Below are 72,089 nucleotides of genomic sequence, written 5' to 3'. Positions count from 1 at the left end.
TGGACTATGCCGTCTTTATTCTAGTTTTTGTGCCCCTGCTGTTTTTTATCTTTCTGGTTTTGCTTTCCTCCTTCGCAAGAAGGATACAAAGAAAATACGCTCAGGATATTTTAAGTATTGCAAGTATTTGCTGCGTCTGCCTCGGTGGTATCGGAATCATACAGTCGTCTCTAAATTTGACATCGTTGATGCGCCCTCGCGACTGAAACATTTATCTAAAGATATATGTTTTAAAACTCGGCAAATGGTCGGTGTTTTTGACCCTCTATGGCCATTTTTTGATTGGAGGTAATTTATTTATGTTGTATGTCGTTATGCTGCTATGTTATTTATGTTGTTATGTTTTTTGTCTTGTTTTTTCTTTTTTTATGTGTTTACTCCACAGTTTAATGTACTTTGTGGGTTATAAATAAATTATTTTTATTATTGTATTTGCTTATATAATAAAATTTGATAAACTTCTCAGATTCAGTAAATTCGACTTATGTTTCCATAAAAGTAAATCGAGATTAAATGCATCAGAAATTAAACTGATTTTTTGGTAGAAAGTAACAATTGTTTAAAAAACGTTTTTGAGGAGAAACATCATATATAGTTTTGGAAAATTTTGGCAGCAGAGGAGACGATCCAAGAATGAAAAAAATGTCCTTTTAAAAGGCTGAAATAATATAGATTTGCATAAATTGTGGTATTCTTTCAATCAAAATAATAAGCAAAATAGCCAAAAAAAGCCCTCCATTTGAATCAACTTAAGACACTGTTCCCACAAAACACGCTTTTTGAAAAAAGTAAAGAGGTAAAAAAAGATAAAAATGAGCAGACATAAAAACAAGTAGTGGAACTAAAAAAGAACATAAATTACAATAAATAGCAGAGTCAAACTCAAAAGGAGCAGAAATTACCATAAAGAAGGCCTATACCCCCATGCCTTCTAAAGACCAGAACATACTTTGCACTTTAGTGAAAATAAAATACATTTTGAATATTTTCCCTTTTTTACTTTAATAAATAAAAAAATTAAAAGCTTAAAGAACAAATATCACTATACGTAAATTAAACTGACAACTCAGGGTAATTTTTTTTGTAAAATTTTCAAAAAGTATAAAAAATTCAAGAAATAAATCAAGAGTCAGTTCCCATAGGTATTGGGATATAATAAAACTACAAGAATTTATTTTCAAAAAAAAAATCATGAGAATCAAGGTATACCACCTTCATTCCATACTAAAAAAAATACTAACAAAATACTAAGATTTTTTTGCAGAAGTATAAACAGCATCCGCTAAAGGAATAAAAAAAGTTAAAGGAAATCCCCTCCCCAATATTCAGAAGAATTAGAGGATGGAGCATCGGGCCATAGTGTGTAAAAGGAGATTTGGAGGGCGATGGAGGAGCGTAGGTCAGGAGAAAGAGGGATCAGAGGGCCAGAGGCTCAATATTTTATCATGATTGGACATTAACCCTTATTAGTTACTACTGAAATTTTAAATGCATAATAATTTTTATTAATTGAATATTTATTTGTATATAAGTTTTAATACTATTATTAGAACTACCAGATGTGTTTATCTTGCAAGTTTGTCCTAAGAAACTGGGCTCATTTGCTAATATAAAACAGTTTAGAAAGAAACACTAGAAATGACTACAAGACCTGCAATTGGTATTGATTTAGGAACTACTTACTCCTGCGTTGGTGTGTTTCAACATGGTAAAGTTGAAATCATTGTCAATGACCAAGGTAATCGAACAACGCCTTCTTATGTGTCGTTTACAGACACTGAACGTCAGATTGGAGATGCTGCAAAAATCAAGGAACCATGAACCCTCTAAACACAGTCTTTGATACCAAAAGACTGATCGGTAGAAAGTTTGAAGATTCTTCGGTTCAATCCGATATAAAACACTGGCCATTCAAGGTAATCAATGTAGATGGCAAGCCGAGAATTCAAGTTCAACTCCAAGGCAAAACAGAAACATTCATGCCTGAGCAGATCTCTTCAATGATTCTTGGTAAGATGAAGGAAATCGCCGAGGGTTATATTGGAGAACCAGTGAGCGATGCTGTTGTCACTGTACCTGCCTATTTCAACGATGCCCAAAGATAAGCTATAAAGGATGCTGGTGTCATCGCAAACTTGAATATTCTTCGTATCATTAATGAGCCAACCGCTGCTGCAATTGCCTATGCCCTTGATAAGAAAAACGACTCTGAAAGAAATGTGCTCATTTTTGATCTTGGTGGTGTTACTTTTGACGTCAGCATTCTTGTAATCGAGGGGGGAATCTTCGAAGTAAAATCAACCGCTTGGAATACGCATTTGGGTGGAGAAGATTTTGATAACAGACTTGTATGCTACTTCGTGAAAGAGTTTATAAGAAAGCATAAAGTGGATCTTTCAACTAATTCAAGAGCACTTAACAGACTTAGGACCGCATGTGAAAGAGCGAAAAGAACCTTGTCTGTATCTACCCAAGCTAATGTTGAAATAGACTCTCTGCATGAAGGCATTGATTTTTATACCTCCATTACGCGTGCTCGATTTGAAGAACTCTTTGCCGATTTGTTTAGAAGTACAATGGAACCAGTTGAAAAATCTCTCAGGGATACTAAACTAGACAAAGGAAGTATCCATGAAATCGTTCTTGTTGGAGGCTCAACTCGTATTCCGCGTGTGCAAAAACTTTTACAATACTTTTTTAAGGGAAAACAATTCAATAAGTCAATCAATTCTAATGAAGCAGTAGCCTATGGTGCTGCTGTTCAGGCTGCCATTCTTAATGGTGACAAATCGAAAGTAATTCAGGATCTCCTTTTGTTGGACGTTGCACCACTTTCTCTTGGTATTGAAACAGCTGGGGGAGTGATGACTTCCTTGATAAAAAAGGAATACAGGCATTCCTACGAAGCAAACTCAGATTTTTACTACTTATTCGGACAATCAGCCTGGAGTTTTGATTAAAGTTTATGAAGGAGAACGAGTCACGACAGAAAATAATAATCTTCTCGGAGAATTTGAGCTCGCTGGAATTCCACCAGCCCCTCAAGGTGTACCTAAGATCGAAGTGTCATTTAATATTGATGCTAACGGAATTTTAAATGTTACCGCTGTTGAAAAAGCCATGGGTAAATCAAGTAAGATAACGATCACTAATGACAAAAATCGTTTATTTAGGGATGAAATCGAGCGAATGGTCAATGATGCTGAGCGTTATCGTGCGGAGGATGAGAAACAAAGGGATAAAATCTCTGCTAAGAATGCCCTTGAATCCTATTGTTTTAGTATGAAACAGACTATAGAAGGGGAAGATTTTAAAAACAAAATTAGTGAAGATGACCGCAACACAGTCATAGGTACTTGTACTGAGACTATTAAATGGCTGGATGAGAATCAGTTGGCTAAGAAAGAAGAATTTGAAGACAAGCAAAAAGCAATTGAAAATATTTGCCAGCCTATAATAACAAAACTTTATCAACGGGTTGGAAGTACGCCTGGAGAAATGCCTGATCGACCTCGAGAATCTGGTGGACCGACTATGGAAGAAGTTGGTTAAACCTCCCCCCAGAAAATTTCCACCTTTGCTGAAAAATTCCCACAGTAAAATTCTCCATAGCCATTTTTAGTCTGAAAAAACACTTGTATCATTATTTTACCTTTGGAAGTGTTCAAATCAAGTCAGGAATCCTCCCCTCCGTTATTTTTTTTTTTGTGGAAATCCCTGTCCCAATTTGAAGGTTCTCCCATGGAAAATTTGCTCATGTAAAATATATCCTGGGGAAATCCCCTCCCACAAAAAGTTCCCTAAAAAGTTATAATCCTGCTGAAAATTCTTTCCAGTGCATTTCCCCATCGAAGAAAAGATAACAAAATATAAAAAAAATCGCATAGAAATTGTGGCAAATTCTCCCGTTCAAAATTTCTCTGGAAAGTTCAACTCCCTGAATATTCCATCCCCATGGATAATTTGGAAAATTGTACTAGAATAGCGTCATAACAAAACACATAACTAAAGTCATCATGTCATTAAATTGTGTTTTTTACTTTTTAGATTGCTGAATAGAATTTTACAAGTTGTTTCGTCATCTCAAATGCAAACTATAGCTCTCGAATCAAAAAAGAACAACAGATCGGCAGTAAATTCTCAAGAGACAAGATTAGATATTTTAAAATAGCTATGTATAGTGAACTTTGTGAAACATTAAATATTCAAAAGAGTCAGTATCCAAAGGCTACTGAAATTTAAATGCCTAACAATTTTCACTTCATTAAGGTTTATTTATTATATTGAAGTGAGGAAGTAATATGATCCAGTGACTTGGTTCCCAAGGTGTCTATCACAGAGGGGAACTCAAACCCATTGAATTGAAAAATTAAGGTTTATTTGCAAACAATTTTTCATACTATTATGAGAATTAAAAGTTTGATTTGTCTTGCACGTTTGTCCTACGAAACTGGGCTCAAATGCTTTTATAAAACAATTTAGAAAGAAATATTAAAAATGACTACAATACATGCAATTTTTATTGATTTAGGAACTACTTACTCCTGCGTCGGTGTCTTTCAACATGGTAAAGTTGAAATCATGGCCAATGATCAAGGTGATCGAAAAATGCCATCGTATGTGTCATTTACAGATACTGAACGCCCGATTGAAGATTCTGTAGTTCAATTGGATATGAAATATTTGCCATTCAGGGTAGCAAGGTGGCAGGCCAAAAATTCAAGTTAAATTCCAAGGCAAGACGGAAGCATTTATGCCCAAGCAGATCTCTTCTTGATCCTTGGTCAGATGATGGAAACCGCCGAGGCTTACATTGGAGAATCAGTGAGTGACAGCGTTATCACTGTGCCTGCCTGTTTTAACGATGCCCAAAGACAAGCAACAAAGGATGCTGGTATCATCTCAAACTTGAATAAATATTCTGCATATCATTAACGAACCAACCGCCGCTGCAATTGCCCATGGCCTTGATTCGGAAAAAATGTGCTAATTTTCGATCTTAGTGGGAGTACGTTTGACGTGAGCAATCTTGTGATACGACTCTGAAAGAAATGTGCTCATTTTTTATTTTGGTGGTGGTACTTTTGACGTGAGTGCTCTTGCGATGGATGAAGGAGTCTTCGAAGTAAAATCATCTGCTGGGGATACACATTTAGGTGGAGAAGATCCTTGTTTTCAAATCAAGCCTGAAATCTTCCCCTCAGCGGAGAGTTTTTGTGGAAATCCCCTCTCCCATTTCTGCCATGGAAAATTTTCTTGTGAAGAATTTTTCCTGGGGGGATCCCCTCACAAGAAAAGTTCCCCAACACTGAAAATTTTGCTTCAGGCATCTCCTGAGGTAAAATTAGGTTACCAAAGAAAAAATAACACAAATAAAAAGAAATTCATATAGAAATTCTTGCAAATCCCCCGTATAAAATTTCTTTAGAAATTTCAACTCCCTGAAAATTCCATCCCAATGGAAAATTCTTACTCTGAAAAATCCTCTCCCCCCCCACTCCCCGAACAATGTTTGTATATATCCTAGAAAAAAAACTATTATATAAAAAAATTAGATTTTATAGCCTGAAAAAATATATTTAGGTAGTCACTAGTATGAAAAAAAAGTGTTTAGAGGAGTATTTTCCCAAACTTGGTCAAAACCCATCAGTGGGTCGCGTGTAAATATTAAGTTGTCCCTGACCTTAATAGGAAGTTCGCTCGTATGCAAGATTAAATAAAAACACATAATAAAATAAAAACATATCTTTTCTTCTGAAAGTAGGGGAAAACATCAAAACTTAAAATTAACAGAAGTTATTACTTAAATGAGGGGTGTTACCCTCTCCTCAATTTCTCTTTCTTTGCGCTATTTTTTTTTTTTTTAGAACATTTAGAAAAACTGATTATTCTAATTAAACGACCCTTGTGTTTCAGGAGTTGTTCTTAAAGAATTGGGGTCAAAAAGTCAAACTTTAGCGTAAAGAGCGAGGTATTGAGAAGGGGACAGTCCCCCTCATTTATGTAATAATTTCTTTTTATTTAAATTTTGATATTGCTCCTTACTTTCAGATGAAAAAACGTGTTTATTGTTTAATTTTTGATCATTTTTTAATAATACCAGGAAATCTGGCTCCCTCTTCGTGAAAAATTCCTTCTCCTTACGAAAAATTCCTCCAAGGAAAGTTATTCCCGCGTGAAATCCCCACCCTCCGACAGGAAAATTTCTCCCAAGCAATTCCATTCTAGCTGAAAATTTCTCCCAAAATTTTTTGTGGATGGTTACAAATAAAATATTTTTCCTAGCACACTTTTACTTGGAAAAAACTTACATTTGAAAAGATTGTTTTTAAAATCACGCCTGAAATCCCATCCTCCATGGAAAAGTTGTCCTACAAATACCTCACCTCCTAGGTGAAGTTTGTTCCCGTGGAAAACTCCCCCGTGGTAAATTTCTCCCAAGAAAAATCCCCCCTCCTACGAAAGAGTAACCTTAGACAAATAAATCCCAGTAAAAATTTTCCCCAAGAAAATTATTCCTAACATCTCTACATTTAAAAGTGAGTCGGCAAAGAAAAAGTAAGACTAATAAAAATAATTTCGTAAAAAATTATGACAAATTCCCCCAGTGTAAAATTTCCCCTGAAAAATTCATCCCCAGAAACTTTTCTTCCCATGGAAAATTCTCACTGTTGAAATTCTACTGAGTAGAAAATTCTCCCAACTCCACCAAAAAATGTATTCATACTTCCCAATAACAAATACTATACGTAAACAATAGGCAATTTACATAAATTAAAAACATTTGCCGGGGACTGCGGTGGAACATGTTATCTCAAAAGGAATAGTTATTGGATGTTTCACCTATGCTGAACAAAATGGCTATCTCAAAACTTTGTCCGACAACTTAGAGGAAAAGAGGGATAGGAGTGGGGCTAGTTGCCCTCTAGTTTCTTTGGTCACTCAAAGAGGGCACTAAAAATTTTAATTTTCCAATATTCTAGAACTGCTGGTTCAATGCGATCACACCTGAAAAAGAAAAAAAAATGCATTTTTGGTTTTCTTTCTGGCAAAAAATACGAAAATCCACATTTTTGCAGATGGGAGCTTGAAACATCTATAATTAGGTTTTCGCATATGCTGAATGTGGAAATCCTAGAAACGCTGAATCTGGCAATACTGATTCCTGGACATCGCCTTCCCAATGGAAAGTTTATTCCATGGAAATTTTTTTATGGCGAATCTCTCTTGGAGACACCCATTCTCACAAAAAGTTCTCCAGAAAGTTATAATCCTGCAGAGAATTTCCTCCAGGGCATATCTGCAGGTATAATTAAGTTATCAAAGTAAAATTAAGACAAATAAAAAAAAAATTGTATAGAAATTGTGGTAAATTCCCCCGTATAAAATTTTTCTGGAAAGATTTTTCTGGAAAGAATTCCATCTCCGTGGAGAATTCTTCCTCTAAAAAATCCTCCTCCCCTCCCCCCGAATAGTGCATGTGTATACCCTAAAAATTACTACATAAAACAATGAGATTTTCTATCCTTAAAAAATTATCTAGATAGAAATTATCTAGACTTATCTAGTAAGAAAAAAATTCTTTACAGCGAAATTTCCGAACTAGGGGTCCAAACGAAACCCATTAGCGGGTCTCGAGCAAATATTGAGTGGGCCCTAACCTTAATAGGTAATTCGCTCCTGTATATTCTGTAATTCTGTCAGATTTAAAGAGATCGAATACAATGTGCACCAATTTGCACAAATTTCTAGCCCAAAGTGAACAAATTCTTACTTACAAGTCCCTCTCTTGTGAAAGACATCAAGTTCACCGGAATCAAATAAATGGGTACAACAACTAGCAAAAGCTACAAACCCCTCATCACTGAATATGATTGTAGCCCAATCGCCGATTATTACTTACAAGTCCCCTACATGTCTTACCACTGGAACCAAATTGGTTTAACCATCAAATACATCGGAAACAAATAATAGGCACACCAACTAGCAAAAGCGGCAAACCCCTTATTTCCGAAGATGATTATGAGCTAACAGCCGTTTCTCGCCCAAAGTGAACTGATTCTTACTTATAAGTCCCTGTCCCGTCATAGTCATCAAGTTCACCGGAAACAAATAAATGGGTACACCAACTAGCATAGTTGCAAGCCCCTCATCGCTGAGGTTGACTGTAGCCTAACAGCAAATTATTACTTACCAGTCCCCTACAAGTCTTACCACTGGAACTAAATTGGTTTTACCATCAAATACACTGAAACAAATAATAGATACACTAACTAGCAAAAGATGCTAGCCCCTCATTGCCGAAGGTGATTATTACCTAACAGCCGACTGTTGCTCACAAGTCCTCTATTTGTCTCACAATTTCTATCGGCCTAGATTTCGTTTCAGTGTGTACCTTAGTACTGAAGTTGTCAACCCCTTGAAACTTTCAAACTGGTATACCTCATGAAGGAATTTTTGTACCAAAAAATGGATGGTAAATATTTTGATCAGCTCATCAAGAGCTATCGATTGCCATCGAAAAAAAAATTCTATCTGTCTTAGTTCAAGAGTTGATTATTTTTTTTTGGCGTAGGCCAATTTTCTAACGTCAACATTTAAAAGGGAGCAAAGGATAAGCCCTGGTTTGCAAAAAGAAAAGAAGGGATTTCAAAAGAAAACGTCTTCTCCAAGCGGTTATTAGCTTTTTTAAACCTTTGCTGTCAATAATTGCTGGAATTGTAAATAGTTTTCTCTAGAAAAATGGCTAAGCCGTATATATGGAATAATTTGGAGGACAATCTCAGTAAAATCATTAATGATGAGAATATTCCCGATTATAAAAACTAGTTTTGCTTCAAGATGCACTTTGACAAGTGGACAAACATAAACCATATTATGTGAGACCTGTCAAGGTAAGTATCATTTATAAAAAGGAAACGTCTGTTCAAGATTCTGCAACAACAACACAATCAAAGGAGTAAAAGTCAATATTGGTAAGTGTTGGAGACCTACTGCCACACTAATATCGTGAATAAAGTGAAAGAGTCCCTTCATATCTTAAAGAAAGTGAACGTGTTCAAGTTGATAGTAAAGGAGAACAAATTATAGCTGAAGGGAAAAGTTGTAATTTACTTGAATTAATATATTATATGATTAAATATCGTAAAAGACGTATATCGTATAACTTTTTAAGTAAATTAAACTTTCCGAAAGGTCTTATTACCAATTAGAAAATTCTAAAGAAATTAAAGGAACATAGTAGCCCAACAATAAAAGAAGAATCAGAAGATTTTAAATCAATCTTGGAAAATACTAGCTCATCTACCGCTTATACTGGTAAAAGTAGTAGAAACAATGATTTGATATCACTTGTGGTGGTGGCGAGACAAAAGCAAAGATGTATTGATATCAACACACCGCTAGCACCACCCGCTAGTATTCAAAAAGGAGAGTGGACATTACACTACGTGTTTTCGCTCAAAATGGTTGAAGTTTCAAAATGTGTTTATGAAATTATTGTTGAAGTGTGCAGTCTAATTTCCCCCTCCACACTTTCTAAGTAACTGGACTAAAAATGCATTAGCGAGAGAGTATCTACAAAATGAACTAAGTTACACTCTACATCAAAATCAGAGGGTTCATGGTAATCATTATCAAAAAACTAAGACTTTTTTCCATTGCCTATAATACAAGCAGATATTTTGACTCTAGGTGAGATTCAAAGGCGTCACAATACACCTTACAAATATAACACACTTGTAATCAGTGTCTTTTGTCGCTAAGCATGTTCTATTCTATTGTGGACAAAGAAAGCTGTTGAAGTTGATAAGGCTATAGAAAGTATTCTTGATCAAAATTATTATAGAAATATTTAAACGGATCGGGATAGTAAATTTGTCAGTCTGCAAGTAGATAAGGTTTTGTTGAAGTATGATACAATGCTTTATCATAGTCCTAGTCCTATAGAGGCTACATTGGCCGAACGACTGATAAGAACTATAAAATTTTTAATTTCAAGATATTGTAAATTGAAAAATACTGCTGTTTTTAATCAAGATTTAGATAAAATCATGCAAATTGATAATCAATGCCTCGATCGATTTTTGTCCAACATTATCCCTCAGGAAGTTCATCGAGGAGATCACGATACACTTGACCCTTTTCTTAAACAATATTTCAGTGAAAAGTTTGTGAACAAAAAATTCAAGGTTGGTAATACTGTTAAAATTAATAAAACTAGTAGTATTTTTAAAAGGGGAATTATTTCTGGTCCATGTAATTTTTGAAGTGTCGAAAATCCTAGACACTAAACCTGTAACATATCGTCTACGAGACACCAAAGAAGAAGGGATTCCTGGTAGATTTTATGACTTTGAACTTCAAACAGTTAATAATAATAGTAAAATCTATGAGATTGAAAAGATATTAAAGAGTCGTACACGCAAGGGCAAGAGACAGTTGCTTGTTCATTGGCTATAATAAAACTGGCTTTCATTGTTGGGTGGCAGTTGAAGAGATAAAAAATACCCAATTGTTTCTTTTTGACGTTCATATCCAATGTCTCTGATCTATCCTGCAATAATTTGAATAATACGAGTGATATTCAGAGAAAACTCTTTCCCACCATCAGATTCGATGGCGAGTATGAAGTTGCACTTGTCGATTGTATTCTCAAAAATACATGTGATGTATTGAGAGAAGATCTTACGTATGACATAAAAGCTACACCACTTGATTTGCCACTCGTTATTGAGAAACAGATGGAATTAGTGAAGTTGGGTGAATATCACTTCATCAGATTATTATACAAAGAATTTGGTAGCATGAATGATTTGCCTAGTGGTATCAATAGAAGAATTTCTGCTCGCAAGAATGGTGCCTTTCAACTTAACTATTCAATGGAACAGGTTAAGATATATATTAGTTATCCCATTAACAGTGGGAATATTATTCTCAACGATGATCTGAGAGATGTTCTTGGTTTTAAACAAAATAAACGAAATATAACTTCTTTATTGCTTCATTTATTGAAACACCAAGAATTGTTAATACCAACGTTCCCTACCTACGCGTTCTTGAATGAAAAGCCAGTCATGATCATATTTTTCATTACAATATAAGTATCTTCATTATATCCCTGTAAACACTTTCTATGCAGAACTCTGTCAGTTAGCATTAAGAACTGAATTAGACGATCCTTTAGCAATAAAAAAAGGTTTGGCCATGATTAAATGTCATTTTTGACCCGTACAATAGCATTTTTTCTGATATTGAAAGCTATGCTGCTACTCTTGGTCCAAACCAAACCCTTGGCTAAAAAATATTGTTCCAGCTGCCGCGGATTTTGTGTGATCTGGCAAGGATTTAAAAAAAGTATTTTGGAAAATCTCAGGCTCAGTGCAAGATCCCTTGGCGAGCGATTGAAATCTCGACAAAATGGAAAAGGTTTAAAAAGGTCGAAAAACATTGCATCAAAACGAAAGACATCACTCTTGTCAAAGAAGAAAAAGAAACCAAGGAAGAAGATTGTTAGATCAAAAACCTATTTCTTTTCCTAGACTGAAATGATATATCTACCGCACAGAGATTCCAGGAGCAATTGATGTTACTATAATTAAAGGAATAATTTTTAATGGAAACGTTTCGAAATATCTAAGGATGGTGTGTTTCATATGTCTGCAGTAATTAACATGTGTCAGAAAAAATCTATTACTAGAAATTGCTTACATTTTATGTGCACCTTCTTGTTAAGTAGTGCTTTAGATGGTAATATCAGATAATACTGTATTTTTTTCGTAGAAATTTTTTTAAATAATAGAGTCTTTTACTATATTGGAACTTAAATGCGCTAACAGAGGTGAAATAAAAGCAAGAGCATCCGTATGGCTAAAATATGGTACACCTTCATGTACGATCAAAATTCTATCTTTTCCTCTTCATTAAACAGAATTTTACACTTACATTAACGGTAATCCTGAACGACCATTTCAATGTATATTGGCTATAAGATGCTTAAATTGCATTATTTAAAGATATTGAAGTTTTATCCAGAAACGAAAAATCGTTTCTGTATATAAAACTTATATATAAGTTTTATTAATAGAAACAAATTTACAGGCATTATTAAAACACTTCATTCTTAGGACACTGAAATCAAAATTATGTGGGTAGGAAGGAGATATTTTCAAGTAGAAAGTTGTTCAATAGAAGACTATCAACATAAATGCTGAAAAACTAATAATAAGTATATCCAAACGATAACAATATAATACTGCATCAAAACCATTACTTTTAACCAATAAATCTAGATCCATTGAGAGGAGGGGGTTACTTATTAGAGGTAATTTCAAGGGGCAGAGGACGAGTGACCTAATTCTATTTTGGTCTTTTTTTGTTGGTATTATTTTCTGGCAATTCCTAGCCGGTCACACTCAATGGCTGACACGCGGTACCCTCTGGCAAGTATTATCCCACATATGGTATTTTTGGGAAATTTTCCCGCAAAAATATCTGTTTATACTAGAATCGGTCTTTGAAACTTAATGAAAATCCCCAATAGTGTTTCTTCTGAAGACTCTTCGGAAGTGAGGGCAGCGTGGCCCAATTTACCAGCCTGATCCTGCCCTCTGGTTCGCATTATCACATCTAATGGGTCTCCAATCTTTTTCTCGCAAAAATAAGTCTATAAACCAAAAATAAAAAAATTTTGAACAGCGGAAACCTAACATTTCATTTTTAGATTTCGATGTTCCATGGCAATTCAGAGCCTACGAAACTCAATGGATAACACACAGCATCCTTTGGCAAGCATTATCATGCATACAGGATTTTTGGGGGCATTTTTCTGCAAAAATATTCCCTTACACTAGAATTGGTCGTTTAAACTTAATGGTAAATCCCCAATAGCATTTCTTCTGATGACTCCTGGATATTGAGGCCAGCGTAGCACAATTCACCAGCCCTTGCCCTTTGGCGCATATTATCATATCAAAGGGGTTTACATCTTTTTTTCCCACAAAAAAAAACTTCATAAGTTAAAAATGACCATTTTTTTAATTTGAATATCGGAAACATTCTATTTCATTGTTAGATTGCGATATTCCATGGCAATTTCCAGCCTGTGATACTCTATATACGATACACGGCACTCTATGTTAAGTATTATTACATATATGGCATTTTTTGGATATTTTCCTGGTAATTCATCCTTTTACACTAGAATCGCTCGTTTAAACTTAATGAAAAAAAAACAATAACGTTTGTTTCTTATGACTCCTTACATTTGAGGCTGGCATGGCACAATGTACCAGCCCGTTGACATTCTCTGGTGCACATTATCATACCTAAGAATTGCCAACCTTTTTCCCACAATAAAATTATAAACTAAAAATAACTATTGTTTTTATTTGAATAGCGGAAACTTGCAATTTCATTGTTAGATTGCAATGTTGCATTACAATTACAAGCCTGTGGCACTTAATGGCTAACAAATGGCACTCTCTGTAGAGCATTATCATAAATATGGTATTTTTCGAGTATTTTCCTGCAAAAATATCCCTTTACACGAAAATTGATTATATATACGAAAGGTCGTATATATTTTGCGTCGTATATACGAAAGGCTCGGATCCTTTCGAAATATTTTGTTAATAACTTGCGAGATTAAATGATAATAACAAGCCAGATTTTGTTAAAAACTTTCATGATTTTTGTAATACCATGTATGGTTTTGCAACTGTCATAAAGGATTCTTATTAAACAAGTCCAGATTTTAATTATATATTATGAGATATTTCATAATATCAGATAAGATATGATATTATCATGCAAGATTTTGGTAATATTTGGCAAGATTTTGATAATCTTGATAATGACAGACATGATTTTATCACACTATACTAAATTTTGTAATAGCAGACACGATTTACATAATATCGTGTCAGATATGACGATATCAGACTCGTTTTGATATTATCAGAAAATAATTCTGTTAATATCAGGCAGAATTTTTATAATACCATGAATTATTTTTTCAATATCTTGCAAGATTTTGATAATACTATATAAACTTTTGATAAGAAATCACATTGGATTTTGATAATATAGCACGTGATATTTCATAATTTCAGGCATGATTTTGATAATATCAGACACGATTTTGTTTCTTGGTAATATTTTTGTAGTACCAGACACAATTTGGCTAGCATCAGTGTAGGTTTTGACAATGACTTGCAACATTTATTTTTAAGTAAAACTGGAAATGATTTTTATGATATCTCACAAGACCTAACCATGTTTTGGTAAAATCATGCTAGACTTTGATACTATGATGTAAGCTTTTGATAACATTTAACAAGATTTTGATGATCTTGATAATAACAGACATGATTTTGATAGCTCTATTTTTAAATTTGTTAATAGATAAGATGATTTTTATACGATCATATTAGATTTTGGTAGGGCAAACATGTTTTGATTGTATTTGCAAATATTTTGATGACGAAAATCTTGTAAGGTTTTGATACCATACAGAACTTTTGTTATATCAGTCGAGATTTTGATAATATAGTGTAAGATGTTTGATGATATCAGACAGGTTGCTTATAGTACCAGATATCATTTCGGTGATACTTCACAAGATTTTGATAATCTTGATAATAGCACATACGATTTCTTTGTACTACGTTAAATTTTGGCAGTAGCAGACATGACTTTGATAACACCATTTTAGGTTTTGACAATATCAGACACGTTTTGATAGTACCAAAAAATATTTTGTTAATACCAGGTAAGATTTTGAAAATACCATGCAAAATTGTGTTTTAAACATGCATGACTTTGATAATACCTCTTCCTGTTTTGATAAGGCAATAGAGAATTCCTGTTTTATCAGGCAGGATTTTGATAGTGCAGTGCAAGATGTTTTATAATATTAGACAAGAATTTTATAATACTAATCAAACTTTTGATATAGTCTGATAATGTTTTGATGGTAACAGACATGATTTTACTAGAACCGTTCAAGATTTTTATAATAAAATGCAATATTTAGGTAATTTCCGAAAGGATTCACATAGTACATCACAAGAATTTGATAACGTAGGACATGGTTTTGTAATATTTAACAAGATTGGTAATATCATTTAAGACTTAAATAATATTTGTAAGGTTTTCATAATATTTGACAGTAAACTAACTACTGTGGATGACCAGTCATAGATTACCATGGGGCAGCTGCATAAGATATCCTGCAACCGGTGGAACTCAAAGTGGAATTGGTAGAACCAGAACCGTTGAATCAGGAACCAAAATTGTGAGAACACAAACATGGACTCGAACCGGGGTCGGCGGCAGCAGGATTGTAACTGGAATTAATGTAAGCAGAGGGCCAATACAGGGGGAAGCGTAACTAGATACCACTTTATTAAATAAATATCTAAAAAAGTCTTAGAAATGACGAGGTTTACCATGGTGAACCGGAGGGCCAGTCATAGTGTGGCACAGTCACGTGAATTGATATGGCGTATCACGTTAAGGGTGGCTCACAAAAACATGAACCAATGAATTTAAAGCATAATTTTTAACAAGAAAATACCTGAAAATACCTTAGGAATGATAATATGTATCATAAAGATGGCAAAAACGGACCATAGTGTGGCAAGGTTGCGTAAATGTGCAAATAAATGTGGCATTTTCATTAAAGCCTCTCAGATATATTCGAATGGGAAAAAGGTTGAGAATGTCACATGATTATTATTATAGGTTGAGAATGTCACATGATTATTATTGCCATATGATTATTTTTTTTCTCGCTGTCTCATTGAAAATGACTAATAATGATGAAATTTTCTATACGTTTTTTGTTTTTTCTTTCATCTTGTTTGTTATATATTTTTTTTCTTTTGTTTTTTCTATAGTACATTTTCCCCCCATTTCACATGTTCTCCATGTTTTGTGTGTTAGTTTTAGTTCAAAAAAATGCAGTTCAAGTTTCTGGCATATATATTTTTTTAGAGTGAACCATGAGTGCCAGTCGGGAAATTGGTTCCATTTTCACCTGCATCGTGCCCTCGGAGTGCAAGTCCAGTTCCACACCTTACCCACACAATTTTTGGTAAGTTATGTTAATTAATTGTTCTCAGTCTGGCACAGGGATTCCGCCGGGATGATTTCTAACCTTAAAGCTCTTGAGAAAAGCCCCCTAGATTTATTGGAATTATTAAACAGTTCAGAAGAAAGTCTACCGAATAAATGTGATATTGGGATTAGTAATTTAGTTAATTGTAGATATAGTTTAACTCTGGGTAAGGTTTCAAAACGATCTGATTGTCTACGGACTCTACACCTTAACATCCAAGGCCTTTCGTCATCTCTGGATCAGCTAAAACTTATATGCGAAGATTCTTCACGTCCCGACATTTTAGGTATTTGCGAAACATTTGTTACAGAGCAAACGGATTTATTACTGGAACTACCTGGATACAACTGTGAAAAAATACATAGGAAAAAGTTGAGTAAAGGAGGATTGGCACTGTATGTCTCCAACGCAATTCCATACACGGTCCGACACGACCTTTCTAAGAACATTGAAGGATTTTCAGAATCACTTTTTGTTGAAATTAATCCTGGTAAATCTGGTACTTAGATCATTGCAGAGGTATATCGTTCCCCTAGTGGCTCTTTGGTGACTTTTCTGCAGATTCTTCGTGAAATCCTTGAAGCTATAAGGAACCAGTTAAGTGAAACGGTTGTCATGGGTGATTTCAATGTCAATCTCCTAGACTGCGAGGGTTCGTTTCCTGCAGACTTCTTATCCGATATGCTTGCATCTGGAATACTACCATCAGTCACTATACCCACAAGGGTTACTGAGAAATCAGCAACTCTGATTGATAATATTTTTTCGTCACTGACATTTCAGAATAGCTTCGTTATTTTTAGTGATATATCTGACCATTTCCCAGTTTTATCAGATCTTTTGTTGCCGGATATGCAGGCTCCACGGTTTAGCCCCTCAACATTGCCTTACTTCGTTACGGGAAAGAGCCTTGAAGCTTTAAAGACTAAACTGCAAGAATTTTCATGGGAATTTATAGATGAAATAGATGACTTGGACTCTAATTTTGACAAATTTAACTCTAAAGTAAAAGATTGTTTTATAGAATGCTGCACCAGAAGACCTTCTAATCAGCCTCGAAGAAAAAATCAACCTTTTAACCCTTGGATTACAGAAGGACTTCTGACAAGCTCCAGCCACAAACTCTATATATGGAAAAGATACAAAGGTTCTCCTACAGCTCGTCACCTACAAGAACTCAAACCTTATAAGAATTTATTCAAATCATTGATTCGCAGTGCAAAAAGCGCGTATTATGCGTCAAAGTTTCTGGAGTGCAAAACGGACATGAGAAAAACTTGGAAAGTCATAAATTATGTCATTAGACTATCATCTCATAGTCCTGACATTCCAACGAAGCTTGATGTCGACAGGTTACTGATCAAAGGCCCTTGTGAGATTAAGAACTCCCTTGCATCATATTTTGCTTCAGTTGGCGAAAAGACTGTCAAGGGACTTGGTGGAAGCGCGATTTCCATTACAGAAGATCAACATCTCAAGTTCATGGGACCCCCTTGCCTCAAATCTATTGTTATAGAGCTTGCAGTGGAATCAGAGGTGGCAAGACACATTCAAGATTTAAAAGGTGCATCATCATCTGGCCCAGACTACATATCAACTAAAGCTGTGCAAGCTATATTCCCTTCAATTCCGGGCCCTTTAACAAAGCTTATTAATATGTCGTTTGAAAAAGGAAAGTTTCCTAGGTCCCTAAAATCTGTAAGAGTGATAGCTCTATTTAAGGATGGGAACAGAAGTCACCCGTCAAATTACCGACCAATTTCCCTTCTTTCAGTGTTTTCAAAAATACTTGAAAAGCCGATACAAACAAGGCTCACAAGTTTTTTATAATCTAAGGAGTTTTTGCCCAATCATCAGTTCAGCTTTCGATCGAAACATACTACGGAGCAAGCGTGCACTACACTCATCAGTTTTCTTCATACCGCTTTAGATTCTGGAAAAATACCTGCCACTATTTTCCTTGATGTGCGGAAAGCTTTTGATAGCCTTACTCATAAGATCCTTCTTGATAAACTGTCTCATATAGGAATACGAGGTTCAGCCCTATCATGGTTCCATTCTTATTTACACGATAGAACAATTTCCATGGACCCTGACTTACTAAACTCCATTGGTGTAGACTATGGAGTACCACAAGGATCGATTCTTAGTCCTACTCTGTTTTTAATATACATTAACGATTTATTTAGAGCGGTAAAGAACGCGATTCCTTCTGCGTGTTCTACTCTATGTCACGAAAAAGAAAATACAGTGGCATCTTCTGATATTCTGCCATCCCCTCTTGAAGATTTAGTTGCCTTTGCTGACGACAGCAAAATCCTATGTGTTGAAGACACGGAACAAGCTTTGGAGGTTAAACTTCACAGGCTTATGGAGCGGTCTTACCACTGGTTTGATACTAACCGCCTTGCTTTAAATATCGCTAAATCACACTTTCTCATATTTTCTAGAATTGGCAAGGTATCCCCGTCCTTATCACCTATATCTACCTCGAAAGGACCTTTGTCTCGACCTAACGTAAGATACGTGCGTTTTCTTGGAATTTTGTTGGATGAGAATCTTACTTTTAGAAGCCACATCAAGATGGTCCAAGCAAAAATATCACGTCATCTTTGGATTATTCGGAAACTTAATCTCATTTTCCTGGATCTATTCTTCGGACCCTGTATTTTTCACTCATTCAGCCATATTTAACGTACAGCAACTCGATTTGGATGTCTACTTTCCAGTCTCTGTTCCATCCGATTAAAGTAATTCATCAAAAGGCTCGCCAGTTAATTAACGAATTTAATAAAGGACATCGAAAAGTGCTTTTGAATACTTATGTACTCTATGTCGTCTCTTGCTCTTCAATGATTTTCAAGTATCTTCATGGTGAACTGCCTCGCTGTTTCAGTTCTTTCTTTTCCGATTTAGTTAATTCAAGAAGCTATCATAATCTACGCAATAAAGACCACCTACTATTACCTCAAACTAAGACTGTCAGATCAGATTTTAGTCCCCCGAATAGCATGTAGTAAAGTATGGAACAGTCTCCCTGATAATGTCCGTAGTATTCATTCGTATGATGCCTTTAAAACCCAACAAAAATATTTTTGGTTGATAAATATAATGTGGAATAAATTTGACAGAATTTTTTTTTAATTGGTTTGAGTTAATATTGTCGTATGTTTAATAATATGATGAATAATGAGGGTAGAGCGACATCCCTAGATGCTAGGCTTGAGCACATGGAGCCTTGTAGGGGTAGAAAGTTATTGTTGTCTATTTATTTCGATGTTAATAAACTGAACTGAACTGAAAAAAAAATTTATCTATTAACGAAACTTAACATAGTGCTATCAAAATAATTTCTGCTATTATCAAGATCTTCAAAATCCTGTCATATATTATGAACACCTTATATGATATTATTAAAGTTTTGCATGATATTACCAAGTCATGTGAAATATTATAAAATATTGTATTGCATTATCAAAGTTATGTGAGATATTATAGCAATCCTTTCTAGCACTACCTAAATCTTTCAATTTATAATCTAAAATTAGAATCGCTATAGTAAAATCCTGTGTGGTACTATCAAAATATTATGAATTATTATCTAAATCTTGCTAGTATTATCAAAATTTTGTCTGATTTCTCAAATATCTGGCATTACCTTATCAAAATCTCTCCTGATATAACAAGAATCTCCTATTGCATTATCATTACCTGAAGGGGTTTTATCAAAACCATGCAAATGATAAACAAAATGTTGTATAGTATTATCAAAATCTTACCAGGCACAAACTAAATATTTTCTGGTACTATCATAATGTGTCTAATAGTGTCAAAATCTTAAACTTAAATCTTTACTGCTGTCATCTATTACAATCGTAGATGGCACCGTGTTTATTTTCCTTTTTCCTGTGACTGTTTTTATCATTTCTGCTAGAATATGATAACTGATATTCAGTCTTGTTTGAAAGTTCATACTGCAAACACCTTTTTTGGATATAATCATTAATACAGTAAGACAATTGTTATTCTCTGGCTGGTCATTCAAGGTGTTGGCATCTCGCTAAAGTCAACCGTGCAAAACCTGTTTTTTGCATAAGATTATTGTTGATAGCAAGGAATGATCTAAGGTGATTTTAACTAGATCGTAATTATTGATTTATTTAATGATGGCGAGCGTCAGCAAAAAGGATTTTGAGGACTTTAAAGTTAGCATTAATGCTAAGCTGATGAAACTTGATATAATTTTGGCAAACCAAAACGAATTGTCACTAAAGTTTGTGAGTTTGAAAGCTGATATTGAAGTCATAAAATCGGTTGGAATAGAACGTGGCAATAGGATTCGTGAACTCGAAAGTCAACTTAATGCTCATAAAGCTTCCTGCGAATTACTGTCGAAAGAACTATTGCTAATTGACTTAAAAAGCAGAAAAAAAACCTCATCATTCATGGTTTACGAAACGAAAAGGGTAACCAAATTCTGGAATCTAACGTGAAATCATGGATCAGTGATACTTTGGGAGTTTCTAGCCCTATTACAATTGACAATTTGTATAGACTGGGGTCTAAAAACAAGCAATAACATTACCACAAGGCGAGGCTCATCGAAAACTGAGACGTTAAAACCAGTTTTTCTTTCCCTTAGCAAAGACAAAGATGTTCAATTAATTATGCGTAATGTGGGGAAGCTTAAAGGGTCCGGAGCTCGCGTTGTGTCTGATCTTCCTCCCAAACTTAACGATATCAGGAACAGCCTCCTTGCTAAGGCTAAAGGTATGCGCGAAGCCGGAAAATGGGAGTCCTCCAGGATCAAACAAAAGGGAGCGGATCTATGGTTAGAAGTATGTCACCTGAACTCTGATAAGTGGATAAAATACGATGACCATCATGAGGCTTATTAGTTATTATTGAACTCCAGTGAAGATTATAATGATTATTTAAAATGTCTATTATTCCTTTTAAGTGATAACAGTTGAAAGTTCTTCTTTTTTCTTTTCTTTTTTTTGATGGGGTTTTGTCGAGATAAGTGATGATTTTTGCTGTAAGTATGGGTTATAATTTAATTTGTAGAGAAATATTTATGTGTATGTATTTATATAGGTATATATATATGTGTGTATGTATATATATATATATATATATATATATTTGTTTCTTTTTTTTCTGGTCGTCATCATGGGTTTTTTAAAATTTAAATACGATCTAGCCGTAATAATCATGGTCCTTTTTTTCGTCTTTTGTTATCTTCTCTTTCTTTGTCTAGTGTTAGTAGGTCTAGTGAAAAAAATCAGGTTTCGAGGTCTTGTTTGTTCTCTGCCACTTTTTTACCCGATTTGCCCGATTAGTGGTGCGATGCCATTTCCATTTTTCCGTCGTGCCTGCCTGGGACATAAGGTAAAGATGAAATTTATATATAACACGTGAGTAGTGGGGAGTCTGGAGGAAGATTGGGGAGCTGCCTCGGTGATAAGCTTTATCTAAAAAATATTTATTATGATTTTTCTCCTTTTGCTAAAGGTGTTTATGATGGTCATTTAGCTAGCCTTCCTGCTACTGATTTTTTATTTGAAGGGGATCTAGGAACACCTGTAATTGATGGGAATTTAAGATCAGCACTTTTTAACTGCAGAGGTTTGGCTAGTAGCCACAAGTTTGTTTCGCAGTTACTTTGTAACCACAGGGTAAGTATCTTAGGCCTATGTGAAACGTTCTTAAGTAATGAAAATGCAGAATTCATGAATTGTGATGGATTTAAATTTATATATAATAATAGGGAAAATAGACAGGGTGGCGGAGTTGGACTTTTTCTTCGGGATGATATTCCATTTGTTGTGAAGAAGCAACTATCTAAGCATGACCAAGAGATGACTTTTGAGAGCCTTTGCATTGAGTGTGTGATTGATAATAGGAAAGTTCTTGTCTGTGTTGTTTATCGATCACCATCGGCTTCGTTACAAGATTTTTTGCGAATTTATGAATGCTTCATTGAAGATGTGACTAATTTGAATTCTGAGCAAGTTCTGGTAATGGGTGATTTTAATATTAATTTATTGTTAGCTCAGACAAATAGACCGGGAATTTCTAATCATTTGCATGAAAAATCGCTTGAGTTTCTATGCATGAACCTATCAAAATCACTTTTACCATCATGCAGGTCCGCGACCCGGGTTACGAAAGATACGGCTACTCTCATTGATAATATTTTTTCTACTATCCCCGTTACTCTTTCGTATATTATACTTACAGATGTTTCTGACCATTGTGTTGTAGTTGCCGATGTTGGAATTAATCACAGACCAAAATTTTCGGAATTTAAACAAACTCGAAAAATTGATAAAGAAGGAATGGATAAATTGTGGAACCTTTTGTATTTAAATGAATGGACTGCAATTCTAGAATGTGAATGCCCTGAGATTTTTACGGCTCTGTTTTTAAAATATTTCCGTGAGTGCTTGGATGAAGCATGTCCATTGAGGCGCATTAAAATAAAAAAATATACACTCCCTAATAAACCATGGATCTCACGCGGGCTTCTACACTCTATTTCAATAAAAAATAAGCTACTTAAAATATCTATGTCATTCCCATCTACTAAAAATAAAGAAGAGTTTAAAAAGTATAAAAATGTCCTGACACAGTTAATTCGGAAAGCAGAAGCTAGATATTTTGAAAAATCTTTTGTAGAAGCTCATGGGGATAAAAAACACACTTGGAGACTTATTAACTCTCTGTTGGGAAGGTCTCAGAAATCTTCATTTCTGAATGAAATGTTACGTGGTGATGGTACTTTTTCTTTCGATGAGCAGGAAATAGTGAACTTGCTCAATGCTCATTTTGTAAGCATCGTTGAAAAAACGGCTATTGCATCTCATGTTTCTCCAAATAATAATAATAATGATTTATTTTAAGATCACATGCCCCCTCCCTCTGATAAAAGCATGTTCCTTTCCCCGGTCACTGAAATTGAACTAAAACAAATCATATCTAAAATGAAGAACGGTTCATCTGAAGCCCTTGATGGATCTTCAACTAATTTGGTCAAAGAAATATTCCCAGTTATATCACCGGTGTTATGCCACATTATTAATCTTATATTTGTAACTGGTGTCTATCCTTCAACATTTAAATCAGCAAGAATTGTGGCCCTACATAAAGGTGATGACCCGAGGCTTCCTGCTAATTATCTTCCTATGTCGATACTCTCTGTTTTTTCGAAGGTTGTAGAGTGTATAACAGAATTTATTCTTTTTTTGAGAATTTAATTGCATTTCTAAACTTCAGTTTGGATTTAGAAAAGAGCACTGCACTGATCATCCTATGACTATTATTGTCCAACATATTAGTGATTGTCTTGACCGTGACGAAACGCCTGCAACTATATTTCTAGACATACAGAAAGCTTTTGATTCCATTTCTCATCAAATTCTTTTGTATAAGCTTTCGAATGCTGGTATTCGTGGTAATTGCCTTAGGTTACTTGAGCCGTATCTTCATGGGAGGCAGCAGATACATATATATAATGATTTTAGATCTGATTCTTTACAGCAGTCAGATAAGGTTGGTGTTCCCCAGCGATCCGTATTAGGACCTCTGCTTTTCCTAGTTTACATTAATGATTTGTGCTCAGCTACTGGAGTTTCTTCTATAGACACTCAGTTTGCTGAAGACACTGCAGCAACCGTTTCTGGTAAATCTCGTGAAGAGCTAGTGGTCAATTTTACATCCACATATAATAGATTGTCTACTTGGATCTCTGATAATAGACTACTTCTGAACAGAAAGAAGACGAAGTTTATTATTTACAGCAGAACGGGTCACAAGTTTCCAGATAAAGAATCAGTTTCTCTCTCTGCGAATGAACCTGAATCTGTTATTGAAAGGGTTGTATCAATAAGATATTTGGGAGTTGTGTTTGATGAGAATTTGTCATGGAAAGAGCAAATTAATCAGGTTAGAGCAAAGTCTGCCCGTGGAGTTGGTATAATGTGCAGACTGAAAAACCTTCTTCCATATTGCGCTCTTAAATCCCTTCACTTTTCCCTTGTGCAATCCCATTTTGATTATGCATCTATTATTTTTTTGAACACTTTTAAAAGTAATGTTACCCCTTTACAGATTATCCAAAATAAAGCAGTTCGTATCCTTAAACCTTTTCTGCCATCGCCATCAAACTTCCCCTTAAAATCCATAACAGAGACCCTTTTTTCACTTCATAATATTCTTCCTGTTCGGCAAAGTATCCAATTTTTAAGTGTTATGTTTAAGATTAAGCTTGAACGAGAAAAGCTCCCCAGATATTTTGCATCGATGGGTCTTATTTCTTCTCCTTCATCTTCACAAGTTGAAACCCGTGGTAAATGTAATATGCTGACTCCTAAGGTAGTTACAGAGAGGTCGCGTTTTTGCCTGAGGTATTTGATTCCTCTACATTGGGAAAGATTGAAAAATGGGATTGATTTTAATGTAAGCATAGATGCTATAAGACGGAAGTTGAAAAGAGTGCTGATTGAAATTTATAAATCTAAATAATTTTTTTCTTTTATGTTTGTTATTTTTTTATGTTAATGGGTTGGTCTCTGGGGTTCGCCCATGAGGCCTCCAGATGTCTTATGACTCACTTGGTTTTAAGTTGTGAATTTAATTGTGTCTCAAAATGGTGTGCAGAGGATGGAAATGGTATCGTACGGCACGGGATTTGTTTTTTTGTTGTTTTTTGTTTTTTATTTATTTCTGCCAAGATTGGTTAGAGAACTATTTATTTTTAATTTTTGTGCAGATTTAGTGTTGCTTAAAGGTTGCTCAATTGCATTCGAACTCTCAGCCTTGAGTTACCTAATATTTTTTATATATTGGTTATATTAAAAGAACCTTGAACCTTGATCTCAGGTTAGATTCACTTGAGCTCATTAAGTATGGGTGCACGCTTTACTAAAAAATTACTTTACGCCTTAGGACTCTATTACTTAATAATTTCCTATGAATAACCCACAATATTATCTGAAAATACCCTCTAAAGCATTACTTAACAAGCAGGTGTATCAATATCAATATTTATTCAAACAAATTAAAAAATAAACAAAAACTATATTATGCCCCAACAGAGAGCAGAGCTCGTAAAGCTGGGGCAGTACAAATGCATAGAAAAAAAACACAACGTCTTATCATACTAATAATCCCCCCTCCCAAAAAAAAGCAAAAAACATGCAAGGTAGGAGATAACAGAGGAGGCCACCCCAGCGCGAGAAAACCACAACAAAATACATACTAAAATCTATTATTAATCAATCCCGACATCCAGGCAAAGACTTATTTTTGAAATATGTTTTTCCAAAGAAAATCGACTCATGAAACTTCGGGACATTTCTACTAAGTTAAGTTTATTTACAATATGAGGAATCTGGTATCTGATTGAGAATCTAGCACTTTCTGATTTGATTGGCGGAAGGCGATACTTCTTGGAGCGGATGCAGTGGGCAGGAGAAGTGGGAGTCTCAATTATACCCAAATTATGGAAATAATTTGTTGAGGATTGGATATCATAATACCACATTGCTGTATGCACGTCCTGTAGTTGTTTGAGATTAAGTATATTGAGAAAAATATATAAAGTTTGGGTTTCCGACAGATTTTAAAGCCTCAATGGGCGATGAACAAAAGTACACAGAATTCTAAATGCCTTATTTTGAGTTATCTGAAGAGGTTGTAGATGGACCATATAGGTATGCAGTGTACATCAAATGTAAGCATTTTCCAGTAATCAATTTAGTCTCCCACATGTCAGTTATTGCAGACATATGAAACACGTCATCGATAGATTTTTCGAAACTTTTCTTTTAGAAAGTATTTCGTGAATAATAGTAGTATCAATTGCTTCTTGGTCCAGCTGTCTAGCGGACAGCTTCATTGGGTGGAAATCTCTTTAGATTCCTAAAGGGGACAGAAATCTGTAGATCGTAAGGGTGCCCTGAGAAAAAATGTCTTAAATGAAAATGAAATCTCAAAAAAGCCTTGAAAAAAGTTATTCGGAAGAAAAGAAGTCTCTTAAAGTATTGTATAACATCCCATGTGTGCGCTTTCATTACGTAACAGTCACTTGTTCTCCGCCATTTAATAACACCCACATTTGCTCTGCCATTATGTTGCGCCGTCATTTCGTAACACCCATATGTGTGTCGTGCTAAGTTGTAAGCTAAAGATCACCACAGCCACCGGAAGAAATAAGTCATGCGAGATTACGTCATTCCCAATAAATAAACCGTTAGAAAACCAGCCTGCAACTATGATTCTGTAAGTCACGCAAGATTGCGTCCCCGTCACAATAAGTAAACATTCCCTATTACGCCAGCTCCCCAGCTTGATGAATGGACACTGAGATCTAACATGTCATGCAGGATTACGTTATTCTCGCTTGCAAGCGAGGGTTCCCCAGGTGACTGGTCTGCCCTTCCCTCTAAAAAGTCACACAACAATGTGTCATCCTTAACATAACCAAACAATCCCCTAAAACGTAACAATCAAGTGAAATATATTACGCGACAGACAGGTGCACTTTATAAATAACACCTGCTGGCTGATGCCAGAATGGTGGGATTTGGGCCTTGTCAGAATGGTGGGATATGGGCCCTATCGTGGAATGGTGGAATATGTGTGTTGTGGAATGGTGAGATATGTGTTTCGTCGGATAGGTGGGATATGTGTGTCGTGGAATGCCCTGTTACGTAACATACAGGTGTACTATACGTTTACAGGCGTACTATAGTATTCCGTAAGACCCAGGTGCACGTACAAACGTTTTAGGAACTATTAGTTCCAATAGTATACCCCTTATGGGTACCTTTAAAAGCCTTACAGCATCACTAGTCAAAGGTAGGTAAAGTTCTTGACTATTTCAGGATCTTGGCAATATACATCTTTATTTTTCATGGTGCTGCATGGTACTGCAATACTGTTTCTAAGAGCTTATTTTTCATGGTGCTGCATGGTACTGCAATACTGTTTCTGAGAGACTTATTGTCAATTTTCTTAGGTACACCAGCCAATTGAAGGACAGATTAAGATCAAAAATGACGAAGGCAATGTATGCCTTCCTTTTATATTCTAGAGTTTTCACTATAAGCTGTCTAATTTCATTGATTTGCCCAGTAGTGGACCTAACTGGTATGAGCCCAGCTTGCTGTTGGTGACAAATGGGACGGAGTTAATTTGTTGCCCCCTTGAGGAGCAGTATCGCGAATAGTTTGTCGGGTACCGAGAGCAAAGTTATGCCAATATAGTTGATAAATTCTACTTTATTTCCTTTCTTTTTGTAGACTGGCACAAGTAAGCCTGTCTTCCAGTCTTATGGGATCATTTCAGAACGCCACACAGAATCAAACAGTACTTGTAGGCAGAGAGTCATGAAGGTATTGCCATTTTTGAGGAGTTCTGATGTCAGGCCGAAAAATCTCGGGTATTTGTTGTTCTTCATCTTTCGTACTGCAGCCTTCAGTTTTTCTTGCATGGTATTATTATAAACTTACCTGAAACTAGCAAAATATTTGTTGGTACTATCAAAACGTGTCTGATATTGTCAAAATCTAAAATGGTGTCATCAAAATCGTGTCTGATATTACCAAAATCTAACGTAGCACAATGAAATCGTATCTGCTATTATCAAGATTATCAAAATCTTACTAATTGTTGCCGAAATGACGTGTGGCACTATAAACAACCTGTTTTATATTTTCAAACATCTTATACAACTTTATCAAAATCTCGACTAATATAATGAAAATTCTCTATGGTATTTTCAAAACCTTAAATGATATGATCAAAATACTGCAAGTTATTAACAAAATCTTGCATGGCTGTACCAATATTTTAAATAACGTCAACAAAATATTTGCTGCTATAATCTAAACATGTGTGTCCTAGCAAAATCTAATAAGGTCCTGTCAAAATCGTATTACCTATTAACAAAGTTTAACATAGAACTATCAAAATTATGTCTGCTATAATCAAGATTATCAAAATCTTGTTAAATATTATTAAAGGCTTACATGATAGTATCAAAGTCTTGTATGATATATCCAAATCATTTTTAAAAATGACAAAATCTCGTCTTCCGTTTTCAAAGTCTTGTGAGATACTATGATAATCCTTTGAAGTATTACCTAAATCTTTCAAGTTGTTATCTAAATCTAGAATGATGCTAGTAAAATCGTGTCTGGTACTATAAAAATATTATCAAACATTACCAAAAGCTCATTTGGTACTATCAAAATCAATCTGATATTATCAAATAAATTGCACTACACTATCAAAATCTAAACTGATAAAGAAGGTATCCTCTATCTTATTATAAAAACCTGCAGTGGTATAATCAAAATTATGCAAGTTATTAATAGAATTTTGCATGGTATTATCAAAATCTTACGTGACACTAACTAAACATTTTCTGTTACTATCAAGAGGTGTCTGGTATTGTCAAAATCTGAAAAGACGTCATCAAAATCATCTCTGCTATTATCAAAATTTAACATAGTACAATGAAATCACATATTCTATTATTGAAATTATCAAAATCTTTGCCAAGTATTACCAAACTGATATGTGATACTTTAAACAGCCTGTCTGATATTATCAAACATCTTGCACTACATTACCGAAATCTAAACGGATATAATGAAAATTCTCTATGGTATAATCAAAACTTCGCATTATATTAACAAACTGTAGCAAATTGTTAAAACAAATCTTGCTAGGTATTATTGAATTCTCAAATGGTATTAAAAAAATATTTGCAGCTACAATCGAAACCTGTCTGCCAATACCAAAAATCTAATATGGTGCTATCAAAATCATACTACCTATTAACAAAGTTTAGCTATCTTAATCATTTCTGCTGTTATCAAGATCATAAAACTCTTGTCAAATATTATCAAAACATTTTATGAAATTATCAAAGTCTTGCATTATATAACCACATCATGTTTAAACATCGCAAAATCTTGTCTTGCATCTTCTAAGTCTTTTGAGGTATTATGAAAATCATTTCCGGTATTACCTAAAACTTAAATTTTGCAAGTCAGTATCAAAATCTAGAATGATGCTAGCCAAATTGTTTCAGGTACCACAAAGATATTATCAAGTATTACGAAACTCTTGTCAGATATTATCAAAATCATGCCAGAAATTATAAAGTATCTTGTGCTACATTATCAAAACCCAATATGATATAATGAGAATCCTCTATGATATTATCAAAACTTTACGTATTATTATCGAAATCTTGCAAGTTATTAGCAAAATCATGCATGGTATTATGAAAATTATACCTGATATTAACAAAAATATTTTCTGGTAATATCAAAATGTGTCTGATATCGTCAAATCTGACATGACATTATCTAAATTATGTCTGCTATTACCAAATTTAGCATAGTGCGATAAAATTGTGTCTGTCATCATCAAAGTTATCAAAATCTTGCCAAGTATTACCAAATACTTGAATGATAACACCAAATATTGTCTGATATTATGAAACATCGGGCACTGCATTATCGAAATTTCGACTGGTTTAACGAGAAGCCTTATTTCAGTTTCAAAACCATATATGGTATTACCAAAATCATGCAAGTTATTAACAAAATCTTCCATGGTATTATCATTTAATCTTGCAAGTTATTAACAAAATATTTTCAGCTATAATAAAAACGTGTCTGCTATTACCAAATTCTAATATGGTCCTATCAAAATCATGTTACCTATTAACAAAACTTAACATAGTATTATCAAAATTACATCTAATATTATTGAGATTATTCCCATCGTGTCAAATATTATCAAATACTCACAAGTTATTAACAGAGTCTTGGATGATAATACCAAATCCTGTTAAATGTTACAAAATATTGTCTGGCATTATCAAAGAAATGTGAAATATTATGACAACCCTTTCTAGATGTAACTAAATCTCTCAAGTTATTATTAGAAATTAGAATGAGTACAGCAAAATTTTGTCGGGTACTATGAAAATATTATCAAAATCTTACATAGTATTATTAAAATCTTTTCCGATTTTATCAAACATCTTGCACTATATCATCAAAATCTCACCTGATATAAGAAGAATCTCCTATTGTATTATCAAAACTTGAAGTAGTATTACCAAAATAATGCAAATTATTAACGAAATATTGCATGGTATTATCAAAATCTTACCAGATATAACCGGTGCATTTTCTGGTACAATCGAAACTAGTCTAAGATTGTCAAAAATTTAACACTCACGCCCCTATTGCTGTCATCTATTAATTTACAGTCATGGATGGTACCGTTTTTATTTGCCTACCCAAATGCTAAATTTTTTCACAAAAGCTATAAATGGCACCATAGCTGATTTTATTACTTACGCTAAAGTTTGTTAACTGATTTTGAGTTAAGTTCGTTTGGGCTCAGTCAGCGTGCACGCATGCTTTACTAAAAAATTACTTTACGACTTACGACTCTTAATAAGAAATGTCTTATGAACAACCCACAATATTATCTGATAATACTTTCTAAGGCATTACTTAATAAGCAAGTGGACAGTAAATATAAGCAGTTTCAAATAATTAATTTTTTTCCCAAGTTTCAATTATTCCAGGCATATGAAACACGCCATCCATAGATATTTCGGAATCTTTTCATTAGAGTAATATCTTAATTATAGAAATGTTAATTGCTCCTTGGTCCAGCTGTCTAGCGCACAGCTCTATTGTCTGGAAATCTCTTTCGATTTCTATAAGGAACAAAAAGCTTAGGATTATAAGGGCACCCTGATACAAAATGCCTTTGAAAAATCTCGAAAAAAGATCCTTGAAAGAAAAAAAATCCTTGAAAGAAACAAGAGATCCTGAAGAAAAAAGCCTCTCAAAGTATTATGTAACATCCGTAATTTATCTTAATTCACCCCTCTCCACTGCCACTCAAACTGGAACTGGGGTTATCAAAGCTTACAACACTAGGAGCTAGTTGCCTGGGGGACTAGTTGTTTTGCTCAAAATGTTGGTAACTAATGGTGCTACTATTTCTAACAGTTAACTGTGGCACCAAGCCGCCTGATGCTACATCCAGCTATGTGTGATATTCCTCTACTCCAATCAACTCAAAGCTTTACTCTTTAGACCCTGTTTTCAAGTTCCAATTTCCTTTAAATCACTCCTTTGGACCTCTTCCAATTCCATTTGGAGAATACTTTTCGTTTGCCCACAGATGGATGACTACAAAGTACTCTTATTGTCAATCTGTCATCTTTGGTCCGTAAAATGTGTCCTGGCCTTCTCAATCTTCTTTTCATTACATACCTAAAAAGTGGAATGGGATCATATTCCCATTCGTACAGCTTGTTGTTTGACTTACGATCAGTTAAGTGGTTACCTAAAACTAATTTTGACAATTCCTATGAAAAACATTTAAAAAATATTCATTAGAGTTTTGGTCCGCCCACGTTTCAAGATCATGTTTTACCACAGTCAGTACCGCAGCTTCAAGTGTTTTAGTCTTGGTTCGCAGACTGATCATCCTATTCTTCCAAACCTTTTCAACTTTGAATAACACCTGGTACTCTGGCTACTCTACTGGTATATCTTCATTGTATTCACCATTTTTACTAATAATGCCACACAGGTAAGTGAAGCTACTCACTTGAATGACTTTGTCGCTACTGAGGGTGTGTTCCAGGGACTTACTGTAGTAACCGAATGGTTACTATTTCCGTTCCTAGCGGGAAAATGGTTACTGCCCAACCCACTGGGAACGAGAATAGTTACTGCCGGCAGTAACCGCAGTAAGTGATTTTCTTACCGTGCTCAAAAGAATGGTTAGCGCAGTAAGTACCTAATTCACCTTCTTCAACAAAAATCTCATTCAACAAAAAATAAACATGGACAAGAATGAAGTAATGGAATATGAAGTTATTTGCTTGGAAGAAGGTGGGACAGTGATTTTGCAAAAGAAAGAGGGATCTGAGCCAGGTTAGTAAATCACCATATTTTGGGATCAACATTAAAGGACACCCTGAGTAGTCGGCTATCTATTAGCAAGTAGGTTAAATCAATGAAAAACGTATTATTTAATTTAAAGATTTCCATGTTTTCTGGCATATCCAGGCATAATTATTACCTTAAATTGCCATTTGGAATCATTCTAAGGATTGACTTCTTCCAGGTAACATTGAGGCTCCATTAAATTGCCACATGGTAGCATTTTAAGCATTAACTCCTTTTAGGCTCTGTAAACAGGCCTAGGTGAAGTATTACAGATAAGTTGAGGATTTATGGGCTGCCAAATCATTATTCTGAGACTGTCTTTAATCCTATTAAAGAAGTAGGCTAGGATAGACTATTCAGAGTCTATTCCAAAGGATGGTAATTTTATCCAGTAAAATTCTAGTTGATTGACTTCTTGCTATCACTGAAATGGGTTAGGTTAGGAAAATGAAACTTTCAGGGATGGGTCTACAGGCTAAAGTATGTCCTGGGAAGGTATTTCAAAGTACACATCTCTACTCATTCTTGCTCTAGAGGGCCTTGATCTTTGATGACCTTCAAAAATATTTATAGCTGAAGTTACATGTTTCCCATTGATTCTGCCAATCTATCCCTCAACCTTTAACCCCCTGTTAATTGAAGCAACTGTAAACAAAGCAAGAATGGGGGAAAAGGTAACAGGTGACAGAATACATTGGAACTACATAATTTTGGCTATATATGAGCAAATTAGGCAGGTTGGAGGTAAATTATAGTATAGAGATGCATGTTTTTCCCTTTGGTATGTTGGCTAAGTAGAAGGTCACTTGTACCTGATGCTGTCCGTGTTGTTTTTAGTTGGATGGGAAACATCCAAAGAAAGTTTTCTTTGAAAAGGAAAGGTGAGAATGCCCAAAAGTGAGATTGAATTTGTCAAAGCTTGGAGGTTTGCCCCTTCAGTCTGTTTAAAGGAAAATGGATTCATAATTGAAGCTTTGTTCATTTCAATCTTAAGGGTGACCTATATTTGTGACAATTCATTAAATGGTTGTAAAGGGGTACTTTTGTTTATTCATTTGTCTTCTTTGTTTTCTAACAGTTTTTTTAATCTTTAAATTGATATCCATTTCTTACAAATTTTTATTGATACCAGAGGTTCATTTGCAAGTTTTCACCTACTTTGTAATCCCTGGTCTCACAATTACATTTAAATTTACTGAAGCTAGGAAACATAGAGCTACTATCTATTTAAAGAAAACCAATGGATATAAGTAGGTTTTATTGTATTTAAGCCCTAGGGCCATGGTAATTAAAGACAAATTAAAGAAGATTAACTTTAAAATACTGGACATTAAATAAGCATGATAGTCGCAAAGAAAAACAAATAACAAAATTTTACTTCTGTGTTCAGTTGCCAACCTGAGCAACAGTCATAAATTTTTTTAATCTTGCAGAACATTCACCCCAATTATATTCACAAGCTATCTCTCATGACCCACACTCTTGTCCATACATCCACATTTCAGGGAAATAGAAGGACCATCATACTGGTATTCTTCATTTTTACTTATATTTAATGGGTTTGAAAGAAAGTTTCTATGACTAATTCAGTAGGCCAGTAAAGGACCTGGTGGTCCTTTAGCCAGGTAGTGCAATAGGAAGCCAGGGACCAGCCAGCCTATGCTCTTGCATGCCCTTCCTTCTTACTGTCCCTAGATTTCCATCTCTACTCATTTAAAGTTAGGCCAATTCTAGCTGAGGTTAGTCATATCACCAACCCCTATCCAAAACAAAATAAACTGACAATGCCAGGAATTAAAACTGTACCCCTTGGACAAAGCATTCCAGCCCAGAGTGCCTACCACTTAGCAAGGAACACAAATTTGACCAGAGAACAATAATTATTTAAAAAAAGTAGAATATTGAAAAAAAAACTTGCTATAGTTGTCCCACTACTATCCTGTAAATGTTATAGGCCCATTTTATTTAGACAAATCAATTTAAGACAGGTATCAACAAAACTCCATCAGGGATTGTATATGCTTAAGATACAACCAAGCTATTTGAATGCTTAGTTATGTGATATTCTAGTCTTCAAATAATAAAAAAGAGAAAAAGTATATGACCTATTTATTTTTCACCAGCTCATTTGAGCAAAATCATTTGTGACAGCCAAATGCCCATGGTTGGCTTAGAACCTCTCTAAATGCTCTGAAACAGAAGGAATAAAAAAATTATACTAATCAGCATTAAACTGTCCCTTAAATTTAAACACGTGCATTTAATTCGAAAATGACGCTACTGCTAGTCAGCTTACTATGCCGTTCCCACTGGCTCTACCGCAGTTAGAAATGGGCAGTTACCGCGCAGTTACTGCAGTTACTGAAAAACCGTCAGCTGGAACACACCCTGAAAGTCAAAATTTTGACGTACCCTTTCTTCTTCCTCAAACTAAACCTTTCTTTGCTTAAGACTAAACCCAAAACCGGAAAACTTAAATGTAAAACCAAAAAGTTCACGTTAAATTTACTGTTGATAACTAGAATATTTATAGAAATGTGTTTTGTTGAAACAAATATATTATAAAAAAATTATTTCATAAACTAGTTTTTAGACTAATTAATGTTTGACAGTAAGAGCAGTGCTGCTCCTTAGAACGTGGATTAATCCACACCCTCTATCTTTTCATGAATATGATCGTTACTTATTAGTCGCACTCATTATACTTTAGAGTACATTTAATTTTGTCTAGTTTTAAGTTTATCAAATACCACAACAAAGTACTTTTTTTCAGTTGTATTTTCGTAAAGAAGCACTTGTTATCAACAATTTAAACACAAAACACTATTTTTGCAGTGTAAAAAATCCTGTTTTTATGTAGTTTGCCATTCGATCTAGGTAACTCGAAAGGTAGTATGCTACTTGGCATACTTTTTAAAGATCTAACCAAAAATTAAGTTATGCACCTTCTGATTAATAATTTCATTTGAGGTTGCCTCCTAAGTTTTCAAAAGCTTCGTTTTACATAGTTGTTACAAAGCTTCAAAATTAGTATTCTTGAATGAATTTTCTACCTTTTTATAGATTTTTAATCAGAAGAGATCAACCGTACACAAGTTCAAGTTAAAATTTTTATAAAATTACACCGTTCACCTGAAGTAGTTCAAAAGGTGGAATGTTATTAATTATGTATTTTGTAGTAGAGCAGAAAAATAAGTAGAGCATGAGAGAACTGAAAAATAACTTTGGGGTTTTTCGACTGTTATAAACAAACAGTAGTTTGTAAAAGACATGTTTTCAACTTGCTATCTACATAAGAGAGACGTAGAAAGTGCAAAATTACACCTGCTTTTCTATATGAGGAAAAGACATAAAGGTTTTTTGATAAAAAAAAGTTGTCATTTTGATACCCAAACCAGGAGCCCTAAAACCAGGTATAGGAAAGAGGATTTGACCGAACGAGAGAGTGAGTTCACTTTTTTAATTTTTAACACTTTTACAACATATCGCTTTTAAATTACTACCGCTAGATTGTTGCAGTATGCTATTTTTTCTACCTAGTAACAATTACGTGACTCTACATGTGCTATCATTACAGATTGTGCACCATTTTCCCATGCAGTTGGTACTCCTGCTCAACTGGTGCCTATTACGCAGCAGCCAGTACCATCAGAGATAGCGAGAAAGGCATTTTCAATTATTGATCCTACTACCGATTACATAAAAAAAACTAGTTTTTTTAACTGAAAGTAAGGAGCGAAATTAAAACTTAAAACAAACAGAAATTACTCCGTATATGAAATGGGTTGTCCCCTCCGCAATCCTTCGCTCTTTACGCTAAAGCTTTTAATTGTTTAAAAAAACAGAATTGTGGCAAAGAGACAAACTTTAGCGTAAAGAGCGAGGGATTGCGGAGGGGACAACCCATTTCATATACGGAGTAATTTCTGTTCGTTTTAAGTTTTAATGTCGCTCCTTACTTTCAGTTAAAAAAACTAGTTTTTTTTGTGTGATTTCTGAACGTTTTTGAATTAATGCATGTTTGATTTTGGTTCTTCACACATCAATTATTAAAATGAAATTCGCATATTAATTCCTTTTTTGGCTAAATGGCTTTCTCTTAGTTTTGATCAGACGATTTTGAGAGATAAAGGGTGGGGAAAGAGGCCTAGTTGCCCTGCAATTTTTCGGTTACATAAAAAGGCAACTATAAATTTTAATTTTCAGCGAATGTTTTTATTAGTAAAAAATATACGTAACTTAAGAATTAACTTACGTAACAAACTTTTATAATCTTAAATTTTTATTATGTATATGAGGGGGTTTGTACCCTCGTTAATACCTCGCTCTTTACACCAAATCGTAAGTTTTATCCCAATTCTTTAAGAATGACCCCTGAATCAGAAAGGCCGTAGAATAAATAGTTGAAATTACTAAAAACACTATAGCATAAAGAGCGAGGTATTTATCTCCTCCTAAATACCTCGCTCTTCATGCTAAAGTATTTTTGAACCCCTCATATGCGTAATAATCTCTGCTCGTTTTAAGTTTCAATGCTACTCCTTACTTTCAATTGAAAAAACGTTTTCATGTTTATTTTTTCATTGTTTTTTAATAGTAATTTTAGAAAATCCTGCGCCCTTTTCATTGAATTTCTGTTCCCCCATGACATATTTCTCCAAGGAAAGATCCTCCCACATAGCCCCCTCCCCTCAAACCCACAACCCCACCCCAAAACCAAAAAAATCCCCCTGAAAAGGTCTGTACACTTCCCAATAACCATTATTATATGTAAACACTGGTCGAAGCTTGTAACTTGCAGCCCCTCCCCCAGGGACTGTGGGGGAGTAAGTCATTCCCAAAGACATAGTTATTGTGGTTTATGACGATGCGAAAGAAAATGGCTATCTCAAAATTTTGATCCGTTGACTTTGGATAAAAAATGAGCGTGGGAGGGGGCCTAGGTGCCCTCCAATTTTTATGGTCACTTAAAAAGGGCACTAGAACTTTTCATTTTCGTTAGAATGAGCCCTCTTGCGACATTCTAGGACCACTTGGTCGATACGATGACCCCTGGGGAAAAAAAACAACAAAAAAACAAACAAATAAACACGCACCCGTGATTTGTCTTCTGGCAAAAAATATGAAATTCCACATTTTTGTAGATAAGAGCTTGAAACTTTTACTATATGGTTCTCTGTTACCCTGAATGTGATGGTGTGATTTTCGTTAAGATTCTATGACTTTTAGGGGTTTTTACCCCCTATTTTCCAAAATAAGGCAAATTTTCTCAGGCTCGTAACTTTTGATAACAAAGATTAAATTGGATGAAATTTATATATTTAAAATCAGCATAAAAATCCAATTATTTTGATGTATATTTTAGCATCAAAATTCCGTTTTGTAGATTTTCGTTTACTATTGAGCTCCTTACTACAGTTCGTTACCACGAACTGTTTGAACAGTTCGTTACCACGAACTGTTTCATAAGGAAAAACTGAACTGGCTAGTCAGAGTAGGACTGAATCCACTTCAGAGGTTTTTTTTTTTTTTTTTTTTTTTTGAACAGTTTTACGTCTGAAAATTAGAACACCATTATTGCATGTAAATCATCAGATGTTGTTTTCAAAGTTTTGCAAATTTTTCGGAAAATTACAGTCATTTCATGAACTTGTTGATTTTAAAAATAAAGAAATACTGAAATGAATGGGTTATTTTCAGAGCCACGATGGTGATCGCTTGGATTTGTCACTATAAACCACTAGCAAGATCCACTTCCAAAGTATATCCATTTCTTGGGTTCTCGTGAATATCGGTCACAAGGATTACTGGTAGTTGTCAATATCAGAAGGAAATGTAAGAGGCGTACCTATTAGACCTTTGACTGTTTAGAACAAAACATTTTTCCTCTATTGTTATAGGACAACATTTATTGGATGCTTGAGGAGAGAGCCAAAGAGGTACTGAGTCTTCTCTGTTGCTATCCAAATAAAACTGCCTAAATAAATTACGTCTCTTGCGGTTATGTTGTTATGATAGACCGTATCGTCTTTATTCTCATGCCACTTCAGATTCTCCGTGCTCAGGGTCTTAGTGGGGGTGGGGGAACTTCCGGTAGTACCTAACGGCTTTCTTATACTCCATAAGCTGGATCTAACCTTTGAGTTGTTTTCTTCAAAATGTATCTTCTCTCGTAGAAGATACCTCATTAACATAGGGATTACTTCCTGTGCCGAACTTCCTTAACAACTTTCTCAAAACCTATAACCCAGATAAGCATGATTATAGACCATGAAAAAGGGTGAGACAATTTACCATTTCCACCCAAAGATGAAAAAGAATTGACTCAATAAAACTAAATTTTATTATTGTGAGGCTATTATATTTCCTGTGTGGTCAGTGTAATCACTCATAGCCAGCCTGTCTTTTTTGAACGCTCAACTAATTAATAAATACTTCCCACACATCTCATTATCTTAGTCGAAAAGAAAATATTAACAGGCAGATGAAAGGGAGGACAAAAATATATTAAATGAAAAGCTAGGGTCAGGGGTGCAGCAATGAACATAATGAATTTGGAGAGGGGGTAATCCTAAACTTACAGTAATATCATTCAAATATCTATTAGGTCCACCGGTCCATCACTATGAGGGTTATGTTGGTGACCAGGAACAAAAAGCACAGAGTAGGGAGGCTGATTTTCTCTCGTTTACTTTCGGTCCTTAAAATAGCGAACTCAAACAGTTCGTGGTAACGAACTGTAGTAAGGAGCGACCCGGCTCAATAGTAAACTAAACTCTACAAAACGGAATTTTGATGCTAAAATATACATCAAAAGAATCGGATTTTTATGCTGATTTTAAATATATAAGTTTCAGCAAATTTAATCTTTGTCATCAAAAGTTACGAGCCTGAGAAAATTTGCCTTATTTTGGAAAATAGGGCAAAACAACCCCTAAAAGTCATACAATCTTAACGAAAATCACACCATCGCATTCAGCGTATCAGAGAACCCTTTAGCAAAAATTTCAAGCTCCTGTCTACAAAAATGTGGAATTTCGTATTTTTTGCCAGAAGACAAATCACGGGTGCGTGTTTATTTGTTTTTTTTTGTTTTTTTTTTCCCAGGGGTCATCGTATCGACCAAGTGGTCCTAGAATGTCGCAAGAGGGCTCATTCTAGTGGAAATGAAAAGTTCTAGTGCCCTTTTTAAGTGACCGAAAAAGTTGTAGGGCACCTAGGCCCCCTCCCACGCTCATTTTTTATCCAAAGTCAACGGATCAAAATTTTGAGATAGCCATTTTTTTCCGCATAGTCAAAAACTATAATAACTATGTCTTTGGGAATGCCTTACTCCCCCACAGTCCCTGGGGGAGGGGCTGCAAGTTAAAAACTTCGACCAGTGTTTACATATAATAATGGTTATTGGGAAGTGTACAGACCTTTTCAGGGGGATTTTTTTGGTTTTGGGGTTGGGGTTTTGGGTTTGAGGGGAGGGGAGGGGGTTAAGTAGGAGGATCTTTCCTTGGAGAAATATGTCATGGGGGAACAGAAATTCAATGAAAAGGGCGCAGGATTTTCTAAAACTACTATAAAAAAATAATGAAAAAATAAACATGAAAACGTTTTTTCACTTGAAAGTAAAAAGTAGCATTGAAACTTAAAACGAACAGAGATTATTACGCAAATGAGGGGTTCTAAAAATACTTTAGCATGAAGAGCGAGGTATTTAGGAGCAGATAAATACCTCGTTCTTTATGCTATAGAGTTTTTAGTAATTTCAACTATTTATTCTACGGCCTTTCTGATTCAGGGGTCATTCTTAAAGAATTGGGACAAAACTTACGATTTAGTGTGAAGAGCGAGGTATTAACGAGGGTACAAACCCCCTCATATACATAATAAAAATTTAAGAATATAAAAGTTTGTTACGTAAGTTAATTCTTAAGTTACGTATATTTTTTACTAATAAATACATTCGTTAAAAATCAAAATTTATAGTTGCCTTTTTATGTAACCGAAAAATTGCAGGGCAACTAGGCCTCTTTCCCCACCCTTTATCTCTCAAAATCGTCTGATCAAAACTAAGAGAAAGCCATTTAGCCGAAAAAGGAATTAATATGCAAATTTCATTTTAATAATTGATGTGTGGAGAACCAAAATCAAACATGCATTAATTCAAAAACGTTCAGAAATCACATAAGAAAAACTAGTTTTTTTAACTGAAAGTAAGGAGCGACATTAAAACTTAAAACGAACAGAAATTACTACGTATATGAAATGGGTTGTCCCCTCTGCAATCCCTCGCTCTTTACGCTAAAGTTTGTCTCTTTGCCACAATTCTGTTTTTTAAAACAATTACAAGCTTTAGCGTAAAGAGCGAAGGATTGCGGAGGGGACAACCCATTTCATATACGGAGCAATTTCTGTTCGGTTTAAGTTTTAATGTCGCTCCTTACTTTCAGTTAAAAAAAAAATTTTTTTTTATGTAATTAAATACAAGGGTAGGATGCAAATTCCCCTCTTCCACCTCCCCCCCCAGTACCACTGATTTTCACCGTCAGATTTAATTCAGTTAATTAATAGATTCTAAAGTTTTCGCTCTCTTTGCAATTTTTGAATGTTACTTTTCTGTTCTCCTACGATTTTAATATATTATAGAAAAAAATTGAGTATAGAAAAAGTTTAGATTATAGAAAAAGGTGTTCTATATTCAGCTATAGTCATACGAATAACTACAATTTTGTTATCATTTTATAGTTGAGATTCAGCTCTATTGATCTACTGAATTACAATTTTGAGATTTGACTTACATATTATTTAGACTGAAAATAATTTTCCTATTACTCGAAAAATTTTGAAAGAAAAGGCAATTTTCCCATTAAAAAAAGAAAAAAAAAAAGAAAAGAAAAGGTCCTTCTCACAGGAAACGTCTAAGTAGTATCGTAATTCTGGCTTGATGAATGGATAGATCTTAGACTAGTGACTCCAAGTATATTGTCCTTCTTATGCAATTTACAGTTGGAGGTTTGTCGGGAAGCCACTTTTTTCAGATGGAAAATATTCGAAAAGTTGTTTAAACAAGTACGATTTTAATATATCAACGGACGACATCAAGTTTTCTGTGATTTCATAGTTCAGATTCATCTTCATCTCTCTGCTGAATTATATTTTTGAGATTTGGTTTACAAGTTTTTTTAAGCTGAAAATACTTTGAATATTAGTTGAGACCATTGAAAAAAGGACAATTTTCCTGCGTTCTAAGGAAATTTAGATCCTTCTCAAAGGACTGCCTTAATAGCATCATAATTATGGCTTGGTGAGTAGATAGATCTGAGACTAATAAATCCAAGGATAGAAGTGTGTTGTCCATATTGTGGAATACGGTTGCAAAAGGTCACATCTCCATAATTTTAAATTTTAGAAGAGCAAAAGAATACACACAAGTTTTTTATTTCTACACCGAGAACCGTAAACACAAAAATTGATTAAAATGTAAAATAAATGCATATCATTTTTTTACAGTTATCAGAAGAAAAATAAATGTTGAGAGGTTCTTTTTACTATTTTGAAAATCTGCAATTATGAAGATACGACCTTTTCATAACCCACTGACAATTTGTAGGCTTGTCACAAAATCACTTTTTTTCAGACGAAAAATATACAAAACGTTGTTTAAATTATACAGTAATGAGAAAGTTCAGCAAACTTGAAATAATTAGCTAATCAAAAGTCAAGGACTTGAATTCAAGTCTTGAGGATGACACGGACTCAAAACAGTAATTATTTCTTTAAATAATTGTTCTTCTTCTCGTTACGGATTTATTTTTTGCGGTTGGGTAAATTTGTCAAAACATATATGACCATACAACTTCTTGTGAAGCGTACCAAGGCTGTTCAAAATATTAGGTTGAACTGAAACACGCGTTAAGAACATGACTAGTAATGACTTGAAAAATTACCGCAAACCCTGACAAGACTGATTAGACAAGAAATAATTTTTATGGACATTCAATGGTAAGCCAGGGATTCCAGCTGAAAGGGAGTAGTTGCCCCCTAGATTTTGAAAAAAAACCACTTTTTAGTTACTTTCACCAAAAAAAAACCCATCTGTGTATTTTAAATACATTGGATTCCTTAAATTTCATTTAAAGCATAGAGTGTTTAACAAGGTCAACTTAATTTCAGTATATATCAAAAATAATTTGGCAAAAAGAGTTTTCAGGCCAAACGCTCACTTTTCTAACTATTTCTCAAAGTGAAAAAAGAGATATAACATATTTTGGGAGAACTATATCGACACAGCATATGTCTTAGACTATGAATCTTAATTTTTGTAAATGTCCCAATCTCCCTTTTGAGTTACTGACACTTTTTTTTTTCTGCTAGCAACACGATCACATATTTGAATTACGGTGTTTTTATAGGGCATACATTGCTCAGAAAAAACAACTTCGTTACAAAATACATAAGAAATGTTGACAAAAAAAATTCAAAGCAAAAGCTCATAATTCTAAATAATTTTAAGAGCGTGAAAAACGAGATGTAATGTATTTAAAAAAAAGCTTCGAAGCAGCTTGTGGTTCAGTCCCGCTTTGAAGGGCGATAATGAGAGAAAGGTAGAGATGGCTAGGGTGCGATTTGTGGATGAATGATGACAAATTGTCGAAGATTGTCCTTTTCGGTTAATCGTCTAGGGCTAAGCAAAAAGCAGGGTGTCTGCGGTTGGGGTGGGAGGATGTCATAAAGAAAGATTTAAGGGAAATCGGAACTTTTTGAGAGGGCATAAAGAGGAAGGCTCTGAATAGATTGGGATGGAAGATGAGCATGCGTAGCTGTGTTGGCCTCAGGTGGCTTCGTGCTGTGGTTAATTTTTGGTAGTAGTAGCAGTATTAGTAATAAGCAATTTGTATATCAAATGGGTAATACGAAAACAGAATTAACCATTCGACACAAAGAAATAATCTTAATTATTTCTTAAATAATCTTAATGGAACATTATTAATGTTCCATTCCCCCTTTTGAATTACTGACACTTTTTTTTTAAACCGCCACGTATTCAAATTACGGTGTTTTTTAGGGCATACGGTGCTCAGAAAGAGCAATTTAGTTATATAATACATGGAAAAATGTTGGCAAAAAGAATTTTCAAGGGAAAAGCTCACTATTATATTTTTATGAGCGTAAAAAAAACGAGATATAACCTATTAAACAAAATAAAGCTTCTAAGAAGCTTGTACGCCAAATGGGTTGTAGGAAAACAGAATTAACCAATCAACACAGCACGTTGTCTTAAACTATGAACCTCAATTCTAAGAAAAATTTCACATTTCCCCATCTTAATTACTTTTTCTGTAAGTAGCGCGACATCTTCTTTGAATTATAGCGCTTTTTAGGGCTTACAGGGCTTAGAAAGGATAATTCGGTGCCAATCGTCACACATTAAATGCCTATTATTCATAAAGGGAACATTAAAGCCCCTTTAAAAAACAAAATTAAATATAACTTTTTAAAATATTGGGAGCTACGAAACAGAGTAGAAAAGATGTTTTCACAATTATATTCACCGTGCCAAGTTAGAGAGGGTGAGAATCGGGGGGTGAATCTCCATAAATTTTTTTTTGGGGGAGAGGGATTCATATCCGTATAGTCAAGGGGCATAGGATATATAATAGTTCTTTCTGCATATTACTGAAGGGAGGCAACTGCCCCCTTGCCACCCCCCCCCGAACGACGCTCCTGGTGGGGATATATATTTTAGTTTAAACATTTGAGACTATTCTATTCTGCATTTCTTTTCGTCCAAATTTCATGACAGAGTTCAAAATAAAGAAAATAGATTCATATATAATTATTTCTGAAGCAAACTTGTGTTGTTTCCGATAAAAAATTCTAACATTGATTTATTAAAAAAAAATATATTTATGTATATTTTCAAAAAACAATTTAAAAATCATTAGCATAACTTCTAGAACATTTATCAAGTTACAAATTTCTAAACATAATATTGACGGCAATCTAGTGTTTCTAGGTATAAAAGTAAGCTGGTTTTGATTTGAAATATTGTATTTATTTTACCATTTTTCTGTTACTTAGATGTGATTTCATTTTTGATTTGTTTTCTTTCTTTCTTTTTGTCTTCCACTTAAGAATAATTTGGATTTAATATTATTTCGTCTAACTTCATTTGTTATTGAATGGGCTATGGGGTTTAAAAATCATTTACATATCATTGGTTCTTGCAATATCAACAAGGATGTACCAGAAAAGATTTTTCTAGCAACTACGATAGTTACTATTGCGTCATGTCAATACAGCAATCAAGGAGCGGGTTCAAACTATGGAAGCCAGCAAGGTCAGGGGTATCAATCACCCTCTGGAGGCAACTACGGTAGCCAGGCTGCTCAGTCTGGCAATTATGGAAACCAAGCTCCCTCATCTGGTAGCTTTGGTAATCAAGCTGCTCTAGCTGCCAGCTATGGTAATCAAGCTGCTACAACCAGCAATTTTGGCAACCAGGCTGCTTCATCTGCAAGCTTTGGAAATCAAGCTGCAACATCTGGTTCCTTTGGTAGTCAAGCTGCTCCAGCTGGAAACTATGGTAATCAAGCGGCTCCAGCTAGTAACTTTGGTAATCAGGCTGGCCCAGCCAGCAATTTTGGTAACCAGGCTGCTCCAGTCAGCAACTTTGGTGTCCAAGCTGCTACAGCCACCAACTTTGGGAATCAAGCTGCTCCACCTGGCAATTTCGGTAACCAGCCATCAGCAAATCTAGGAAATCAGCAGAATCAAGGATTTTTGGCTCAGTCAAATGAGAACAACCCACAGGTAAAATGTTGTTTTTACTGTTTGTACAGTATTTGTAACTTAACAGGGCTCATATTTCTGTAATAATTACCTTGAAAACCTACGTGGACATCAACATTTTTTAGTTCTTTTTTTGAATCTGGAACTTTTTACATCATCATTTTGCTTTTACTTATGAGTCGAAAATACTCTTATTGAGCAAAAGCTTTGGTTTAGAAAAATATAAGGAACAAAAAGACATGGTGATATTCCTCTGGCTTATGCTTGAGCCAGATTGTAGTCATACTTGTTGATGCAATCAAAACTTTGCACCACTACAGTTGCAGTAATGCATCCATCCCGTGTTTCACTGAAGGAAGGAATGCTCAAATTTCAAGTGTAAATTTTCTATTGCAGTTATACTATCTGAATATTGAATTTACAAAAGGTAAAAAGACAAAATATTATTATACAGTAATTGGGAGCAAATGAAGGCTGAAATAGTCTTTATTAGAGATATGGAACACCTAGTATTCAATTTAGGTTTCTAAAAAAAAAAAATGGATAAATTTTGATCATTATAATAATATTAATTTAAATACTAGAGCTAGTCAAAGTCAGCGCCAAAGATCAATTTATGTTGTATATTTAGATATTTAGCTAAGGCCAACCAAGCTGAGCTTTCCTATTTGCATGGCGAATCTGATAAAAGATGTAGACAGTATTAGAAGACGGATATTTGAGAACGAATAAGTGTCGAAATAGTCTTTTCAAACCAATCTTTTATTATTTTGAGTTTCTGCTTTTTTAGAACAAGTGGGATGTAAAATTTAAGGAAAAACGTAAATCATTCATAAATCTTGTGCTTTTCTATATCAACAGGTGTGGCCATAGCGGAGTTCGGATGTAAATCACCAAATATTGTGAAGACAGTCCAATTTTCTATTATTGCAGTCAGTCATCATGCTTAAGACATAAATGAGACATTAACTATTTTTAAGCTATGATAACCAAGTAGTTTATATTAATTCTTTTCCATTATGACACTGTTTCGTTATATTGTAAATTCAATTGGGACAAATTTATTATGATAACAAATGCATGAATGTATTATATAACAAATGTAGGTCTGGCAATAGCAGAGCTCGAATAAAATCACCAAATACTTGTGAAGGCAGTCCAAATTGCTATTATTGCGGTCAGTCATCATGCTTTAGACATAAATGAGACACTGATTATTCCTTAAGCTACGATAGCTAGTCAATTTATATTAATTATTTGCTATTATAACACTAAAATAGCAACGAAGACCACTGCCTTTCCATAACAAACAAACACAAAGTTGAAACAATAGGGAAATTCTTTTCAAGACAGTGGAAATCAATTCTGAGTATAGTTTGCTCAGTATAAAACTGTTCCATTATATAGAAAGTTTAACCATAACCAATTTATTATAACACTGAAACCAACGGTGAAACCAAACTGTAAAATTTCACACAACTTGACCTCTAATTGACGTAAAACGTCAATGCACTAAAAAATAAATCTTTCAAAGATTGTAACTCTCAACAAGTTTTAAAAATAGGTTGAGATCATCATTATAATCACAAGACTTGCAGCAAGCTTTGTATAATTTGTTAGACATCGGAAAACGGCAAAATTAACCAGGGATGTTGAAAAAATATCGACAAAGACTATACTGCCTTTCCATCATAAACAGCAAGAATTAAACAAGGCCCTTGAACTTCCTTGAAGTGATGATTCTAGGAGTGGTTAAATTTTTGATTTTAATAATCACTAATTGTATTACAAGTCATATTTTATTTATAAATGTGCTTTGTTGCGAACGACATTTGGACGTAGAACTGAAATATTCATTTAGGAATAAACTATTTCACTGTCTTGGGTTAATTCGTGCTTATGTTACCTGTTGTTGTTTGAATACTGAAAAATCTAGATGCACCCAAGGGGTTTAGAATTTGAGGCCTACCGTGAGGTCTAAATGCCTCAATCCCTTTCACAGACTGCCCATAAGCTATCCTTTCCCCAAACTATCTCTAAGTTCCATAAGCGATGCCTTCCACAGAGGATTTGAATCACGTTAAGGCTTTCAATTTTGATACTTAGCAAATTTATTCGGCATCTAGATGCACATTTTCTTGTGCGAAACATTTTTGTTTTATGAATTGGTGAGGAATTAGAAAAGAGCTCAGCATTGACCTTACTAGCATACAGAAATTGTATGACCCAATCGTAGAAACTACAATGACTCTTTCGGTTAAGCTGTTAGAAATGAACAATTCTTCTCAGGATTCAAATTGGTGAATATTTATCATTAGAAACCATGGTTTAAAAACACTTAATAAATTTAGAGAGAATTTACTCGCTAATTTCAACATTAAAATTCTTTGACCATGGGATATACTTGTCCAAAACCTAAAAAAAGAACGATCGAAGGTCCCATGCTTGTGGGTAGGTTTTTCAGCAGCCCAACCCAATTGTAGCACTCCTCTCCCTAATCAATACCGAGGATAGAAAAATAAGTCTATTTGAATGGCACCCAAATGATAGTACATGCTGGGGTAGGGCACCCCCTCCCCCCTTTGAGCCTAAGTACGCTACTGGATTCCGTTTGCAAAACTGAAGGATTTAAAATTGATTTGGAGCTCAAGCGATGTCAAACAGTTCGTGCTAACGAACGTGAAAAAAACAAAATTTTGATAACAAAAGATACAACAAAAGAATTGGCTTTTATCCTGCCTTCAAATATATAAGATTCATTAAGCTTAATATTCAAAAGTTACGAGCCAGAAAATATGTGCCTGATTTTCGAATAAGAGGGATACATTTCTAATTTCAAGGAACTTTATTGAAAATCGCACCATCGGATTCAGCATATCAGTTAGCCCAACTGTAAAGGTTTCACGCTCCCATCTGCAAAAACGTAGAATTTTGTGCTTTTTTTGGCAAAAAAGAGAACAAAAAGTGTGTGTATTATTTATCAAGTTGATAACAAGCCATGGCTAATTTTGTAAAAAAGCAAAGACATATAGTCTTAGTGAGAGACAAAGCTGGCATAAGCCTTATTCAGGATTGTATAAAAATGACGTCATTTTCAATTGTTGATAGATAGTCCAGCCTCCATCCATCCTAGGATAGAACTAAGGTAGATAGTCATAAAGCTAAGGGATGATCGAGACTTTTGGGCAATCTTATCGAACTAAGAGTCATAGAAGATCAGGAGAGGGCTAATTTGAATGGAAAACAAAAGTTTTGGTGCCGTTTTTAAGTGACCCGTTTTTAAGTGTCATTTTTGTTCAACATAGTTTAAAGGTCCAGTAAAAATGTCTTTGGGGAAAACGTGACCCGCAGAGCCCCCGGGAAAGGGCTGCAAGTTATGAAATTCGCTCATTGTTTACATATAGTAGCCTATTTGTTAGTGAGAAGAACAAAGACATTTTTTAAGAGGAATTTTCTACGGGAACAATTCATTTTTAGGGGAGCTTCAAGGGGGTAATTTTTCAAGGAGAAATTCTACACGGGGGAATTTCCTAGAATTCATATACGAATTTCATTTAATTATCTTACTTTCTCTTTGGTAACTTAATTTTACATGAAGATGGGGCTTATTCCTCAGCAGAAATTTCCCCATGGGGGATTATCAACAGGGTCAATTCTCTGCAGGAGAAACTTTCCATTGGGAGGGGGGTCTACGGATAAAATGTCTGACAAAGGCGAGATTCCTGGAATGACTTGAAAAAAAATATAAAATAAAAAACCAGTCTTTCTTTTCAAATAAAAGTGTCCCAAGGAGAATTTTTTAGGTGGAATCGTCCACAAGAGATTTTCTAGGGGAATTTGCAGCGACGATGGTTTTTTCCCAGGTGTTTTTTTTTCATTTTACGCGAGAGGAACTTTCCATAGAGGAATTTGTTTGGGGGGAGGTATATTTTCCAAACAGAGGGAGGTGGATTTTCTGGTTTTAATTGAAAAACGATCTATCATAAATTAAACAAAAAAAGTAATATTTTTCAACTGAAAGTAAGGAGCAACGTTAAAACACAAAACAAACGGAAATTGATCCGATCTTGAGAGGGACTGCCTCCTCAATACCCCGCCCTTTACACTAAAGTTTGACCTTATCTCCCATTTCTTTAGGAACGACTCCTGAAACACAAGGGCTGTTTTATTAGAATCATAAATTTTTTAGAAGTACTAAAGACAACTTTAGCGTGAAGAGCGGGGTATTGAGGAGGGACATCCCTTTACATATACGGAATAATTTCTTTTCATTTAGAATTTTAACGTTGTGCCTTATTTCTAGTCAAAAAACTTCATACTATTTGTAAATTCAGTTGACAATACGTAGAGTGCTTTAGGGGTGATGTTTGGGCAAAATTCAAAATGTCGTGTTCAGAAGTGTTTGAAAGGCTTGACCATCTGAAGATAAATTAAAAATATTCTCATAGTCCCTTAAAAATTATGCAAATTTCCCACTTCTAGCTTGAATTGTTTAGCCGTTTTTCAGCTCACGAAAGCTCCAGTGCAGTAGCGGTTTTATACCCTATAAACTGGGAAGGAATGCAACGTATACCATAGGAGTGTAAATATGAAATAAACAGAATTCCATGTCAGATGTCAGAAAAACTGGGAGGACCAGGAACTGAACTGAGCCTTTTAGATTTAACTATCAAGTATAGCCAAAACAAAACCGATCCGGAAATTTTTTTTATGAACTACACATCCCAGTTCTTATAATCGAGACCTAGGGGTTTTCAACATCAAAATCTTGTACACCGAGTGGTACAAAGTACAACATGTATAGTGAAGAAGTGTGCCTCGTGTTGCAGAACAAGTGACACTCAGAAACGTGCATCGGATGACAGGGAGTGAAAAACCCTTCGATAATTGCAAACCATGATAGTTGTGTAATTTTTGTATAATTGATATAACTACTTTTTAATTTACTTTTGAAAAAATTAGACTGCGAATAAAGCGAATACTCCCCTCAGAACAATAGAAATTACTGACAATTTACCGTTAAAGATCAAGGATCAAATTTTAATTGAGGCACTAGAATTGACAAATAATTGAAATTTTACACACCTCATTTTTCAAATAAGGCGGTGATAACAAATTATAACTATCAAAAAAGAATACTTTAATAAGTCTCCAGCTAAAAAAAAAGGATATAAGTTAGTGTAACAGCCATTTCTGCAAATAATTACTTCGACAGCAAAATGGTCTAAATTCAACAAACACAAACAACGAAGAACACTAAAGAGAAGATTTATTTTTATTTTGGATTAAAGTAAAGCCCACAAACCTGCGCATACCCTGAAATCTACTTCCGAGTGCCTGAAAAAAAGTATTGCCAAGGATATTCGGCCGTCGCTTCACTTAGACGAGGTTCGGGCATATAGTCCTCGTGTAACGTCATTCTAAGTTCAATTTTCTAGAATTTTTGTTTTAATTGAAGTTATTCTTAATGTTTATAGCCCAAAACTATGCTCAGACTTCCAATACTATGTGTAAATTTCGTGCATGTGGCTTGAACACAGTAAGGGCTGTTCAAAGGGGGGGTCAGGGTTATCAGCCTCGGGCTACGTGGCTGGGGGTGACATGCCACTAGAGGGAGCCACGACCGTTGTTTTTTTGTGTTTGAGTCGGGAGGGGGACGTGCCGTAATTAATTTTGCTCCACCAACACTAGGAATTGTCCTGCACAGTGTAAACATAATCAGATACTTTTACAAATATACAAGAAGAGTGTAGATTGGTATACAAATATATATCACTAAAAATATATTATCGAAGGCTCAAATGAATCAATCAATCAAATAATGCTTAAAAATAACTGTGTATAATAACTTAATTTGCAATAAAGTAATGTTTAGGGTTGAATGCACTACTCCGCAGTATTGTGGCTTCTCAGACCTGGAGGCGCAATAGACACCTCTTCCATTGTTACAGACTTCTGTAAAGGGCTACTTTTTACAGACTTCCACTTGATATTGCCTTATTCGGGACATGATTTTTATTTTACACCATGAAATTGCATATATCGCCACTTTTCTGTGGCACAATCTCTTTTTTTTTTAATTAAAGAGGGCAATGGAGCTTTCAGTTTCAAAGTGATTGAGCCCACTTCTGATATTCTAGACTGATTAGTTTGATACGTTCCTTTTTAGATAAAAAAAGAAACAAAAATTCAATGCTGCCACTTCTTGTGTATTACCCCAGATCCTTTAAATTTCAGTCCTGCACTTGGTATGAAAATAGTATAAATACTGCTTCAGCAGCATATGAGTTTGTTTTTAAACCTTGGGATTTTTCGCAAATGAATCTTGGAATATTGGTAAATTCTCAGTGGCAGCCCAGAAATTTATAACACTCGTAGCTCATTGTGTATTCTGGAGGTCCAGATAACAAACCCTTTAACAAATGTAAAAATGGAATCCGTTTTTATTTATACTTTTGACTAGCCAATATTTTTGCTTTTGGAACCTTTCTTTCCCCCCCCCCAAAAAAAAAAAAATCGTTAGACCTTTTCCTAAACGGTAACCTAAACCTGAATTAAAGTAATACTGAAACTTCCAAATGTAGCTAAATTTTTCTTGTATTTCATGTATTTTAGTATATGCTTATATATTTGCCACTAATTCTAATTCATCTTTTTTTTTTTCAGGGCGAAGGAATGCCATATGAGTTTTCTTGGTTTGTAAAAGACGATCCAAGCCAAAAAGACTACTCTCACAATGAAAAATCCGACGGACAGGTCGTCACGGGATCTTACAGTGTACTTCTTCCAGACGGCAGGACTCAGATTGTCACTTATAGAGTAGAAGGTCATAGCGGTTTTGTTGCTGATGTCAAATACGAAGATGAAATTCGCCCCGATGCTTTCTCTCAGAGACCCTCAGCTCAAGGAGGACCTCAGCCAAGTGAAGCTTCAAGGCTTCCACAGCCTCCTTCTCCACCGGTGAATTTTGTCCAACAACAAACAGCAGTATCTGACGGTTTTTCACAGCAGAATTCCCAGTCAGCTGCTTCTTCCAGCTAAAACACGCAAGGATCGCAGAGTGTTGGAGCCCTAGGCAATTTCGCACCAAAGCCTCAAACGTATCAACAAGCATCATCTTCAGCAACTCGTCCTGACTCTACACCAGCAAATTTTTCCCAGCAGCAATCTAACTCTGGCTACTCACAACAAAATCTCCAGTCAGCAGCCCCAGCAGGCTTCAATCCACAAGGACCAACAAATGCTGTAAATACTAACAGTTTCACACCCCAAACTCAAACTGCCAAAACTTATGCAACAGGACAGGTTACAAAAGTGTCACCGAACGTGAACTTTAACTCTGCTAATCAAAATAATGGTTATGCAAAAGCAACTGGGTTTACCAGTCAAGTCCCATCACAGGCACAAGGTGAACAGGGCTTTGAAGGAGCTAAGCAAACCCAAGCATATAACCAAGCGGTAAATAACTTCTCTCCTGAGGGTCCAGCTACCCAGAACTTTAATTCACCACAGCAAGGAAAGAATTACCAGGGTTACGACGCACAAAATAGCGGGCAACGCAGTTACAGACATATTGATTTAACCAAAGATGCTTATATTGGAGAAGGTACCTTTGGCAGATGAATTGGTGGTAGAAAGCTTGTAAAATTATTTTAAATCAAATATTATTTTTTTATAGAAGTGAGCCATTCGTTTATCAAATTTAAAAATCACTGTTAAAAATTAGTTTTTAGTTGATAAAAGCAGGAACAAATTGACAAGGGATTAATTTGGAGATAAATGAACCAAATCTCCTTCCAATTTTTCAGGAAAATCCAGAATTTTTTTTTATTTCCAGGGAAATTAACATTATTAAAAAGAAGCAATTTTGATTTTCAAAAAAAATTCATCCTTTATGCCGTTAATGAATAAAAATAGAATACGCAAACGAATGACAAATAAAAATTGTAGAAAACTTGGCAATGACAAAGCATCAAGAAGTAAAATTTAAAAACATGGTAAAGATAGAATTATTCATTTTGGCTTACGAATGGCACACTTACAGATACCTTTATTTTTTGCTTCAAATTTTATGAACTGAAATATATGTTGGATATGTATTTGCAATCATAATAGAAAATGTAAATTGCACACTCTAAAAAGGACAACAGGTTTATTTGAGCTTTCTTTTGCATGGGACCTTCATCTTTTCTCCCCTCCCCATCACCAAATATCCTGGCTATGCCCATGCTTACATTAATATGATCACGAGCTCTGATACGAGTTATGAGAAAATGTATTCTATATACAGATTATTTTTATTATCTCTATCTTATAAAATAACGTTGTATTCTTTAGCATTCTTGATGGTAACACGTCAAGGTTTTCTGACCAAAATACAATAGTCACGGAAGCGTTACGCAGGGGAGAGGGGCGTTGTGAAGAAGCCACCTCCCAGGGCTCTTTGACATTAAATAAAACGGTTAGTAAGGCCGTAAATTTGTTACAGTAAGCACACGATTTTATCACGATCTTGGCAATTTATCTGTGATTTTAGCAAAATCTTAATTTTGGTAGATAAAATAACCAGCCAGTCGGAATAAATCCGTTCATCTCCCCCCCCCCCCTTCAAAATTTTGGCTAGTTACAGTTAAAATATTGGCAGAAATGTGTATTTGAGACAAGCTTTAGAGGTCAGAAGCCCTTTTCATGTTGTCAAGTACTAATAAATTTGTGTTTGATGGATTATATCTTTTTAAATAAATCACTTATGTTAATGGTTGTATATGAATTAGATCTTACAGTTTAGAAAGATTTCAGGAACAAAATTACTTTCTTTTAAAGAAAAATTCTTGGGAAGACACGGCAGATTTACTACAATGTTGACTGATCTCGATTTAATCCTATCATGGCCAAACGGGGTAGCTAGCCACCTCTTTCTAAACAGCCTATTCTAGCCCCAGCAGAAGTTTCGTGATTTCCACGCCATTCACCTATTTTTGGCAACATCTCAAAGCCCCCTCCTCTGGAAAAATTGATTCACAAGTACGTTCTTGATCATGAGTATTTTAGTAAACATTACAATTTCAACTGATCAGGAAATGGGGTGGTACCCCAAATTTTTACAGGGTCAAAACAGTTTCCGAGCTTAAACTTAGAATAACAGAGATCTCAGCTGGGGATGATTCATAAGGCAATGACTTTCCCTTTGCAGTAATAAAATTTATAATACCCAAATCCTGTTTAGAGCCAGGGTCCCACGAGCTTGGGGACACTATGATTCTCCATTTGGGGACCATGAATTAGTAGAATCTCCAGAACTAACATTCGACAACATATTCCCTGAGATATCTTATTACCAAAGAATTAGAGAGGGAACATGCTCTCAATAAGTATATTTTGGGCAACATTAACTTATCCATTTTTTCCCTTTCCTTTCCTTTCACTTTCATTCCTTTCAGAATTACAAAGGTCGTAAACAATGCCGACTCACAATGCTGGCCTTTGTTCAGAGTCCCGTGTGTTAGGGACACTGAGTCCCGTTTTTAAGCTGCAAATTATTTCAGTCTTTGGAATTATTGGTACTTATCGGTTATATAATAAACACGATAAAATTTCGACATAAGAAACTGGTCAAGTAACTTATTTACACTCTCGATCATCTGGACGGAAAAGATTAGATGGGATAATAACCTGTTAGCTTTGACTAGTAATAGAAAATAGTATCCGGTTATTAGATAATAACCGGTTTGTTGGGATAATAACCGGTTAGTTTGCTTTGACTAGTAAACAGAAAATAGTGTCTCACCATGGATGTTCAAGTTAAGATTTGGGGTTTGCCAGGGACCAAAGAACAGGCAATTTTATTTCTCCAGGATAAGGGCTTGTTGCTCAAAACCGAAAAATGTGTCAATGGCAAAGACCTCCTTTTAACGCGATTCTTAACGACATTTCTGCGTTTTGGGTATATAATTCTAAGTTGCAATTTCACAATTTTCCTAATAAAGTATTATATTTTCATCATATTTTGTTTTAATTCATTAGCTTTATAAAAATTTCAGTTTTTGAGTGTTTATTATATAACCGACTAGCTGTTGGGATGGCACTTCGCGCCACCCCAAAACCTAGTTGGCGGGGGCACTTCGCCCCCCCCCCCGCGCGTAAGTCGTTACGCGCCATTGTAGTTGTGTCCCTGTGTCCCACTTGTGAACATATATATATATATATATATATATATATATATATATATATATATATATATATATATATATATATATATATATATATATATATATATATATATATATATATATATATATATATATATATACTAGCTGTTGGGGTGGCGCTTCGCGCCAACCCAACACCTAGTTGGTGGGGGCGCTTCGCGCCAACCCCCCAAGCCCCCCCGCGCGCGTAAGTCGTTACGCGCCATATTAGTTACGCGCCATTGTAGTTGTGTCCCTGTGTCCTACCTGTGAATATATATATATATATATATATATATATATATATATATATATATATATATATATATATATATATATATATATATATATATATATATATATATATATATATGTTTTCAACTACGTAAAACTTGCGAATATACATCATTCTTCGCTGTCCCATTGTCTGTGCATATAAATAGATTGTCAGGTTTACCGACTCTTGAACATGCAACATATAATTGTTCATGGGAAAACAATCCGTATTCAGATCTATACCTCATGATTCTAATGATTGCCCATGAGCTTTGTTGATGGTGATTGCTAATCGACCATTCCCTGTGTCGCCGTCGTCATTTATATATCCCCCTGTGCCCCCGGCGTCCCCGTTGTAGTTGTGTCCCTGTGTCCCGGTCGTCATTTATATCCCCTGTGGCCGTCATTTGTGTCCCGGTGTCCCAGTCTGTCATTTCTCTTTGAGTGTCCCGGTTGTTTGTCCCGGTGTCCCGGTCGTCATTTGTGTCCCGGTGTCCCGGTCTGTAGGCAATATACATTCGTTTTTGAATTGGTCTTTTTTTTAGTTTTTAGTTTTATACCTTTTTTTATTTTTTTTAGTTATACCTCATGATTCTAATGATTGCCCTTGAGCTTTTTTTTTGTAGTTTTTACCTTTTTAGTTTTTTATTTTTATTTTTTTAGTTTTGTTTTTCTCCTTTATTTTTCAGTTTTTTTTCCTTTTTTGATTTTTTTTTCTTTTTTAGTTTTTTAGCTTTTTTAGTTTTTTTATTAGTTTTTAGTTTGTTTTTTTTTAGTTTTTTGTGTAGTTTTTACCTTTTTTTAGTTTTTTAGTTTTTTTTACTTATGTCCTGGTCGTCATTTATACTCCCTGTGTCCCGGTCGTCATTTGTGTCCCGGTGCATTGTCGATGGTGATTGCTAATCGAACATTCCCTGTGTCCGGATCGCTTTCTCTTTGAGTATCCCGGTCGTCATTTATATTCCCTATGTCCCGGTCGTCATTTGTGTCTCGATGTCCCGGTCTGTAATTTCGTCAGTCGAAAACATGACGTCAGTCAAAACACAAACATGACGTCACCCGACAGACCCAGACACACACAGACAGACAACTTATTTATATATATATAGATATATATATATATATATATGTGTGTGTGTGTGTGTTTTTAACTACTAGATTGTCAGGTTTACCGACTCTTGAACATGCAACATATAATTGTCCATGGGAAAAACAATCCGTATTCACATCTATACCTCATTATTCTAATGATTGCCCTTGAGCTTTGTTGATGGTGATTGCTAATCGAACATTCCCTGTGTCCCCGTCGTCGTGCCCCCCCCCCCTGGCATCCCCGTTGTAGTTGTGTCCCGGTCGTCATTTATATTCCCTGTGTCCCGGTCGTCATTTGTGTCCCGGTCTGTAATTTCTCTTCGAACATTCCCTGTGTCCCGGTCGTCATTTATATATCCCCCCCTGTGCCCCCGGCGTCCCCGTTGTAGTTGTGTCCCTGTGTCCCGGTCGTCATTTATATTCCCTGAGTCCCGGTCGTTATTTGTGTCCCGGTGTCCCAGTCTGTAATTTCTCTTTGAGTGTACCGGTCGTCATTTATATTCCCTGTGTCCCGGTCGTCATTTTTTTCCCGGTCTGTAATTTCATCAGTTGACAAACATGACCTCAGTCGACAAACAACTTCATGACGACATACAGATCAATCCTTATTATGACGTTAGTCGACACACAAACATGACGTCAGTCAACAGACAGACAAACAACTTATTTTTATATATATAGATATAGATAAGTACCGAGCTATCTTAGGTGAAATATTTCCTGGGAGGTTTGTGGATATTACAATTTTGTTTTTTCACTAATTGGCTTAATTATTCTCTAAAAAGCTTCCACTGGTTGCAGAATTTTGTTAAAATACAGGGTATTAAAATACAGGGATATTTTTTCACTTAACAAGTGTCCTTTTGCACACAAAGCTGTTGAGTATACAAAAGTCAATTTGCATTCAAGATTTCTTCAATTATCGCGATGTAGAACGAGCGGTTGTTGTAAGTTTACGAATAGCTCATTCGAGGACAAATTATGTTTTCTAGTATTTTTTTTTTTGTTTTTTTCAAGAGGTGAAACTGTTCACAGATCAAACAACAAACCTTGGCACCCTCTCTGCCCCAAGTGGCGTCGGGTTAAAATTTCAAGATAGCGACATTTATCAGATCTACGGAATGATAAAAAAGAGTAAAAATATATGGCACCAAACACATGTTCTTGGCAACATGGCACCAACACATGACAACTTGGGAAACACATGGAACTTAACAACTTAAGGTGTTGCTGTCTTCGGGAATTATTAGACAATTAAGATTTATTTTTTTACTAATTAGTTTTCCTTATCTATATTCACGATTCTTGGCAACACTGACGAAAATGTGAACCTAAACTAAAAACTTTGTAATGAAGAAAAAACTAGGATAATTCCAGCCTGTGAAAAAAAAGAAAACTAGAAAGCATTTATTTCTATCGAAAACAGAAAGAAAAAAAACAGATGGAAGTCCTCAGAACAAATAAAAAAAGAAAAACCCATAGGGCCAAATCTAAACATATGCATACTATTTTTCTATTCACTGGCTGGTTATCCACGTTTTATTCTCTTCGTTACAAATTTTTCTTCTCCTTTTTATGCTTAGCCAATGGTCTCAGAATTTGTTTTTTAATTTGGACCTGCCACGAAGACTTTCCAACCTTGAAACAACCAGAAGAAATATCTTATGAGAACAACGGTTCTTCAGCTCAGGAAACCAAAAAAAATCTTATTTCATTGTCCTTGGTAGTTCAAGACACCATTCAGCCAGTTCATTATATCATTAAGTTTTGTCTGCAAATCACCGGTAAAGTTACAAGAAAAAAAAAAAATTTATTTAAATTACATACCTAAAGGCACATTGCAACCAAAGAGCGAAAAAACTATGTCAAACAGTTCGTGGTAACGAACTAGTAAGAAGTTCATTAGTAACTAGTAAGGAGCGACCTGGCTCAATAGTAACCGAAACTCTAAAAAACGGAATTTCGATACCAATAGTTACACCAAAAGAATCGAATTTTAATACTGATTTTAAATATATAAGTTTCATCAAGTTTAGTCTTACTCATCAAAAGCTACGAGCCTGAAAAAAAATGCCTTATTTTAGGAAGTAGGGGGAAACACCCCCTAAAGGTCATAGAATCTTAACATAAATCCCACCATCAAATTCAGCGTATCAGAGAACCCTACTGTAAAAGTTTCAAGCTCCATCTACAAAAATGTGTAATTCGCATTTTTTGCCACAAGACAGATCACGGATGCGTGTTTACTTGTTTTATTTTTTCCCCAGGGGTGATCGTGTCGACCACGATGACCAACCACGAAGTTCTAGTGCCCCTTTTAAGTGACCAAAAAAATTGGAGGGTACCTAGACCCCCTCCCACGCACATTTTTTCCCCTATGTCACCGGATCAAAATTATTACCATTCTGTTTGGCTCAGTCGAAAACCTAATAACTATGTCTTTAGGGACGACATAATCCCCCACAGTTCCCAGGGGAGGGGCTTCAAGTTACAAACTTTGACCGTTGTTTACATATAGTAATGGTTATTATGAAGTGTACAGACGTTTTCAGGGGGGCTTTTTCGCGTTGGGGTGGAAGTGGGTCGGGAGAGAGGGTTACGTGGGGGATTTTTCCAAGGAGGAATTTATCATGAGAGGAGAATTTCCATGAAGGGGGCGCAGGATTTTCTAGCATTATTGAAAAAAATGAGAAATTAAATAATTTTTTTCACCTGGAAGTAATGAGTAGTATTACAAATTAAAACGAACATAAAATATTACGTATATAAGGGGGTTCGTCTCCTCCACAATACCTTGCTCTTTACGCTAAAGTATTTTTAGTGATTTCAACTATATATTCTACGGCTTTTGTGATTGCGGGGTCATTCTTAAAGATTTAGGATGAAATTCAATCTTTAGTGTAAAGAGCAAGGTATTGACCAGGGGGCAAACTCCCTCATATACGTAATAAAAATACAAAAATATTGAATTTTTAAGTAACCCAAAATTGGAGGCCAACTAGGACTCCTCCCCCACGCCTTTTTTAATCAAAATCATCCGATCAAAACTATGAAAGCCATTTAGCAAAAAAAAAATTATACGCAAATTTCGTTTTAATTATTCATGCGCGATGAGCCCAAATCAAAACATACATTAATTCAAAAACGTTCATAAATTAAATATAAAAAAACAAGTTTTTTTAACTGAAAGTAAGGAGTGACATTAAAATATAAAACGAACAGAAATTAATCCGTGTATGAAAGGGGTTGTCCCCTCCGCAACGCCTCGCTCTTTCCGCTTAAGTTTTTTTTGTATTGTTTTAAAAAGTAGAGTTGTGACAGAGTCGAACTTCAGCGTAAAGAGCGAGGTGTTGAGGAGGGGACAACCACTTCATATACGGAATAATTTCTGTTCGTCTTAAGTTTTAATGTCGCTCCTTACTTGCAGTAAAAATAACTAGTTTTTTTTTTATTTATTTAAGGCCGTGATTAAGTGAACTGATGGAACTCAAAAACCCCATGTTAAAATCGAAAATTTATATTTAAAAAGTACTCAAGTATTCATTGGCGGAAAGATACCGCTTTTAACATCAGGCCGTAGCTTCTTGAAGATGCCACAAAATTTTTGCTAGGATTTTGCTCTATTTCCTCTAGTTGCTTAGAAATCTTATAAAATGTGTCGCTCTTTTTCACAAGTGTACTCTATGAAGGATATTGCTTTTAGAACGAAATCGGTACTATCATGAGAAGAAAACAATAACCTGTAAGATGATTGCAACCATTTTTTGATGTATTTTTCCTGTTTTCTAACAGCCCCATAGAATATTTTCAGCTACCCGAAATTTTTACAAGTCGGTTGCCAGAAAGAATCGTTTCAGATCGCAAATAACACCCCTAGGGACCAGATTGACAAGCTGGTATAATTAACCTGCTATTTCCACCAATGAATAAGTGCTATTTGAAGGGTTTTTGACAATCGACGGTCTCTAGAAAATTAAGAGACAGACGGCTACCCTAACTTCGATTTTGAACCTCGACGTTTTCAAGTTCATTTAATCACAGCCTTAATTCTGTAAAATAAGACCACTGTAGGTTCTATCATTTGCAGAATTTTTTCCATTTTTTCTAATGGTTTATGTGTGAACCTTGTATTGCCCTCGATTGCTTAGCAAAAAAAAAAACCAGTTCTACCCTTATTACAACGTCAACACTTTTCCAAAGAGTGGATATGTCCTTCCAGCGAGACTATCTTACGCTGTTTATTTGTTTTCACTATCGTTAACGGCCGAAAAAGAAATGAAGCTTATGCAATTTTACTCTCGACAACACTCAAAATCTCAAGGTGCGTTTTCTCGGATTGAGATTTGAGCAGTAGGACGATTTCAATCTCATGTGAGCTACCGATAATTCAAATATAATTTTCCAAATCTTAAAAGAGAGAAATATGAAATGTGTGATTAGTCATGTAAGTTGGGGGAGTCATGTTAGTTGGTATTACTCATGTAAGTTGGGGGAGGGAAGTTCTTGCCCTCCTCAATTTTGAATTTTTTTTTTGGTATCTTCATTGAAAATATTTTGTTTTGTATTTTCTTTGTAAAAATCGAAAAAACATCAAAATCACCTTAGATTTTTTTTTTATAATTCTGCCCCTCCGCCCCAACATTCTCGTGACCGTGAAAATGGCAAATATGGCAAATTTGCCAAAAATGGCAAATAAATAAATTATTCAATTTATTTTGGGGCAAAAGATTTTCTGATATCGTTTGAATTACTTTAGATGTGCAGTTAGGTCAAATGGAACACTAATTCTCAAAAAAGGCGGATAATATGACATACCATATGGCTAAATTCCAACCAATCTTTAACCAAGACGTTGAACGAGCTTGAAGTCATGACGTAATTTCCAACACGACAAAGTACTACCTAATCAACTCATCACCTGATCTTTGATTGCATATTATCAATTCATATATCTGCCAAGCTAAAAAAAAACCTTGAAAACATCATCTCCAGCCGAACATTCCGAAAATAATTCTGGAAGACCTACCCAACTTTGAAGAGAAGAAAATATCCTTGCGAAATATCACAATAGTTGCAATGCTTGAACCCCAATGTAATCAACAGCTGAATAGACGATTTGAAAAGCACTGATTGACACTTGATCACCAGTTACAAAGAGTTTTCCATAGCAAAGAGTTTCAGCAGGGGACTCAGTTCAGCCTTTTACGTAAATTCCAATCCCTTAAAATGTAAAAAACAAAGCTACGATAATAAACATAACCTCTACCCCCTCCCACTGGGAAATTCGGTCAATTTTGACATCAGAGATCTGCAAAAGGAATCCCAGACTTCCAGGTGGCCATCATTGGCATAACTTCGTCTAAATCCTGAGGGGGGGGGGGGTAGGGCAAAGTTGGAGCCAATTTTCCCAAGTCAAGCAAAGTGAAAAATGAGATATATACTACCATATAGGCAAAGGCCTACTTAAAAAAAAACTAATTTATTTCTTTGGATGCTTGAATTATGTAGGTCTATCTAAATTTTGACTATGTTTTTGAAGATGCTAAATCTCAGCTGAAGGGGGGCCAAACTGGAGTCAGGAGCAACTGTCTCTCCTCCCCCATAGCAAAATACGCCTCTGGTAGCAATGTTATAGAAGATGATGAGGCAAACGGAAAGCATTTTCTTATAAATTTCCATTTTTAGATATAGCACTTTTGGTATGTAGATTAGACAAAGTATGTCGAACTTCTACCCTGAAAAATAACAACAATATGAAACTGATCATAAACAGTTTTGTATTATGACTGACGTTATACAATCATAAATACATAAGTAAACAGTTTACTTCTTGAGCTTCTTCTTTGGGCGGAGGTTGCTGGTATGTCCACACTTCTTCTTCCTGCAGTTGGAGGCACGAGGATGAAGACGTATATACCGTTTACGGCAAACCATTTTGTCGCAGTTCTATTTTTCGGCCAAAAGACGAAGAGAAGGTTCAATAACGCCAGCACGGAGGCACAACAAAACAAGGAGGGTCGATTCTGAAAATGATTTGTTCCAAAATATTCTTTGTAAATTAAAAAATAAAATGATATTCAAGATCAATCTGGTGTAGAACAAAAAAACCAATTTTCGATAACCTTCTTCAACAAATTAAAAAACAGCAATTTTATATCTTTTGAACCAATCTGAGCAATGTGAAAACACTGTCAAAACAATTCGTGTAATGAAATTTAAGATACAACTAATAAAACCAGAAAAGAAATTTTCGAAGCTCTCTTTTCTTCAACCAATTAACCAGTAACTATTTTGAGGCTACAATTACTGCAATGAAACAAGCTATTTTCAAACTTTTATTCAAAGAATATTTCAGTAATTATTTTGAGTCCACTATTACTAGCCAAGAATTCTGAGAATAAGAAAACAAGCCCAAGTAGAATAAAGAAAAACTCAAAAATTCTGTTCGCTTTGAATGGCATAATTGGTGTACATGTTTGATCTTAGGACAGTTCAAACACACAAAAAATCATTATCAATTACAACTAGAAGAATAATTTCCTTTAAAATATTTATTAAATTACTCAATCATCAGCATGGAAACCATTATCATGGCTATCTTACTTGGGGTTAGTCATATGTCATACGAATTAACAGTTTCAAATCTGAAGCTAAAGGTTGAGTATAAGCTAAATTGAAAGTAAAACCTTCAGAGTATTCATAAAAACACCAAATTTAGCCATAATCAAGACAGAACAGAGACGAAATAAAATTGACTAAAGAAATAGTATATCAAAAAGATAAACACCAATTTGTGCCAGGTAGGTTTGGGACAAAAAAAACTGCCATTTCTTGACATGCCAGAAAAAATTATAAAATTTGGGTAGACCTATGCCCTGTGTGCATTCCGACACCATACGAGAATTTGTGGCTCTTGTCTACCCCAACTGTAAACTGAATTGGCGCCCTAATTGGAAACTAAGTAGGAAGTTATTTTCAAAAGAAGCAATAGCAGAGATAACTTTTGGGTAATTACCCTTTTATTGGCTGTTGTTTCAATGGTACTGGATTTCAAGCACATAAGGAAGAGTATTTACCAGTGTGTAAGCAGCACGATTTGAACTATTCTAGAGTGCCAAGGAGATTAAAATAAAATACCTTTTGCCCCCTAGGTTAAGGTACAAATGTAAAGGATGTGGCACTAGACTTTATAGAATAGCGGAGCTAATCTCCACTTCATAAACCTTCAGCCAGGAAGTGCAAACGGGGGACAGCCACCCAGTGCTTCCGTACACCCCTCTTATTTACCTTCCCCACAATTAGCCAGGTACAAATTTAGAGCTGAGTCGATTCTGGCTGAGCTTAGTCACACTACATGCCCCTATTCCAAACTAAACAAGCAGTAACACCAGGATTCAAACTCCAGCCCTGAAGAAGACAGGATTGCAAGTTCAGGAAGGCAACTGCTCACCGAAGATATCTGTGTATAGTAAGAGTGTCTATATAAAATTTATGGCTTGAAATGAGCTTCTTTAGAGACCTATGAAGACTAAAGTTTAGACCCCAACTGATCCCCAGAAATGTTTTGAGCATCTTTAAAGTCAAGTAATAATACATAATACATAGATAAGTTTTTAAATAACATCGAATTTGTATTTCTTATTACTACCAAAAAGTCAAGAAACCAATATACAATAACTACAAAAACAAATTGATTATATATATATATATATATATATATATATATATATATATATATATATATATATATATATATATATATATATATATATATATATATATATATATATATATATATATATATATATATATATATATATATATATATGCTTAATATGTTTAACCCATACAATATGATGTTTATACAATATGAGGGCAAAGAAATAACTATAGAATAATATATCAGATTTGACAACATCATTTTATGAGCATCTGAGCAGTTTCAAGTCATAGTAATAAGGTATGTTGTTTTCTAGTTGTGTGATTTCTAGTTTTCACATTCTGGAAATATTTTCCTTAGATTTAGTCTTAAAGGTGAAAAACGTTATGGAATATCAGGACTGAATACAAGGTCATATCAAGGGAAGGGGGTTTGACCCCCCCCCCCCCTGAGATGCTTGTCCGACTCGTAAAAGTATAAAAAAATGAATATATACAATTTTTGTATGCATTTTTTAAGTTTTTTTTACTTCCCCCCCCCCCAAAAGACAAAAATCCTGAATACAACCCTTTAGTATGTTCAGCCTGAACATAATAAAAAAGGCTTGGCATTTAATTTTTGTACTTTTTAATCTCCTCACTCTTCAATGATCATTTAGTTGCATTTGACTATTCAATGGTCATTTAGTACCATTTGACAAGTTTTAGCAGTGTTAATACAATTAGTTGTAATTTTCAGACATCACGAACGTTTAGTGTCTCCCAAGCTGGTACAGCTACAAAAACATTTGCACAAAAAGTGTTGGTGGTGAAATGATTATACAGTCCTCATAAACAGCGCAGGATCCATGTTTGAGCAGCTTAGGTGTATTGCCCCTAGAAGACGAATATTTCATAACAGCTCAAAACTTAATTTTTCTCATTTTCATAAAGACTGGCTAAATCATGCGGTTATCATAACAACAATTGTGTTTCAGATATGGCTGGAATTTGGCAAGTTGTAGTCAAAAGCTGCTGAACTATATTCCAAAGTATATGATAACTTGTAAGATATGGTATATCAGTGTATAAGGTGTATTGGTGTAAAATAACTTGTGTATCAGATAAGACTGGAATTTGGTAAGTTTCAGTCAAAAGCTACCAAACTATTTTCCCAAGCATGATACCTAGTAAATTTGACCCCAAGGGATGAAGTAGCTTGTAGAATATTAAAACTGATTGTGACAAAATGGCAAAACAACAAAGTGTCAGAATTGACATATCAGAGCCTCCATTGAAATGGCACAAAATTCCCAGCCATTCTATCTTTGGAACCTAGAACTTCTTCAAACTTAATAAAAACCAGAGGGTCTATGATTTTTGAAGAGAATATAACATTGTGACATTGTCAAGCATGACTCATCCCTTGGTTATTACAGATTATTCTTTATTTCTGTAGATTTATTTAAACTAGCCTCAAAATAAATATCAATAATTAGATGACACTTCATTTGGTCAGTTTTAAAAAGGTTTTCCCCAAGCAAAGTGAAGGTTTTCCCACTAAATAGTGGAAAGCAGCCTAATGATGACCGTACATATGATATCATTCAGGATGGGTATCCAATTGTCTCAGATAAAAAGAAGGCAGATCTGTTTACTCATATTTTTAAAAATGATTGCTCAGATTATCCTTTTTTAATCTCCCTCTTACCTGTTCTTATAAGGGTACTCTGATAAAACCTTTTTCCCAAGATGAATTTGGTGTAGCACTTAATTCTCTTAACATCAAGTCTTCCCCAGGTTATGATGGTATTTATATGAAGTGGATTCTTGAGTCCCCAAAGGTGGTTCATACAGCCCTCTTAAGTCTTTATAATCTTATTTGGTCAAGTCAAAAGTTCCCAGATGCTTGGAAGATTGCTCAGGTATTTCCAGCTTTAAAACCTTCTTATTCATCTAGTGATCTTAAGTCTTACCTTCCTTTAGTAAAGTTCTGGAAAGGCTTGTCTTATCAAGAATTGAGTGGTTTGCTGAAGTCAACAATCTCTTTCCTAGTGAACAAACAGGTTTCAGAAAAGGACATAGCTCTTTAGACAACATTACCCAGCTAGAAATTGATGTTTGTAACTCTCTTAAAATAAGACATGTCACAATGGTTGTTCTCTTTGACTGGTCGGATGCCTATGGAAACGTAGTCCACAATAAATTATTGGAAATCCTAATAAATCTTGACTTCCCACATTCTTTTATAAGTTTTATAAAGTCTTTTCTAACTGATAGATATTTTTACGTTCAAGTAAATCAGTCTAGAGGTGAGCAATGTCCCATTACGAGAGGACTTCCTCAAGGTGCAATATTGAGCCCTCTTCTATTCAACTTTTATGTTTCTGAATTTCAAGTATCTCATGCATCATTTGGCCTTTATGCAGATGATTTGATTATTTGGAAGTCAGGAAGGGATATTGGCCTTCTTCAACAGGATATAAGTTTAGTCCAGAGATTTTCTTTAGCATTTGGCTTCCCAATCTCAATCAGTAAAACTAAAGCCATCATATTTACCAATGGCACTACAGATCCTCCTAAACCACTCACAATTTTCTCAAGGGAGATCCCATATTGCAATTCAGTGAAGTTACTTGGTTTATTAATGGATTCTAAAATGCAATGGCATGAACATATTAATTCTTTGAAATCTCTGATTATTCAGAGACTTTGTATTCTAAAGAGACTTGTTGGAAGTAAGTGGGGATGTCACCCAAAAATTATTTTGGATTTTAACAAATTATATACTCGTTCAAATATAGAATGTGGGATTCAAATATTTTCAGCTCGTCCTCCATCCTCATTCAAAATCCTTGAATCTTTACAAAATTCTGCTATTCGAATAGTTTTGGGTGTGCATAAGCATACTCCTCTGTCAAAGTTAAGAATACTGTCGGGATTGGTGTCCCTAAGTGAAAGAGCATCCAGTCTAAGGATAAAAATATTTCTCGCAAATCCAGGCTTATGAAGCCAAGCATGCTGTATATGCACATACCTTTGCTCAGAAGTCAGCCTGTCCCAATGCCCATTCATCATGGAATCAGTTTCAACTGGAGGTCCCAAACTGGAATCAACATTCGCTTTATGCATATCCCTTTACTGAGCCCCCCCCCCATGGGAAATGAGTCCTCCAAGCTGTCAAGTAGAACTTATCTCTATTAGTAAAGATTTGATTCCTAATTACGAGATCCAGACTATTTTGGCTAAACACATCTCAAAGGCTTACCCCAACTATAGAAAAATATATACAGATCCCTGAATTTGAACATCTATTCTCCTCTCCCATCGGGATCTTCTATCTTGTCTGCTGAATTATGTGCCATCCGCCTGGCTTTGGATGTACTTATAAATTATAACATTGAATCTGAAAATATACTCTGTCTCTCCGACTCTAAATCAGCATTACTATTGATCCAAAATATTAATAGAATTGCTATTGACAAAGATTTATATAATATTAGAAGACAGCTTCTTAATCTTAAGATCAAAGAAAATGAAGTTTATTTTCAACATGTTCCTAGTCATAAAGGCATCAAATATAATGATATGGCTGATTCTCTAGCAGCAAAGGTTTCCATGTTATTTCCTAGTCCTTCTTCTGACCTCAATTCACGAGATATTATCAGGCAAAGATCCAAATAAATCACAGTAAATTAATGTTATCTCCATTTCATACAAGATTAAATACAGTGCTATATTACCGGCTGAAATCAGGCGCCCTACTTCTAAATAATTTGTTATTTAATTGGAAGCTACATTATTCCCCTTTATCCCGAATCTGCTTTTCAGCAGAGGAAACAATCCAGCATATATTATTTGATTGCCAGGCTCAGAGTGAGGAGACTGTTGCTCTTAAGCGTTTATGCTCCTTGGCAAAGATTCCAAATACTTATACAGCTATCCTGGATTCTAACCTGCCATGAGAAATTGATCGTAAGATATTTAAGGCAGCAATTGATACCTTAAAGAAGAGAAATATTGTTTAATAAAGATTAAAGCTTGAAGAAGTCAATTTTTAAAAGGACGTGATTTATCCATAGTTTTTGATTATGCAGAAGAGAGCGGGAATGAGTAGGAAGAGCCGTATTGGTACCGGCCAGCCTAGTGGCCTTAAACTGCTGGGGACAGGTAGCTCAGGTAATCGCACTTTCCACAATCAATAACAGTGTATTATTGTTCATAATTGCATATATTCATTGTTTGCACACTGGAGGAGAATAGCGCCTTCAGTGGCTAGTTATTCTGAGAAGAAGTCAAAGAGGTGAAAGGACTTGTTGCTAGTCCATATACCTCCCTACAATTTTTGGAACTGGAACTGGGTGAAGAGAAACTGAAACCAAAAACAAGAAGAAATATAGTCACTGAATAAGTCAAACCTAAAACAAACAATAATTAAAATGAATAATCAAATATAATAAGAACAGTTATTATTATTGATATTACCATCAAAGGGCTCACAGAACTGACAGACTATCTGAGTCTTACTCAATGCCTATCTGCCTTGGGATGATACTCTATTATGACAAAGTGAAGGTAATCAGTCTTATGTAACTCTGAAAAAGTTATGCCAGCTCTACCTCTCACAGAGACAATCTTTCTTGGCTTTACTCTAATTTGGTTCTCAAGTCTTTTATTACTTTGACCAAATTCTTCATTTTGAAATGGCACTAAATCCCCAGCCATTCCATCTTTGAAATAAATGAGACCCAAAAGAAACAAAAATTCATGTCTAGAACCAACAGTTTATGGAACATTGTGGCATAAGGGAATGACCAGATATGATGCCAAGACAAACAAGGCCAAGCAATACAGCACATATCCAATCTGGAACGGAATTTTTTGAAGGAGAGGAGGGGGTAATGATAATTTTTATTTTGTTGATAAGTTGATAAAAGCTCAGATGTTGGGGATGAATTTATGATTTCAGGTTGACCCAGGCCCCAAAGGTCCCCCTTCTCCTGTGTACAACCCCACATTCACATGCCTTGATAAAATATCAAAAAACGTTTTGAGTAAAATCAATCAATGAAGTGAAAAGGCATAACAAATGAGATGGCTGAATGGCATAGATTCATACCTTCTCAAAAGACCTATAGCTTTTTTCTGAGAACAATTTGCCCTCAATGGGTTAAAAACATAAAACTATTGTTAAAGCCTAAAGGTCCATTCCAGAACCCAATTATCCTTGATAACAATATATTGTTTGCATTATTTTTGTGCCAAAACATCATGTTTTTTTGACTGTTCTTATAATTGTAAGTAATGGAGGGGCTCCAGCTATGATTCCCAACATGGAGCATGCACACAATCAGTGGGGCGTGGCAATATCTTGGTGGGTCATGACGTGCACACTTTGGCTGACTACTTTAGACCTTAATTAAAAAAAAAAAAAAATCATGTCAATGATGTCAAATTCAAATGTGTTAAAAAAAAGAGGTTTTTGATAGTATTGCAGTGATGTTATACGTTTTATAAAAGGTATTGTATTCAAACAATATTTTTCATTAGTATAAAATATGCCTTGAGGACAACTCCAAAAAAGATACCAAGTTAATGGCCTTTTCAACTTCCTTCAGGTGGAAACACATTAAATTTTGAATAACAAAATTTTACATATCACAAGGAGGGCATCAGAATTTTAGAAAGGCCAAGGAGGCATGGCCCTAAATCAGCTGGGTTCTAGTGGGAAACAGCATTGCCCCCTCTGACAAATTATGACCATGAATATGAAAGAATATGCTACAGAGCAACAACAAAATAGAACAAAGATTGTAGGTTTACAGATGCCTTTCCATTACTAATCATAAATGCCTTTTGGAACATCCCTCAGATCTTCAAGGTCTCATTCATAATTTACAGAAATGAGAATGGTAATGAAAAATAGAATATTTCAAATTTGAGAGACAAAGACCAATTTCAACTCACCCTTTTGAATATTGTAGTCAGAAAGAGTTCTTCCATCTTCCAGCTGTTTTCCACCTTCCATCCCTGTTAGTGTCCATCTTCCAAAGAAAATTCTCTGTTGATCACGTGGAATTCCTTCCTTGTCCTGGATTTTAGCCTTGACATTTTCAATAGTATCAGATGGTTCGACCTCTAGGGTAATGGTCTTCCCTGTTAGTGTTTTCACAAAAATCTGCATTTCTGAAAATAAAGGAATAGCTAATGTCAAAAATTAAATTGTCATATTTATTTGACATGGTATGTCCATTTATTTGATTATTAATCTCTAGACCTCCTATGGTCAATAAGGTTTAATTTCCATGATCACTGAACTCTATATGCACTAGACTAGCAATGATCTTAAATAGAAGTAATATGATTAACAATGCTTCTTGACTACTAAGGTCCCTGCTTTGTGTTGCTACAGCAAGGTTTGATCTCTGGGTCCTGTAGCTAAGGTCAAACCCACTGCACCCCTACAGGACTAAGGATGATCTTCCAGTTCCAAAAATTGTAGGGAGGTATATGGACTAACAACAAGTCCTTTCACCTCTTTGACTTCTTCTTCAGAAAAACTAGCTACTGGAAGCGCTATTCTGCTCCAGTCTGCGAACAATGGATATATACGATTATGAACAATAATACACTGTTATTGATTGTGGGAAGTGCGAGTACCTGAGCTACCTGTCCCCAGCAGTTTAAGGCACTAGGCCGGCCGGTACCAATACGGCTCTTCCTACTCATTCCCGCTCTCTTCTGCACAATCAAAAATTATGGATAAATCGCGTCCCATTAAAAATTGACTTCTTCAAGCTTTAATCCTTATTAAACAATATTTCTCTTCTTTAAGGTATCAATTGCTGCCTTAAATATCTTACGATCAATTTCCCATGGCAGGTTAGAATCCAGGATAGCTGTATAAGTATAAGTTGATCTTCAATACCTAATTAATACTTTTCAAATTACATTGCCATGACATAATTCCTTACTTGCATTAGGGGAGTTTTTTTCCTATTTGAAGAGCAACACATTTTACAAAAAGTCATTGCTAAAGTTCCTAGAATAATTTTCAAAATACCAAGGAAGATCAAAATGAAATTTGATCATTTGAATAGGTTAAGTGAAAACTTAAATAGCCAAATGTATCTAAAAAATTCAAAAACAAGTTAAACTTTCAATGGAAAAGACCTACATGTGCAGTTAGTTTTGGCAGTAGAGGGTATGAACCTAAGGGGAAAATCAGTAAAAACAAGCTAAAAATATGAACACAAAACCTGCAAGGAAGGTATGGCTTCCCTTTGAAGGTGTAGTTGAGTTAGGGAATCTACAGGTTGTAAATGGATAAATTATGAAAAGTAGTTTCAAGTTTAGGTAATTAATTTAGCTTATTTATTTTCATGTTTCAACACTACAACAATATGAAAATGCAGTACCACTCTAAAAATTTTGTAATTTTCAAAAAACCAAGAGATACCCAGTGCAACTGTGGTTTTCAGGCATGAGTTGACCTAAGAAAAGGGAAAAAATGGTCCCTAGATGTAAGTTTCAAAAAAATGTCTGAAATCATGTAAAGATCTAGAAGGGTTCTTAGCAGATTTAAAAAGTTTCCACAAATGTTCACTATTCTTTTTTCTCTTAATTCGAAGCTACTGTAAACACCTACTTTTGCATTTTGACCTAAAACTACTCAAGAAGATGAAGAATTTCAAGAAAAAATTATTTGATGAAAAATAGTCAGTAAAATTAGTGATGCATTTGGCTACTAGGACTGCAACCTTTGATATGAGACCCCACCTAATCACAAGATTATAAGGCTAAAGAATTTTAAAAAACAAGTCAAAGCAAAAAGTTAGAAAAACAAACCATACTGGGTATAATTTAAGACTATATAAGCAAATTTGGGTCCAATATGGCTTTGTACCTTCAGCACTTGAAAACGAAATACATTTTTGGCATTCTATCCAATATACTTGCATGTAAACTGAATGGTGGTGATGG

The 72,089-nt window shown here is 34.9% G+C and overlaps 1 protein-coding gene and 2 pseudogenes across 1 annotated transcript; 2 read left to right on the top strand and 1 right to left on the bottom strand.

The window, feature by feature from the left end:
* Positions 1-3,552, top strand: part of LOC136037058 (heat shock 70 kDa protein cognate 4-like) — an 8,271-nt pseudogene extending 4,719 nt beyond the window's left edge.
* A 19,882-nt stretch (positions 3,553-23,434) lies between these two features.
* Positions 23,435-52,666, top strand: LOC136037047 (uncharacterized). The gene is made up of 4 exons (XM_065719476.1): positions 23,435-24,067; positions 27,427-27,519; positions 44,257-44,934; positions 51,580-52,666. Exons 1-4 carry the CDS (start codon positions 23,435-23,437, stop codon positions 51,952-51,954), a joined length of 1,779 nt encoding a protein of 592 aa, XP_065575548.1. The 3' UTR covers positions 51,955-52,666.
* Positions 52,667-62,228: 9,562 nt separating this feature from the next.
* LOC136037014 (ubiquitin-ribosomal protein eL40 fusion protein-like) lies at positions 62,229-70,337 on the bottom strand (annotated as a pseudogene).
* Between the last annotated feature and the right edge of the window lie 1,752 nt (positions 70,338-72,089).

This window comes from Artemia franciscana, chromosome 16 (assembly GCF_032884065.1).
Source record: "Artemia franciscana chromosome 16, ASM3288406v1, whole genome shotgun sequence".
Classification (NCBI taxonomy): Eukaryota; Metazoa; Arthropoda; class Branchiopoda; order Anostraca; family Artemiidae; genus Artemia; species Artemia franciscana.
This window is presented reverse-complemented; position numbering and strand designations above follow the sequence as displayed.

Coding starts and splice junctions, on each gene's coding strand:
- LOC136037047 (XM_065719476.1), top strand. CDS start 23,435: ATGACTATTATTGTCCAACATATTAGTGATTGTCTTGACCGTGACGAA. Junction 27,520..44,256: donor GTAGGCAGAGAGTCATGAAG/GTATTGCCATTT, acceptor CTTCCACTTAAG/AATAATTTGGATTTAATATT. Junction 44,935..51,579: donor CAAATGAGAACAACCCACAG/GTAAAATGTTGT, acceptor TTTTTTTTTCAG/GGCGAAGGAATGCCATATGA.